The sequence below is a fragment of the Lepidochelys kempii genome, chromosome 2, assembly GCF_965140285.1.
Source record: "Lepidochelys kempii isolate rLepKem1 chromosome 2, rLepKem1.hap1, whole genome shotgun sequence".
Classification (NCBI taxonomy): Eukaryota; Metazoa; Chordata; order Testudines; family Cheloniidae; genus Lepidochelys; species Lepidochelys kempii.
In genome coordinates, this window is record NC_136381.1 from 1,211,419 (window position 1) to 1,280,611 (window position 69,193).

The 69,193-nt window shown below is 57.7% G+C and overlaps 1 protein-coding gene across 3 annotated transcripts; it reads left to right on the forward strand.

The window, feature by feature from the left end:
• The first annotated feature begins 1,257 nt into the window (after window positions 1-1,257).
• Window positions 1,258-31,314, forward strand: GRINA (glutamate ionotropic receptor NMDA type subunit associated protein 1). 3 transcript variants are annotated; one of them, XM_073329798.2, is made up of 7 exons: window positions 1,258-1,355; window positions 23,437-23,802; window positions 25,405-25,517; window positions 25,691-25,891; window positions 27,295-27,423; window positions 28,175-28,318; window positions 29,269-31,314. In XM_073329798.2, exons 2-7 carry the CDS (start codon window positions 23,466-23,468, stop codon window positions 29,416-29,418), a joined length of 1,074 nt encoding a protein of 357 aa, XP_073185899.1. In that variant the 5' UTR covers window positions 1,258-1,355; window positions 23,437-23,465; the 3' UTR covers window positions 29,419-31,314. The 3 variants fall into 3 exon arrangements, with proteins under 3 accessions (XP_073185899.1, XP_073185898.1, XP_073185900.1); XM_073329797.2 differs by lacking the exon at window positions 1,258-1,355 and adding an exon at window positions 14,754-15,152; XM_073329799.2 differs by lacking the exon at window positions 1,258-1,355 and adding an exon at window positions 17,263-18,222.
• Window positions 31,315-69,193: the final 37,879 nt, after the last annotated feature.

Consider the following 69,193-nt stretch of genomic DNA (forward strand, 5'->3'; position numbering starts at 1 on the left):
CCCCTCCCCCCGGGTATGGCCTCCTCCCCCCCCCCGCCCCCTCCCTGGATACAGCCCCCTCCCCCCGGGTATGGCCTCCTCCCCCTGCCCCTCCCTGGATACAGCCCCCTCCCCCCGGGTATGGCCTCCCCCCCCTCCCCCTCCCTGGATACAGCCCCCGCCCCCCGGGTATGGCCTCCCCCCCCCGCCCCCTCCCTGGATACAGCCCCCTCCCCCCGGGTATGGCCTCCTCCCCCCCCGCCCCTCCCTGGATACAGCCCCCTCCCCCCGGGTATGGCCTCCTCCCCCCCCCCCCGCCCCCTCCCTGGACACAGCCCCCTCCCCCCGGGTATGGCCTCCTCCCCCCCCCGCCCCCTCCCTGGACACAGCCCCCTCCCCCGGGTATGGCCTCCTCCCCCCCCGCCCCCTCCCTGGATACAGCCCCCTCCCCCCGGGTATGGCCTCCTCCCCCCCCGCCCCCTCCCTGGATACAGCCCCCTCCCCCCGGGTATGACCTCCTCCCCCTGCCCCCTCCCTGGACACAGCCCCCTCCCCCCGGGTATGGCCTCCTCCCCCCGCCCCCTCCCTGGACACAGCCCCCTCCCCCCGGGTATGGCCTCCTCCCCCCCCGCCCCCTCCCTGGATACAGCCCCCCGCCCCCCGGGTATGGCCTCCTCCCCCCCCCGCCCCCTCCCTGGATACAGCCCCCTCCCCCCGGGTATGGCCTCCTCCCCTGCCCCCTCCCTGGACACAGCCCCCTCCCCCCGGGTATGGCCTCCTCCCCCCGCCCCCTCCCTGGACACAGCCCCCTCCCCCCGGGTATGGCCTCCTCCCCCCCCGCCCCCTCCCTGGATACAGCCCCCTCCCCCCGGGTATGGCCTCCTCCCCCCCCGCCCCCTCCCTGGATACAGCCCCCTCCCCCGGGTATGGCCTCCTCCCCCCCCGCCCCCTCCCTGGATACAGCCCCCGCCCCCCGCCCCCCGGGTATGGCCTCCTCCCCCCCTCGCCCCCTCCCTGGATACAGCCCCCTCCCCCCGGGTATGGCCTCCTCCCCCTGCCCCTCCCTGGATACAGCCCCCTCCCCCCGGGTATGGCCTCCTCCCCCCCCGCCCCCTCCCTGGATACAGCCCCCTCCCCCCGGGTATGGCCTCCTCCCCCCCCCGCCCCCTCCCTGGATACAGCCCCCCCCCCCGGGTATGGCCTCCTCCCTCCGCCCCCGCGGGTCCTTTTCCTGTGGGCGGGGCAGCGCGACGCTCCCGGCAGCGGCGGACGGGGCGGGGCCAGGGGCGGGGCCACGCGACCAGGCCCCTCCCCCGCCCCCTTATCCCCGCCCCCGCCGCAGCCGCAGCGTCCGGAGTCGTTGCGGGGCCTGCTCGGTGAGTGTCTGGCGGGGGGGCTGCCGGGGGCGGGGCGCTGGGGGAGGGCGCTGTGCCGGGGGGGCTCTGGGCTGGGGGGGGCTCTGTGTTGGCGGGGCTGGGGGCTTGGTGCCGTGCCCTGGAGGAGGGGGGGGGCTCTGTGCCGGGGGGGGGCTGGGAGCTCTGGGCCGGGGGGGGGCTCTGGGCCGGGGGGGGGCTGGGGGCTCTGTGTTGGGGGGGGGGGGGGGGCTGGGGGGGGGCTCTGTGCCGGGGGGGGGCTGGGAGCTCTGGGCCGGGGGGGGCTCTGGGCTGGGGGGGGCTGGGGGGCTCTGTGCCGGGGGGGCTGGGGGCTCTGTGTTGGGGGCTGGGGGGCTCTGTGCCGGGGGGGGGCTGGGAGCTCTGGGCCGGGGGGGGCTCTGGGCCGGGGGGGGCCGGGGGGGCTCTGGGCCGGGGGGGCTGGGGGCTCTGTGTTGGGGGCCGGGGGGCTCTGTGCCGGGGGGGCTCTGTTGGGGGGCTGGCTGCAGGTGGGGGGCTGGGGCAGCGGCTGTGAGCGGCGGTGCTGGTCTCAGGGTGGGGGCTTTGGGGGTGAGAGTGTCTGCAGGCTGCCCTGGGTGCGTGGCCCAGCGAGGCTCCCCGGGGGGCGGTGTGTGTTGTTAGCGTGTGGGGGCTGATGTGTTTGGCGTCGCCCAGTCCCTGCCCCGAGGAGCCTACGTGTGCCGTGCTGCCGTCTCACAGGGCCTCTGCGAGGCCCCATGCCGCCCTCCCCGGGCCCCGGCTGCACCCCCGGGCCCCGGCTCCTCCCTTTCACCCAGAGCCTGGCGCACCGGGCCCTGCAGGCTCCGCGGGCAGCCCTTGTGTGTTAGGCTGGCTCCCAGGCCTGTGCTGGGTGTCGCATGTATTTCACGTAGGCCTGTGTGAACCGGGGAAAGGGTAAGTAAATCGGTCGGGGCCGGCAGCAGGGCAGCTGTGTGCGTGAGAGGCCCTGGTCCCGCTCCCATGGGGTGGCACTCATGCCTGATGATTGCTCCCCTCCTGCCCTCTCCTACAATCTGGGTTTCCCCCTTGCTTTGGCCCTGACCCTTGGCCACCAGTTCGTGCCCGCAGGAGGGTGGCAGGATTGCAGGGCATCATCCTCTTTCACCAGAGGGCCTGTGCTGACCCTGTGTCTTCTTGTGGGCTGTGGCGATGCCCATGAGCAGTGCCAGGAGCCCATCTGATGCGGCAGGGTGAGGGCCCTGGCTGCTTGCTATGGCATTTAACGTCACACGTAAGACTTATTGATGGTGTTGGAGCGGGGTAGCATCATGCACCTCTCGCTGGCCGGCTGTCGTGGAGCTTCACATGGACACAGGCCTCATACAATGAGCCTCAGATGTTCTGTGCCCACAGAGTGGCAGCTGCTAAGGGGCATTGGCTCTCAGCGGAGCGATAGAAGCTGGTTCGATTCCTCTTAATTACAGTCTGGCAGCGAGGGCAGGATCCTATCCGCGTGGGCCACGCAGAGAGGCCTCAGGAGAGAAGCGGGTGAAGCTAAAGGGCAGGAGGCTGGGCTGGCTGAGGGCAGGGAGAGCACTGGGTTCCCTGCCGGGGCGGTGCAGCTGGAGAAGGGTTTGTTTTGCTAGGGGCACAGACCAAGTGGGCAGCAGCTCCAGCATTTCCCCTCCAGATATTGGTGTTAAAGCTGGAGCCAGCATTTGCCTGCTGGGCGGAGCTGCTGCCCACTGACCCTGGGCCAGTGAGTGACAGTTGGTCGGGGGAGCTGCCAGACAGCCCTCGGGGGTGTGCGCAGCCCGGGAAAGTGGAAAGGCAAGTGCAGTGAGCCCAGGGCAAGTGAGCAGCTGGAGTCTCCTGAACTCTGTGCACTGGGATGGAGGATATGCAGGACTCCGGCCTGCCTTGCCAGTGCTCCTTTTGGGCATGGGCCGATAGCCGGTGCTTTGCAGGCAGGCCACCCCCTGTGCACCTGGCCAGCCACATGCGCTGGGTGTGGATGGGCAGGGCACACTCCCCCTGAAGCCTGACATCTGATGGCTCGTCCCCTAGTGTTGTTTGTCTGGGCCCCTGGGTGCTACCCCAGTCGGGCCCCTGCAGTCTTGGTCTTGCTTTGCCATGTAACCCTTCTGCGGAGAACGGCCAGGCATCACTGTGGCTGCGGGCGGCTCTCATCCTGCTGCCTGAGGGTCGCAGCACTCTTGACAGCAGGTAGCTGGTCTGGGTAGGGCAAATGCTGGGCCCAGCCAACTCGGCAGTCCTGTCTGATCAAGAGGGCTGGTGGCCCCAGAGTAGCAGTCTGGGCTGGAGGTAGCACGGTGGGCATTTCCCCCGGGAAACCTCTCTGAGGGGGTGCTGAGCTCTTGCGCCCATCGGGAGGGGTGAATCCAGCTCTCTGTGACTTGCGCTGAATTCTGCACCCGTGCAGTGAGCCCTTGTGCTGGGCCAGAGCCTGCCTAGGGAAAGGTGCCCTGCTCTGCGCTGCCAGCCCAGGAGAGAGGCTGCAGCGTGGTCCCGTGCCAGCCACCTGCTCTCCTCCCTTAGCAGCTCCAGCCCCTGCCCAGGCTGCGGTGTCTGGAGGCTACCCATAGATGCCCTGTGGGTGCGGTGCTCCCCATTCCAGGACCGGAAGCGTCTGGCCTGCCTGAAGGACAGCAGCACTTGTGTTGGTCTCTACGGTGCCATGCTTATTCAGCAGGTCCTTGTGAAAGTGCACGGCCAGCGCTGCTTTGAGAGCTCGGAGCAGGCGGGGGCTGTGCAAGCTTCCTCCACAGTCCTTCTGCCAGTGCCCCTGGGTCCTGACCTGCAGCCCCCCCGGCTCCTCCCCGCAGGGCTGCTGCTGCCCCTCAATCCAGCTCTAGGATCCTCTCGCCTAAAGCCCCGGAGCTAGTGCCACCATCCCAGGCTAAGGCTGGTGGCTGCAGGGGCTGCAAGCCAGAGGCCAGCGATAGCTCGGCTGCGGTACCCAGGGCGCTGGCTGGGCGCCCTGCCTCAGGCTGCCGGGGAGGGTCCAGGCGTTTAGAGCCCTTCCCTTTTGGTCTTAAATGTAAACGGTCTGACCTGAGCCTGGGGATTGGTTCCAGTGGTGCCGCTGGCCCAGGTGCTTTCTCCCCCGGTGACCCCACGCCAGGTTAGCCAGCGTTCCTGCAGCGCAGGGCCAGATCCAGGAGGCTCTGGCTCATGCTGCTAGCCAAATGTCCGGCAGGGTCACCCCAGCCCTGCTGCAGCCGCACTGTCGCCAGGCCCTGCGATGTGCCCGCTACTACCCGGCTGACGGGGGTTGTAGGCAGGTGAAAATAGCTTTTGTCGGTGCCTCTCTCAGCTCGTCATGTGTGGGCAGGTCATTTCTTTAGCCTGTCAGCTGGCAGCATGGAGCTCGGCTGCACCCAGGTGCTGCCTTGAACTGGCTCAGTTCTGCAGCCCCAACGCCCAGGCTGTCTCCTGGAACTGGCGCAGAAAGCGCTGGCTTGGTGCTAACCAGGGCTGCTACGCAAACAGAACGTTGGGGATCATTGGGAAATGGATAGAGACTAAGACACAAAATATCTTATTGCCTCTCTATAAATCCATGGTACACCCACAGCTTGAATGCTGAATGCAGATGTGGTCTCCCCGTCTCAAGAAAGGTACATTGGAGTTGGAAAAAGTTCCGAAAAGGGCAACAAAAATGATGAGGGGTATGGAATGGCTTCCGTCTGAGGAGAGATTAATAAGATTGGGACTTTTCAGCTTGGAAAAGAGACGACTAAGGGGGGATAAGATAGAGGTCTATAAAATCATGACTGGTGTGGAGAAAGTCAGTAAGGAAGAGGTGGGTTTTTTGTTGTTGTTTACTCCTTCTCATACCACAAGAACCAGGGGTCACCCAATGAAATGAACAGGCAGCAGGTTTAAATCAAACCAAAGGAAGCATTTCTTCACATAACGCACAGTCAACCTGTGGAACTCTTTGCCAGAGGATGTTATGAAGGCCAAGACTATAACAGGGTTCAAAAAAGAACTAGGTAAGTTCTTGGAGGATAGGGCCATCAATGGCTATTAGCCAGGATGGGTAGGGATGGTGGCCCTAGCCTCTGTTTGCCAGAAGCTGGGAATGGGCGACGGGATGGATCGCTTGGTGATTCACTGTTCTGTTCATTCCCTCTGGGGCCCCTGGCACTGGCCACAGTTGGAAGACGGGATGCTGGGCTAGATGGACTTTTGCTCTGACCCAGTGTGGCCATTCTTATGATTAGACCCAGCAGGTTGTTCTGGGCTCTGGATTCCATCTAGCTGCTAGTCCCCTTCGCTGGTTGCCAGTTCTGTTCCCCAAATGCGCTGGGCGTCAGGGTTGGCGCTCATTGCTGCGGGCTCGGAGGGGGCTGCACAGAGATGCTGACAGGAAGCTGGGCTTGTGTGCACAGATTCTCTTGCTGCAGCTTTTCCGTCTGGTGCCTGTTTTTCTAGCTCCCTTGGGGCATTCTCTCTGCCTGTGGCTTGCTAGTGTTTACGTTCAGGCTGTTTGGTGCAGGTCTCTGGCTCGCAGAGCAGGTCCTGGCAGAGGCCACGCTTGGCGTCTCAGGCCCTGCTCTGCAGAGCCTTTCCTCGGGCTCTGACAAGCTGCTTCTGTCACAGCAGCAACAAGGCACCCGGCATGTTTTGAGTAGCAGCATTTCTCGCTTTGCCGCAGTCCAGTGCAGGCTCTGCTGGTGTTGGAGCTCACCCGCCCCCTCTGCTCACCGCCCCCCGGTTGCACCTGCTCCCTGGCTGTGCCTGGAGTTTCTCTGGTGCGGATCCAGCCCGAGAACTGGAGCCCCGGGCGACGGAGCTGCAGAGAGACCCCGGGGGCTGCGTGCAGTGAAGGGGTGTGAGCCTGAGAGGAAATAGTGCAGAATGTGGGCTGGGCAGATGGAGCCAGGCTGGCTGCACAGAGGTGGCCAGGGCAGGAGCTCTTGCTTCCGAGGGGGCTGCCTGCCTTCTTTAGTGCTCCCTCTCTCTGCCCCCCTCCCTGCGGTATCTGAGCAGCACCCTTGGGCCCCCCTGCGAGGCAGGGAGGCGTTAGCGCCATGTGACTGAGGCCCAGAGGCAGGCAGAGTCCAGCTGAGCCAGGAGCTGCATCAGGTCCCTCCAGTCCCAGCCCAGTGCTCCGTCCACTAGACCCTCCTTGATTTGGAGCTAGCCGCACAACATGGGTCTCTGGCTCAGCATTGGCATGTGCTGCTGATGCTGCTCCTCACCCTGGGCCATGCCCTGCTGGGCCAGGCCAGACGCAGCCCCGAGCAGTTCAACAGCCTGGGGTGGGGACAGGGGAGGGGCCAAGGCATCAGCTGCTACAGGACAATGGTTCCCAGCCGTTGTGGTTGGGAATAACACCTTGTCACGGAGTGTGGGGGAGTCCAGGCCCTGCACCCCTCTTCCTGGGATCCACTGAGACTCTCAGCCAGCCAGTAAAACGGAAGGTTTATTGGACAACAGGAACACAGTCCACAACAGAGCTTGTGGGTACAACCAGGACCCCTCAATCACGTCCTTCTGGGGGAGCAGGGAGCTTAGACCCCAGCCCTGGGGTTCCCTGCGTTCCTCCACCCAGCCCCAAACTGAAACTAAACCCACCCAGCAGGTTCCCTGCTGCAGCCTCTGTTCACATTCCTGGGCAGAGGTGTTACCTCCCCCTCCCCCTCCTGGCTCAGGTGACAGGCTCTCAGGTCTCCCATCCCCAGGGCACATTCCCAGGTCACCACTCCCCCCTCCCTGCTGAGTCACATCCTCACATCTCTCCCCCCTTCGAGACTGAACGGAGCGGGGTCACGCTGACCAGTGACCTGGGGAAGTTCGGGGCCCCCTCTCCGGGACAGCGCATCCGCTATCAGGTTGGCACTTCCCTTCACGTGGACCACGTCCATGTCGTAATCCTGCAGGAGCAAGCTCCATCTCAGGAGTTTGGTGTTGGCTCCTTTCATCTGGCGCAGCCAGGTCAGGGGAGAGTGGTCGGTGTAGACGGTGAAGTGTCGCCCGAAGAGATAGGGCTCTAGATTCTTGAGGGCCCACACCATGGCCAGGCACTCCTTCTCGATGGCCGCGTAGTGTTGCTCCCGGGGTAGCAACTTCTTGCTCAGGTACACGATGGGGTGTCTCTCCCCCTTTTCGTCCTCCTGCATTAACACTGCCCCCAGTCCCGTGTCGGAGGCGTCGGTGAACACCACAAAGGGCTTGTCAAAGTCTGGGTTTGCCAGAACTGGGCCACTGACCAGAGCCTCCTTCAGCGCCCGGAAAGCCACCTGGCACTGCTCGGTCCAGACCACCTTGTCTGGCTTCCCCTTCTTGCATAGCTCCGTGATGGGGGTGGCGATGGCGCTAAAGTGGGGCACAAATCTTCGGTAGTATCCTGCCATCCCAATAAAGGCTTGGACCTGCTTTTTGGTGTGGGGAGCGGGCCAGTCTCTGATCACCTCCACCTTGGCTGGTTCCAGCTTTAGGCGGCCGCTCCCCACCCGATGGCCCAGGTAAGATACTTCCGCCATCCCCACCTTGCACTTCTCCGCTTTTACAGTCAGCCCAGCCCCCTGGAGTCGGTCCAGCACTTGTCTAACCTGGGACACGCGGTCCTCCCAGGTCTGGCTAAAGACACAGATGTCATCAATATATGCCACGGCAAAACTCTCCATCCCCCTCAGTAGCTGGTCCACCAGGCGCTGGAAGGTGGCCGGCGCTCCCTTGAGGCCGAAAGGCAGGGTCAGGAACTCATAGAGCCCCAGAGGGGTGATAAAGGCCGATTTCAGCCGGGCATCTGCATCCAGCGGCACTTGCCAGTAGCCCTTTGTAAGGTCCATGGTGGTAAGGTACCGAGCTCCTCCCAGCTTGTCTAGGAGCTCGTCCGGCCTGGGCATGGGGTAGGCATCAGATACAGTGATGGCATTGAGCTTCCGATAGTCCACCCAGAACCGGACCGACCCGTCCTTTTTGGGGACCAGCACCACTGGCGAGGCCCAAGGGCTGGCCGATGGCTGGATCACCCCCAAAGCCAGCATGTCCCGGACCTCTCTTTCCAGGTCCTGAGCAGTTTTCCCTGTGACTCGGAAGGGGGAGCATCTTATTGGCGGGTGCGACCCTGTCTGCACCCGGTGGACAGTCAGATTAGTGCGTCCAGGCTGGTTGGAAAACAGCTGTCGGGACGGATGCAGCACCTCCCTGACCTCAGCTTGCTGGGCAGGGGTTAGCTGATCCGAGAGGGGAATTGTTTCCAGCGGGGAACCAGCTCTGGTCCCAGGGAATAGATCTACTAAAGGGTCATCTCCCTGCTCTTCCCACTGTCCACACACGGCCAACACCACATTCCCCCTGGCATAATATGGCTTCATCATATTCACATGGTACACCCGGCGGTGGTGCGCCCGGTTCGACAGCTCCACCACATAGTTTACCTCATTGAGCTGCTTGACGACCTTGAAAGGGCCCTCCCAGGCGGCCTGTAGTTTGTTCTTTCTCACTGGGATAAGAACCATCACCTGATCCCCGGTGGCGTAGGCACGGGCCCGCGCCGTGCGGTCATACCAGACCTTCTGCTTCCTCTGGGCTCTGGCCAGATTCTCCCTGGCCAGGCCCATGAGTTCCGCCAGTCTCTCTCGGAAGATCAGGACATACTCCACCACTGTCTCTCCATCGGGAGTGGCCTTCCCCTCCCACTCGTCTCTCATCAGGTCCAGGGGGCCCCTCACCCTCCTTCCATATAGCAGTTCGAAAGGCGAAAATCCGGTAGACTCCTGGGGCACCTCCCTGTACGCGAACAGCAGGTGAGGTAAGTACTTGTCCCAATCCTGCGGGTGCTGGTTCATAAAGGTTTTCAGCATCATCTTTAGCGTCCCGTTAAACCTCTCCACCAGCCCGTTGGACTGGGGGTGATAAGCTGAGGCCCAGTCGTGCCGGACCCCACATTTCTCCCACAAGCACCGGAGCAGGGCCGACATGAAGTTGGAGCCTTGGTCTGTCAAGACTTCCTTGGGGAACCCCACTCGGCTGAAAATGGTCAGGAGCGCATCGGCCACGGTGTCTGCTTCAATGGAAGCTAAGGGCACTGCCTCGGGGTAGCGGGTGGCAAAATCTACCACCACCAGAATGTATTTCTTCCCCGACCGGGTCGTCCTGCTGAGAGGCCCCACGATGTCCATGGCCACCTTCTGGAAAGGCTCCTCTATGATGGGCAAAGGTCTCAAAGCCGCTTTCCCCTTGTCCCGGGCCTTCCCCACCCTCTGACAGGGGTCACAGGATCGGCAATACTGCCGGACCGTGGTAAAGACCCCGGGCCAGTAAAAGTTCTGTAGCAACCTCTGCCGGGTGCGCCGGATTCCCTGGTGCCCCGCGAGGGGGATGTCATGGGCCAGGGACAGGAGCCTGCGGCGATACTTCTGGGGGACCACCAGCTGCCTCCTGACCCCACAGGACTCTGCTTCCCCTGGGGGAGCCCATTCTCGGAACAGGAACCCCTTCTCCCACAGGAACCTCTCCTGGCAGCCTCTCCTCATGGTCCGTCCCACCCTGAGGTCGGCCAGGTCCCTGAGCTTCCGCAAGGAGGGATCTTTCCTCAACTCGGCCTGGAACTCAGCGGCTGGGGCAGGGACGGGGCCCGGTTCCCTCTTGCTGGCCAGGTCTGAGGCCTCAGCCTCTCTGAGCCGGGCCCCTCGGCGCTCCCTCCCCACCAGGGTAGGGTCCTGCGCCTCCGGTGTGATACCCTCCCCGAGGTCAGGGCGCAGTGCCCCTCGCCGGCTCTGGCTACGCGTCACAACCAGGGCGGTCTGGGGCTTGCTTGGCCAGTCCTCTAGGTCTCCCCCCATCAAAACCTCAGTGGGCAAATGGTGGTGTACCCCCACATCCTTGGGGCCCTCCTTGGCCCCCCATTTCAGGTGTACCCTTGCCACAGGCACCTTAAATGGGGTCCCGCCCACCCCTGTCAGGGTCAGGTAGGTGTTGGGCACCACCCGATCTGGGGCCACCACCTCAGGCCGGGCCAGCGTCACCTCCGCGCCCGTATCCCAGTATCCATTGACCTTCCTCCCATCCACCTCCAGGGGAACAAGGCACTCTCTCCGGAGGGACAGCCCCGCGCCCACCCTGTAAACCGAGCACCCTGAGTCCAGAGCCTCCAGCCCTCTGGCGGAGTTGGCCTGGGGTACTCTTCCCTCCTGAGCAGGTGGTAAACTGGCAGCCCCCCTTGCCTGGGTCGTCTGCCCCTCGTCCAGCTGGGTCCCTACCCAGTTAACCCTGGGTAGGTTGGGTCTGCTCAGTCTGTCCCTGAGCCCGGGGCACTGGGACCGTACGTGGCCTCTCTGGCCACAGTGATAGCAGCTCAGGTCACGTTGGTCCCCTCGAGCGGGTCGGAGGGGCCCGACGCCAGGCGTTCCCCGTGGGAGGGGGTTCTCCCTATTTCCCCGCTGGGAGGCCCCCTGGTGACTCTCTCTCTGCATCGGGGGGGGCCTGTTCTTTTGGGACTCCTCCCGGCTACCCCCTGACCGACTGTTCGCAAACTCGTCGGCCAGCTGCCCTGCGTGCTGGGGGTTCTCCAGCTTTTTGTCCACCAACCACAGCCTCCGGTCGGAAGGGCACTGATCATACAGTTGCTCCAGTACGATTAGGTCAAGCAGGTCCTCTTTAGCTCGGGCCCCAGCTGTCCACTTGCGGGCATACCCCTGCATCCGGTTGACCAGTTGTAGGTAGGTGACCTCAGGCGTTTTACACTGACTCCGGAACCTTCTCCGGTACATCTCGGGGGTCAGCCCAAACTCACGGAGCAGGGCCTGTTTGAACAGTTCATAGTCCCCTGCCTCCGCCCCTGTCATCTGGCTGTACACCTCCACGGCTTTGGGGTCCAGTCAGGGGGTGAGGAACTGGAGCCTGTCTGCAGGGTCAACCCTGTGCATCTCGCAGGCATTCTCAAAGGCCGTCAGGAAGCTATCTATGTCCTCCCCCTCCTTCCGCTGGGCCAGGAAGCACTTATCAAAGCTCCTTGCAGCCTTGGGTCCCCCCTCACTCCCCGCAGCTGGGGCCCCACTGCTCCTCAGCCTGGCCAGCTCCAGTTCATGCTGCCTTTGTTTCTCCTTCTCCTGACGCTCATGTTGACGTTGTTTCTCCTCATGTTGACGTTGTTTCTCATGATCCTCCAGCTCCCTCATTTTCATCTCCCTCTCCCATTCCAGCCGCATCCGCTCCAGGGATGGGGAGCTCTGCCGGGAGGATCCCCTGCTGGCTGCCGGGGTCAGGGTGCCCTCGGTATTCACTGGGCTTCCCCCAACCCCTTCCCCAGGCATAGGTAGGAAGGGTCTCGGGATGTCCTCGGCAGCAGTCTGACCCCTCCCAGCCCGGTCAGGCCCCAGGGCCCATGCTGCGTCTGCCGGGCGGCTTCCCTCAGGGACAGGGATCGGGTCATCCAAGCGATCCCTCTCCTCCAACTGGGCAATCAGCTGTTCCTTGGTGGACCTCCCGATGCGCAGCCCCCTCTGCCTGCACAGCTCCACCAGGTCGCTCTTCAGGCGTTTAGCGTACATCTCCCTGCTGGCCACTCGCAGGCCGGGCAGCTTCCCACGGTTTCCAGGAAAAGCCCTTAGTGTGCCAGTCCTTCTTGAGGTCACCGACTCTTTGCCAGGGTCGAGCTGCAGACTCCTCCGCCCCTGGGACCGCTCGCTGCAATCCCCCGGGGGCCCCTGTTACTGCAAAAGTCCTTCTCTCTGGTCACACATTCCCAGGGGTTAACCGCCCCCCGAAACCATCTCTCTCTGAATCTTCAGCACGCCTGGTCCCTGTCAATTCCCCTTCGTTTTACTGTTCCCCAGTCACTTACTGCAGGAAGCGCCGTTCACAGGGTGCAGTACATCCCACCGCTGCCACCAGTTGTCACGGAGTGTGGGGGAGTCCAGGCCCTGCACCCCTCTTCCTGGGATCCACTGAGACTCTCAGCCAGCCAGTAAAACAGAAGGTTTATTGGACAACAGGAACACAGTCCACAACAGAGCTTGTGGGTACAACCAGGACCCCTCAATCACGTCCTTCTGGGGGAGCAGGGAGCTTAGACCCCAGCCCTGGGGTTCCCTGTGTTCCTCCACCCAGCCCCAAACTGAAACTAAACCCCCCCAGCAGGCTCCCTTCTCAGCCTGTCTTCACATTCCTGGCAGAGGTGTTACCTCCCCCTCCCCCTCCTGGCTCAGGTGACAGGCTCTCAGGTCTCCCATCCCCAGGGCACATTCCCAGGTCAACGCTCCCCCCTCCCTGCTGAGTCACATCCTCACACACCTCACCCAGTGCAGTCTGCCTGAGTCTGCAGACCGGCACGCTGCTTTCAAAGCTCCGAGCTGCTCTGGGGCAGTTCTCCGGCCTGTTACCCAGGAACTCAGCCTAGATCCGTGTTCCCTTTTGGCCTCGGGGTCTCCCCAAATGGCAGCAGCATCGAATGGGCAAGGCTCCAGGCTAGTGAGGCACATCTAGCAGACGCTCCAGGGCTGGGAGCTGACCCGAGACCCCAAGGGGCAGAGGTTAGCGATGATGATTAGCCATTGGAGCTGCTCCCCTGGGGCCCCACGTGGAGTCTGTAAACCCAGACTGGATCTTTCCAAGTGCTCTGTTCTAGCTCAGCCAGGGGTTACGGGCTGGCTGCAGGAGTCACTGGGTGAGACTGACCCAGGAGGGCACTAGACCATCATGGTCCCTCCTGGCCTTGAGATGGCTCTGCTGCAGCTTGGGGAGTCTCGGAGCGGGAGGCGCTGGAGTGATCTGGGGGGTGGGGGGAAATGATCTGAACCCCCTGCGGGCTGGGGAAGGGCGCAGGTGCTGGACGCTGTCCCCCCAGGAGGTGGTGGGGAGCCCTCTCCCTTCAGCAGCGAGGGGGCGCTGAGCAGCCTCTGACTCTGGCCCACTCGCCAGCCAGAGCAGGTTCCCTGAGGAAGCCCTGAGCAGTTTCCCAGGGCCTGCAGTGAGAAAGTCAGAGCAGCCCCCTTCGCTGTGGCTGGATCACGACCGCAGCTTGGACCCCACGTGGGGCTGGGTACCGGGAGTCTGATCTAGTGTCAGCCTCTGCTCCAGCGAATCCCTGGGCCAGGGTACAGCCTCTCCTCGCTGGCCGTGGGAGGAGCAGGCCTTGCTGCAGGGGATGGCAGGCGGGGGTGCGTGTGTCTAGCACAGACCCTGGGGATGCCAATAGGGGCTCAGTGCCCCTAGGACTCGCAGTGCCTCGCTGAGGTGACAGGATTAGGATTTCAGATGCCATAAATAGGCTGCACTGCAGAATTACAGGGAGTTCCAGCAGAGCTGCTTAGTGGCACTTCCTGCAAAGTGTGGCTGGGTAATACTCCACCCCTTTGGCCTGGGAAATGGTGCTCTGGGGCTTAAAATCCCCATGGTGGTGACAGCCCCCTCCTCCTGTCCTGTGATGGGATTAAGCCACCTCTCTAACTGCAACCCCCCCACCCCCCGCTTTGTATCTAAGGTGTTCCCAGGCCCTGCTGTCACCCCGCAGCCGCCTCCTTGTGCTAATGGCTTCCTGTGCTCTGGTCCGGCCAAGCAGGGACTGACTGCCAGCCCCTTTCACCTCTGTTTGGGTTCCTGCTTCGGGCGCTAGCCCACGCTAGGAGCCTTGGGGCTGCAAATCGAGCAAGGAGACTTCAGCTGTGAGCAACGTGCTTTTTCTTTGTGCTGAGCAACTAAAGGAGAGGTTCCTCCCCGTCCCCTTGGCTTGCCGAGCCTGGGAGCTGGTATTCCTACCGGTCTCTGATTGCTCAGGCTGTTGGACAGCTGGGATTCCTGGGTTCCAAATTTCTGTCAGTTGGGTAAAGTTGCGTTTTAAGGCAGGGCAGCAGTACAGAGGAGATGCCCTGTGTCCTGCTTGGCTCTCAAAGGCCGACATGACGGAGGGGTGGCTGGGCCAGATTTGGTGTGACCTGGTGCCGGGGGCCACGAGCTGTAGAACGTTATGGTGTTAACAGCTGCAGTTTCCACAACCAAATGGCAGGCCGTGGCTTTCTTCCAGCCTGCCTTGTCAGTAGCTTCCTGGGCGGATTTGTGGCTGTGCAGGTCCCTGCACTCCTGCCTCCGGCCTGTTCCCAGCCCTCTGCTGCAGTGTGTGACGCTCTCCTGTCCGCACACCCGGCGCAGCAGCGATGGGTGTGATTGCCAGCGATGCGCTGGGGCTCCGCAGGGCGCCCGGGCAATGCTGTCTGGGATCGTCCCTTAGCGCGGTCTCCGCAGCTGGGGAGGAGCGCTCGGCTGCTGAGGCTAGGACAGGGGGGCAGGTTTTGGTGTCCGTCTCTGACTCGGAGTTGTGATGGCTGTAGCTTTGTCCAGCTCGCTCCTCCTGCGGGGGGCCTGGCTCTGTGTGTGGCTGATGTCCCAGGCGTGGGATTAAGATAGCGAAGGACCCAGCAGGATTAGAGCGAGGAGGCTGCGCGTGAGGTGGGGAGCTTGAGGGGGCTCGCTCGGCGGAGAGCAGCCGTGTTAAACCTGCTGCCGCTCGCTGCGTGGCTGCCTGACAGCTGAAGCTGGCCGCAGGTTTCTCTCCCGCCCCCTCGATGGAGTGGGCTTGTTTATCGCAGCTGGGAGAAGGGTGTTTCCCAGGCAGGGCTGGAGGCCGCTGAGAAGGAAACTGCTGTGGCCTGAAACTCAGCAGGCTCTGCAGCCGCCCCCCCCCGGGAATCGGGCTCCGCTCTGGGGAGGAGATCCCCTCCGCTCTGTGGCTGAGACGATAACAGCCTGATCAGGGCCTTCCTCGCAGCACCGCTCCGGAGCTGCCAGGCCTGCACAGCGCGGGGCACGGACTCTGCTTATTGTGGCATTGGCAGGCACCGACGTCCTACACCAACGCCACCCAGGGCCGTATGTATCTGAGATTCCCACTCAGGGGGGGCATCTGGTTTGGACTGAGACCCCATATGCCCTGTGGGGGCAAGGCATGGGGCAAGTGACTTAGGCCCGGAGGCCTTGTTTCTCTCCTGGGTTGTTTTGGGGGCTTGTCCCTCCCCCTTCCCTTCCACCGGCTGGGGATTGCATCTCCATGCCTTGGAGATTCTCAGCCCCCCATCCCAGTCCTCCTCCACACCAGTCTCTGCATTCTCGCTGGCTGAATAATGCTTAGATTCCTGGTGCCAGGGAGCCTGTCAATGGGTCAGAGGGAGGAGGTAGCCAGCCACACCAGGAGCCCATCCTATCTGGAATTGCCTGCCTCGGCTGTCTGGTCGCAGATCTTCTTGTTAGTCTGGGATCCCAGGTCTGGCAGGAAAATGCTCGTAACTATGTGTGGTTGGGGGGCGGGGGTGGAAGGTGCTCGAAGTGCCTTTGATGGGCTGTAAATCTCTGCCTGCTGATGTCCTAGCCAGGGGGAGGATCCCCCGGCCCCATGCCTCTCAAGCTTGTACCCTGAAGCATGAGGGTCGAGAGCCCCTGGAACATTGCAGTGCAGCGGCTGCTGTGATTCATGCCATAGAGGGGTCCTTGGCCATCCACCTGCAGAGGGCAGACCCCAGGCTGGAGGCCGGCGTTAGGTGGCTCCGGGCCACAGTGCAGTCCGTTACGGTCGCCCGCAAGGTGCTAATGCGCCTAGAACCCCGTCATTCGTTTCGCTGAAGCAGTGCCCAGCGTGTGCCTTAGAGTGCCATGCTGGGAACCCAGCCTCTTGCTGATCCCTGCGAAACCACGGCTGTCCCCTCGCTGTACCTACAGTCAGCCGCAAACAGGCCTTGCGGTGTCCTAAAGCTGGGGAGGGCAGGGACTCCAGAGCATCTATATCTTGCCTGCTGCCAGTGGCCAGTGCCAGAGCATCAGAGCATGGACAGAACAGGGCAATCATTGAGTGATCCACCCCGTCATCCAGTCCCCAGTTCTGGCAGTTGGGAACCCCAAGGCAGGGGGCTGCGTCCCGGGGCTGCGTCCCTGACCAGCATGGCTAATAGCCATTGGTGGACCTGTCCTCCAGCTCTTCAGCGTGAGGGAGGCTGCACCTCTCTAGGTCACCAGGGACAGAACTCTGAGCTCATTGAATGCCCCATTGTCATGTTACGCGGTGGGGTGACTAGCCCGGGGCCTTCTCTGGCCCCTTAGTCTGTCCCTATGGCCCCTGCACAGTGATGGTGGTAGGAGCAATGGGGCTCCCACTTACTCAATATCCCTGGTCTCATCTCCCTGCTCCCCAGAGCTCTGTTCCTCATCCTCCTCTGGATCCTTGTGACTTGTTCAGAGTCCTGTGACCAGCAGGACTCTCTGTAGGGAAACACCAGCCCTTTATGTAACTGCATTAGAATAGATCTGGGGCAGCTGCCCTTGTCATCTGACTCCTGCTGCACGTTGAACTAGGCTCTGCTTGGAAGGTGCAGCTAGTGTGGGGCCCACAAGGGGTTGTGAGAGCGGGTTATATCGCTCTCTAAATGGGCATAGCCTGATGCTTGTCTAGGCTGCTTCTCTGTGCCATGCTGCCTGGGAGAGGAGGGAACCTCCTCACTCTGGCTCTAGGCTGTAGTGCCCAAGGTCCTTGCCAGGTGTTCAGCCCCCCTCTGAAAGGGTGGGGCAGGCAGGGGTACCATGGTGCTGGCACTGGGCCTGAGCTGTCTTAGCTGTCTGCACTGCATCTTGTTGCTGATGCGAGTGCATGGGAGGTGCCAATGTGCGTGGTGGTCCCCGGCATGCTCCTGGAGCCTGGGGAAGGGGAGGGAAGTTTGGGGGAGCTGTGCAGCCTGCTTCGCTGGTGGGACAGGCGGAAGGGCCCCCCCGCTGACCTGCTCCGTGCTGTGATGGCGTGGGCCTGGCTGGCTCTTAGCAGTGGGCTGTTAGAGCCTGGCACAGGTTCAAGCCCAGGCTGCCATGGAGTGTTTCTGGCTGCCCAGTCTGAGAAGGGGACATCTAGGAGGAAGTGGGGGAAGGAATCGAGGTCTCCAGACACCCGCTCAGCAATGGGATTTGTCAAGGTGAGTCTGAGCGGAGAGACTGACAAATAGGCCCCCTGTCCCGGACCCACAGGAGTGGTGCTGCGGCCCCAGCTTTGAAATGGTCTCCAGGGCGAACCTTCAGTGGGCCTTACCCCTGAGGGGTCTCGCTCTGCCTCGTGGTACATAAGAACAGCCCTACTGGGTCAGACCAAAGGTCCATCCAGCCCAGTATCCTGTCTGCTGACAGTGGCCAATGCCAGGTGCCCCAGAGGGAGTGAACCTAACGGGTGGTGATCGAGTGATCTCTCTCCTGCCATCTATCTCCACCCTCTGATAAACAGAGGCTAAGGACTCCATTCCTTACCCATCCTGGCTAATAGCCATTAATGAACTTAACCTCCATGAATTTATCCAGTTCTTTTTTAAACCCTGTTATAGTCCTAGCCTTCACAACCTCCTCAGGCAAGGAGTTCCACAGGTTGACTGTGCGCTGAGTGAAGAACTTCCTTTTATCTCTTTTAAACCTGCTGCCCATTAATTTCACTTGGTGGCCCCTAGTTCTTATATTATGGGAACAAGTAAAGAACTTTTCCCTATTCACTTTATCCGCCCCACTCATGATTTTATATACCTCTATCCTATCCCCCCTTCGTCTCCTCTTTTCCAAGCTGGAAAGTCCTGGCATCTTTAATCTCTCCTCATATGAGACCCGTTCCAACCCCCTCATCATTTTAGTTGCCCTTCTCTGAACCTTTTCTAATGCCAGTACAGCTACATGGCCTCACTGCCTCCTTGAACTGGGCATCTGGGCCTGCAGCCCCCAGCTCCGCTCTGCTTATCTCACTGAGCCAGACCCTGAGGGAGGCTTGTCCCTCCACAGGGCCAATGACGCATACGCCCCGTTGCCAAAAGAGCTGGTTTGTTCAGTGCCCTGCACACAGCACAGGCTGGCCTGAGGGGAGCCTAGAGCACCGTCCAGTCTGTTGGACCCAGAGCCAGCTGAGCTGCAATGACCCCTGTGACGCCAGGTGAGAGCCCTGGCTCCTTCTGGGAGCCAGCACTTACCCCCATGGATCTCGAGCTAGGGAAAGGCTGTTCAGTCTCCCCAAGGAGAGACAGGAAAGTCCACATCCCTCTGGGTCCTTGGTTGCTGGGTGTCAATGTCCAGGCAACTGGCTTTGACATTGTCTTCTCATCTCTTCCATTGGTATGGGGCTGAGGTCTGGAAAGCTGGGGACAACCCACCCATGTGTCTCCGCCTGCCTGGAGAGCAAACAGTAGGCAACAATGCGGCATCTGGGGGAAACTGAGGCACAAACAGGACTCTCAAAAATATTCCCACTTCGTCACACCCCCTTCCCGCTCGTAAGGGTGGACCCAGCCCAAGGAGGAGTATTGCCGATGGGAAGCTGGCATTGCAGCTGTACTGCGCATGGGGATAACCGGGGCTTGCGTCTCTCACCAGGACCGAAGGAAGCACCCACTTCTGTGTTTCCGAGTGGGCCTGTGGGGGCGTTCCTGGGAGCTGCTGGGCCCTGGGAAGGGGTGTGCGGTATGTGGGGGCTGTGCCGGGTGGCTGGGAGCTCTGGATGCCTAGGCTGTGTGACTGACGCCGGCTTGGTCTCACGGACGGTGTTAAATCCCGTGGGTGGTGCTGTGGTGGAGGCTGCGCTGTGGGGTTTCAGCCCTTCAGGCCCAGGGGGCAGCTGTGCTGCTTGTAAATTACTTGCAGGAGAAAGTTGGACTGAACCCAGGGCAGGGAGCAGCACTGGCCCTGCAGTGCCAGAGCCAGCTGATGCTGGGACTTAGATAGGATTTCCCTGGATCCTCATGGCAACAGGCCCAGCTCCCGCTGATGCTGCCTGAGAAATGAGCCCTGGTGTTTACAAGAAGGGGCGTTGCCCTGCTGGGGGCTGGGCAGCGCCAGGTCTCTCCTGCTCCTGGCACAGCAGCTCCAACCTGGAGAGCTCTGCCTGCCAGCCCCTGGACACAGCCGGTGCTCAGTGGCCAGCCCTGTGCAGCACAGGTAGGGAGGGAGCCCAAGGAAGGGTGCTGGCCACCGGTATTCTGGGTGGGGTGTACTCTGGCTTCTGCTCCTAGGCCTGCTGGCAGGGTGGCACCTCGTCTGTTGCACTCCATGCCAACCTGTCATGGCAGGAGCCTGCCCAAGACCCACATGGGGGGCGTGGGAACTTGGCAGCAGCTGTGTACAATGGAGTAGCGTGCATCTGCCCTGGCAGTTAACCCCATGGGCGCCTCGGCTGCAGCTGCGGCCCTGGAGACTACGGATCCCGGCCTGCACGCTGTGTGGCCAGCGCTGCTAGGCTGTCGTCGCCACTTCTGGAAAGAAGGAAAATGGGCTTGTGTCCTTCTTTGCTTCTGTGTGGTAGGCAGAGGGCCCAGGGTGGGGGGAGCCCTGTGCCGGCAGGGGTCCCTGCGGGGGAGAGCAGTGGGGCCTGGGATGAGGGACCTGGGCAGAGGGGAAGCCCTGCAGTGGGGTGGGGAGAGGGTCCTGCGGGCAGTGGGGGTCCCTGTGGTGGGGGGCAGTGGGGCCCGGGGAGGAGGGATCTGGCCAGAGGGGAAGTTCTGCAGCAGGGGTGGACGGAGGTGACCCTTGGGGGGGGGGGGGGGGGTGAACGGGGCCCTGTCTCCCTGGAAAAGCCAGGGGAGATTCGCTAGGGGACTGGGGAGCGGGCAGGGTCGTTGTCAGCTGTTGCGCGCAGGAGGCCTGAGTAACAGCCCCTTCCTGCCCCTCCTGCGTGGTGGCTGCCCAAGGTGCCTCGGGTACCTCCGCACAGCCTGTGCAGCAGCCCCCCAGCCGGGCGCGGGCTAGCGCTTGGACGATGGCGGTGTAGATGCGCGTGGAGTTCGACTGGGGCTCTGAAACCCCCCAAGCCCCGCTCTCCTGCGGGCTGTGTTAGACGGACCCTTCTGGCAGTGCAGGGACCTGCCACCCATGCAGTCACAGGGCACCCCGAGTAGGGTGACCAGATGTCCTGATTTGATAGCAGACTTCGACTCCCTCAGGGAACGGATGGCCAGGATCCCCTGGGGGACTAACTTGAAGGGGAAAGGAGTCCAGGAGAGCTGGCTGTATTTCAAGGAATCCCTGTTGAGGTTACAGGGACAAACCATCCCAATGAGTCGAAAGAATAGTAAATATGGCAGGCGACCAGCTTGGCTTAATGGTGAAATCCTAGCGGATCTTAAACATAAAAAAGAAGCTTACAAGAAGTGGAAGGTTGGACATATGACCAGGGAAGAGTATAAAAATATTGCTCGGGCATGTAGGAATGTTATCAGGAGGGCCAAATCGCACCTGGAGCTGCAGCTAGCCAGAGATGTCAAGAGTAACAAGAAGGGTTTCTTCAGGTATGTTGGCAACAAGAAGAAAGCCAAGGAATGTGTGGGCCCCTTACTGAATGAGGGAGGCAACCTAGTGACAGAGGATGTGGAAAAAGCTAATGTACTCAATGCTTTTTTTGCCTCTGTTTTCACTAACAAGGTCAGCTCCCAGACTGCTGCGCTGGGCATCACAAAATGGGGAAGAGATGGCCAGCCCTCTGTGGAGATAGAGGCGGTTAGGGACTATTTAGAAAAGCTGGATGTGCACAAGTCCATGGGGCCGGACGAGTTGCATCCGAGAGTGCTGAAGGAATTGGCGGCTGTGATTGCAGAGCCACTGGCCATTATCTTTGAAAACTCGTGGCGAACCGGGGAAGTCCCGGATGACTGGAAAAAGGCTAATGTAGTGTCAATCTTTAAAAAAGGGAAGAAGGAAGATCCTGGGAACTACAGGCCAGTCAGCCTCACCTCAGTCCCTGGAAAAATCATGGAGCAGGTCCTCAAAGAATCAATCCTGAAGCACTTGCATGAGAGGAAAGTGATCAGGAACAGTCAGCATGGATTCACCAAGGGAAGGTCATGCCTGACTAATCTAATCGCCTTTTATGATGAGATTACTGGTTCTGTGGATGAAGGGAAAGCAGTGGATGTATTGTTTCTTGACTTTAGCAAAGCTTTTGACACGGTCTCCCATAGTATTCTTGTCAGCAAGTTAAGGAAGTATGGGCTGGATGAATGCACTATAAGGTGGGTAGAAAGCTGGCTAAATTGTCGGGCTCAACGGGTAGTGATCAATGGCTCCATGTCTAGTTGGCAGCCGGTATCAAGTGGAGTGCCCCAAGGGTCGGTCCTGGGGCCGGTTTTATTCAATATCTTCATAAATGATCTGGAGGATGGTGTGGATTGCACTCTCAGCAAATTTGCGGATGATACTAAACTGGGAGGAGTGGTAGATACGCTGGAGGGGAGGGATAGGATACAGAAGGACCTAGACCAATTGGAAGATTGGGCCAAAAGGAATCTGATGAGGTTCAATAAGGATAAGTGCAGGGTCCTGCACTTAGGACGGAAGAACCCAATGCACAGCTACAGACTAGGGACCGAATGGCTAGGCAGCAGTTCTGCAGAAAAGGACCTAGGGGTGACAGTGGACGAGAAGCTGGATAGGAGTCAGCAGTGTGCCCTTGTTGCCAAGAAGGCCAATGGCATTTTGGGATGTATAAGTAGGGGCATAGCGAGCAGATCGAGGGACGTGATCGTTCCCCTCTATTCGACATTGGTGAGGCCTCATCTGGAGTACTGTGTCCAGTTTTGGGCCCCACACTTCAAGAAGGATGTGGATAAATTGGAGAGAGTCCAGCGAAGGGCAACAAAAATGATTAGGGGACTGGAACACATGAGTTATGAGGAGAGGCTGAGGGAGCTGGGATTGTTTAGCCTGCAGAAGAGAAGAATGAGGGGGGATTTGATAGCTGCTTTCAACTACCTGAAAGGGGGTTCCAAAGAGGATGGCTCTAGACTGTTCTCAATGGTAGCAGATGACAGAACGAGGAGTAATGGTCTCAAGTTGCAGTGGGGGAGGTTTAGATTGGATATTAGGAAAAACTTTTTCACTAAGAGGGTGGTGAAACACTGGAATGCGTTACCTAGGGAGGTGGTAGAATCTCCTTCCTTAGAGGTTTTTAAGGTCAGGCTTGACAAAGCCCTGGCTGGGATGATTTAACTGGGAATTGGTCCTGCTTTGAGCAGGGGGTTGGACTAGATGACCTTCTGGGGTCCCTTCCAACCCTGATATTCTATGATTCTATGATTGATTCTATGATAGGGGCAGTCTTATTTTAGGGGCTTTGTCTTATATAAGACAAAGATATTTTGGGGCTTTGTCTTATATAAGTGCCTGTTTACCCCCCCATCCCGATTTTTCACACGGTCTGGTCACCCTAGCCCTGAGGCAGCCCCCCAACAGCCAGATCCGGACCAGCAGGGCCTTCCATTTGGCCTGCCAGGCGTCAGCAGCTCCGTACTGCTCCTTGCTGGGGGCTCCGTGTCCGGACCGCCCGGCTCCAGCGCCTGGCCTCCCCGCCCGGTCCCGGCTGCTGTTCCCTCTGGGCGCCCGGGAGGGAAAGGGGCTGCCAGGAGCATGGGGCTGGTGGAGCCCTGTGGGGAGCAGGGGCCCTCCCCAGAGCCCCCCGCAAGGCGCCCCCTTCCCTCTGAGCTGGCCGGGGCCGGGTGGGAGCAAGGGGGCCTCAGGCAGGTCTGGGGCCGGGGCAGGCCTGCAGGCAGAGCTGAGCAGTGGGGCCCCCAGGAACAGGAGGTGGGGGAGAGGGTGCTGCCGGCTGCCCGACCCCCGTCTCCGGCCTGTGGGGGGGGGACGATGCTGGCGCTAGGCCCTGGTTACCGTGGCGACAGAGCCACGGGAACTGGGTCAGCCTGCTCCCTAGCAGAGACACCTCACGGCTGGGTGATGTGGGCCCCCCCGAGCGAGCCTGGGGGGGAGCAGGGGTGGGGCACAGGGGCTGGGGAGGAGGCAGGCGGGCAATGGGGGGGCTGGGGAGGTCATGGGGGCATGAGGCAATGGGTGGTGGGGGCTGGGGAGGCAGCCATGGGGTGATGGCAGCTGCGGGCGGGGGGATGGAGGCAGCCACGGGGGGAGGCAGCGGCATAGGGTGATGGGGGGGGGCCAGGGAGGCAGTCGTGGGGGGGTATGGATTGGTGGGGGGCTGGGGAGCCAGCTGGTGGGGAGCATCTAGTCCTGTCTGCTCCAGAAAGGATGGGTCCAGGAGGCTGCCTGGGAGGCTGGGCTTTGGGGGGCCCCTCAGGCTGTGGCTGGCTGGCTGGCAGTGGGGAGGACTCGGGAGCAAGGCCTCTAACACCCCCTCTGTGTGTTTTCTCCTCAGTACTGAAGCGGCAGTGAGCACCTTGGAACATGTCCCACGAGAAGAGCTTCCTGGTGTCGGGCGATGGCTTCCCCACTCCAAGCCCTGCCTTCCCTGGGCAGCAGCCTCCTGCCCCGCCAGCCTACGCACAGCCCCCCTTCCCGACAGCACCCTATCCACAGCCCCAGTTCCAGCCAGGACCCTACAACCAGCCGGGCTTTCCGCAGGGCCCGTACCCTCAAGGGCCTGGGCCGTACCCACCAGCCCCGTATCCTCAGGGGCCATATCCACCAGCAGGCGCGTATCCTCAGGGGCCGTGTCCACCAGGGCCGTATGTGCAGCCGCCGTACGCCCAGCCACAGCCCATAGTCTCAGAGGACCAAGGCTGTAAGTGATATTACTGCTCCCGTGGGAGGCGGGGCAGAGGCAGTGGGGAGGGCATGCCTGGGGGGGCTGCCCCATCCCCCTCTAGAGCTGAGCGAGACCCGAACCCTCCCAGCAGCCAGGCTGCATTCCGCCTGCCTGGAGTCCCAGCAGGTGCTGCCGGTCCAGCTGGAGGCCTCTCCCCAAAGTCTGCGGCAGCTAGTGGTGACCTCTGACCTGCTGCCATGCAGAGCTGCCAGACTCCTCCTGGGGCTCCCAGGTCTGCTCTGCACCTGCTGTGGCCCTGGGGATAGTACCTGCGCCCTCAAGGGTGGGGGCCAGCTGCTGGGAAATGGGGTGAAAGATGCAGAGCCAGCCCCATCCCTGGGGGGCCAAGTGAGGGGGATCTGGGTTATGTGGCGGGCTCTGGACATAGGCTCTGTGAGAATAACCCAGGATCTAGACCTCAGGGAGACAGGGAAACTGGTTAACCTGGTGCAGTGTCTGTGTAAACAGGTCCCTAGACACCACTTTGCAATGGGATCCATGACTCCTGGGCACGGTAGGGCAGCGGTAACACTCCCAGTCTGAGGAGCTCTCTGGGCCCCTCCATCCTGCACAGGGCCCAGAGGTCTGAGTGAGGGGTGGGATTTGGGGGCTGAATTGGTGTGGCTTGGCCAAGGTCACCAGAATCGCTGGGGCTCAGTGCTCTCCACCTGCCCACTCCCTGCTGCTGCAGCTGTGAGGGCTTCTCTGCCTGGGAACTCTGCCGTGGGGACAGCAGCAGTTGCTTCCTCTGGAGAAGAACGGGGAGTCCCTTGCCTGCAGCCCTCTTGCACCCCAGGGAGAGAAGAGGAGACTCCTGCAGCCTCCCCTCCCTGGGGCAGGTGAGGCCTAGCCACAAACCAGGGCCCTGTTTCCTGCCGGCCCTCCACCTTCGGGGAGGGGGCATGGTGGTGTCTGGCATGCTCTCTTAGCCACAGAGGAATTGCTGAGCTGCGCCTGTGACTGTTCGCCCCGGTGTGCGCAGCACAAGCCAGCATGGAGCTCCTGGGGAGAGGATGCTGCAGCCACCTTCCCATGCCACGCTGGCAAGGGGGCCAGTGGGAGACGGGCTGGGCATGGGAGACCCGGGGGAGACAGGCTGGGTGTGGGGGGCAGCTTCAGGCTCCCTCCAGCCCTCTGAGAGGCGCAGGGCGTGGGCTCCTGCCTCCCCACACCAGTGCCCTCAGGTGGGGTGTGGCAGGCACAGCCATGCTCCTGACCAGCTCTGCCCACCGCTCCCAGCCCTGCCTGACCCTCTCACCTGCCTTTCTCGTCTCCGTGTGCGGCACTCCCACCACCAGACGGAGTGAGCCCTCCCCATGTGCCCTGGAGACTGGCACCATGGCCATCAGAGTTGGTGAGCTGCGCTCCTGAGGCATAGCCAGGACGTGATCTCCCAAGGGGTGGGGCTGGAGATGTGGGGCAAGGTGCCGCAGTGCGTGCGGTAGAGCCCAGCACCCATCTGGCCCGGGGCCTGCTCCCCTGGAGCTTAGTTCTTCTTGGGCGCTGGGCTGCTCCTGGCCAGGGCCAGGGGGCTGAAGGGCTCTGCACCAGCTTCTGTCTTACTCCCCCTTTCTCCAGCTCCGCTGCACAGTAACTACCATGAGGAGGGGCCGCCCTCGTACTATGACAACCAGGACTTCCCCATCACCCACTGGGATGACAAGAGCATCCGCCAGGCCTTCATCCGCAAGGTGAGGGGCTCCCAGTGCACTGGGGTGCTTCAGTCAGGCTGGGCAGGGGCCAAGGGCCTGTGATCCCCACTGGAGGAGGTGGGAGGGGGCCCCTCTTTGCGTGGGGGTAGGGGAAGATTCCCTATGGTGGGGGAGAGGGGCCCTGCCCTCACCCATGCCGTGTGCCCTTCCAGGTGTTCCTGGTGCTGACCCTCCAGCTGAGCGTGACCTTCGCCTTCGTGGCCATCTTCACCTTTGTGAAGGGCGTGAAGGGCTTTGTGAGGCGCAACGTCTGGACGTACTATGTCTCCTACGCCGTCTTCTTCATCTCGCTGATCGTGCTGAGCTGCTGTGGGGAGTTCCGCCGCAAGTACCCCTGGAACCTGGTCGCCCTGGTGAGCACCAGCCTCCAGGCCCAGCGTGGCTCTTGCAGCCCCACCCCTGAAATCCCCTCTCGCTTGGGGTGAGTGGGAGGGGCCCTCTGTCTGCTCTGGGGCAGGCTGGAGTCGCTCTCCCCACCCGTCGTGCTGTTCCCTATGCTGCCCCATCCCCGTACGACCCCCGCCCTGTGCTGCATGGCTAGTCTCAGCGCTGCCGTGGCTGAGTGCTCCGGGGAGTCTCCCTACCCAGCTGCTTACGCAGGGTGCTTGTACCCCTTCCCCCATGGTCTTGCACCTCCCTCCAGAAGTGCTGAGCTGAGTCAGCCCTGCTGAGGAGGGGCTGGGCGGTGCAGGGGTGTTGAGCCCAGGGAGGCACTAGGAGGTGCTGTGCTGCTGGCTCTGGGGTGGAGCCCCATAGGGGGCGTGTGACGGAGTGGGGAGGATTGACCTGGAGATGTTGCCGGGGAGTTTTATTGGGACTGTCTGCATTGGGGATGGGGTAGCAGGGGGTGACTTCACTTGAGGGACGATACCTGAGCCAGGAGGAGGGATGGGGCCAGGTGACATCTTCTGCCTGGGGAACTGGACAAAGGCTGGAGGAGGAGCCGGGGGAGGCTGGGTGAGATGGCTGAAGGGGTTTCAGTTTGGAGTGGCCTGGGGAAAAACGGAGGGAGCCCCAAGGCTGGGATCTAAGCTCCCTGTCCCCCAGAGGGACCTGACTGAGGGGTCCTGTTTGTACCTACAAGCTCTGTCTGGACTGTGTTCCTGTTGTCTAATAAACCTTCCATTTTACTGGCTGGCTGAGAGTCACGGGGAATTGCAGGAAGTGGGGGTGCAGGGCCCGGACTCCCCCACACTCTGTGACAGGGTGCTCTCCTGTGTTAGCACTGACCCCAAGCGCAGCCCCCTAGGTCCTGAGCACAGAGCCAATAACAGCCCCATGGCCATGGTCCCTGGTGGATCTGGGGTGAGATTTCATTACACTTGCTTTTGGCTGAACGCAGGGCTAGTCGTACTTTCTTGTCCCTTTGGTTGGGCGTGAGCTGGCTGCATTGGGGCAGGAGGTGGAGACCCCTTCTGATGGCCATGTGCTAGGCTTTTAGCAGGTGGCCGTTCCCTCCAGCAAAGGCTGTAAACTGTTCGTTCACCATTCTCCCCAGCTGGGCACTCTCCAGGCCCAGCCCCTCTTGGGGTTGTAGGTTTCCAGCTTTGGGCTTTCCGGTGCGTGCTGCAGATGGGTCCCCAGGGGAATGAGGCTGTTGTGGCACTAAGGGTTTATGGCTCAGGGCTGGATGGTGGTGCCCAGGCTGCTTCCCTGGCAGCTGGGGGTGCCCCTCACCCGGGTGCCTGCCCCACCCCAGCTCTGCTTGGCCTGCCCCAGTCCCCGCCTCCCTCTAACGCATGTCCCTTCTCTCCAGTCCATCCTGACCATCAGCCTCTCCTACATGGTGGGGATGATCGCCAGCTTCTACGAAACGGACGCCGTCATCATGGCTGTGGGCATCACAGCCGCTGTCTGCTTCACCGTTGTCCTCTTCTCCCTGCAGGTGAGGGGGGCTGGGCTCTCTCCCTGCCAGCGCTCTGTCCCCAGGCTGGGCTGGGAGCTTGCTGTTAGGCCACCCAGGGGGGATCCCTTCACTAGAAGCCCTGTGGCTGTCTGGGGAATGAGGGGTTGGCACCTGCCTTTCCAACTGTGAGAGCGGGGAGCCAGGAGCCCCAGGCTGTCCCCTCCTGGGGATATGGCTGTGCCTGGGGCCCTGGCACCTGTGGGTCACTGCCCAGCCGTGCCCTCCAGTCTGAGCCTTAGCCAGACTCCTGCCATTAGGAGTCAGTCCCTGCTGCAGTAGCTTCCCTGGCACCGTCTGTGCCTTCATGCTACTAAGGGGTTGATGCTCCAGAGCCCTTGGGCTGGGGCAGCACCTGCCCGCTAACGGCTCCACGTGCTCAAGCTGCGGTGGGTGTGGATTGTGCTTAGCGGGAACGGCAGCGTCCCTGGGAGCTGGACGTGGGGTTGGCAGGATCCAGGTGCAGCCTGTGCTGGTTCCCAGGGAATTCGCCTTCGGACCCAGTCATGCCGTAGCCTTGCTTGGGGCTGGGCAGCCAGCACTGCAATAGCCGGCCCATGTCTGGGCTCCTGGGGGAGCTGCCTGGAAAGCAGAGACCTGGGCCCAAAGCAGGGCTCCTTTCAGCTCCTCCAGCAGGCCAAGCAGTGCTGGGGTCAGGCACTGCCCAGCCACAAGGGCAGGGGCTGGAGACCCTGCATGTGACGACCCAATGGCCCGTCGTCCTCTCCTGCAGACCAAGTACGACTTCACCTCGTGCCGGGGCGTGCTGATCGTCTGCCTGGTGGTGCTGATCATCTTCTCCATCCTGTGTATCTTCATCCGGAACCGCATCATGGACATTGTCTATGCCTCGCTGGGAGCCCTGCTCTTCACCTGTGTGAGTGTCTGCCGGGGCGGGGTGGCTGCATGGGTGGGAGCCAGGGAGCTCGGCCTAGAGGCTCGCCAGATGGGCCAGCTCTGCCTGATGAACCCCTCCCCCATGGGGATGTGGCTGCCTCACCCCAACTGAGAAACCAAACCCCCAGGGTCATGGGCGCCGCGCCCCTTGGGCCTTAAAATCCACCCTCTCCAGCTGCGAGTCTAGCTATGGCCACCCCATCCCTGTGCCCGTGGGTGAGCACCTTGCCGGAGAGCCGGCCTGGAGCTGTGCGCTGGGGACAGCTCTAGAACTGGCATAGCTTCAGACCCTCTTCGTGGCACCACCTGGGAGCTTGTTTCTGCTCTTGCCTCGTCCCAGCTGGAACCACGGCTCTGCGGTGGGGGTGGGCATGAACACGGGGTCCCAGTGTCGGCTGTGGGGCCAGCCGTCGTGCCTGGATAAACGCCCCCGTTTTTGAGATGGTGGCGGCTGGTAGGTGGGAGGGGCCAAGTCCCAGCTCTTGCTCACCAAGCCAGAGAGCCCTGTCTGGGCTGGCACTGGGACCCATCCCCACACCTAGAGCGGGAGGGGTGTTGGAGACCCTGCTCAGGGAGGGAGGAGCTTGGCAGGGCAGTGTCAGCCATGGCCAGGGACGGCCCATCCCTTTGGATCACCCAACCCCCAGTGCTCTGCTCCTGGGTGTGACACTGTCCATGCCCCTCCATCCTGGCAGCATTTCCAGAGCACCCCCGTGTGCAGGGGGGCAAGAGGCGCAGCCTGGCACGGACCGTCCCTCCTGCCATGCCATGTGCAGGACGGGGGGGGCTGCATTCTCCTGGGCAGCAGAGCTGCTGGCAAGGCCTGCAGCTGGGCAGCCAGGCATGGTCCCCACAGAAAGCGTGCTGGTGTGTCAGGCTTGTTGCCAGGACTGGCATGCGCTTCCTGGTGACCCCCTTCCCCCCTTGCAGTTCCTAGCGGTGGACACTCAGATGATCCTGGGGAACAAGCAGCTGTCCCTGAGCCCGGAGGAATACGTCTTTGCCGCCCTCAACCTCTACACGGATATTATCAACATCTTCCTCTACATCCTGGCCATCATCGGCCGGGCCAAGGACTAGCGCACCCGCTGCTGCGGAGAGTAGGGTAACCTCCTGTGCCAGCCCCACCTCACTGCCCCCACCCCGGCCCTGCTCCCCCATAGCCATTTGCTGTGTTGTTTTCATGGCATCTCGTTGTTGGTTCTCGTGTTCTAGTTATTTTGACCCATGGTCACCTTACCAGTTCTTCAGGAAGGACAGTGGGGTTGGGAGCATCTGAGCTGCACTGGGCTCATGGTTTTGGAAGGACCCGCCCTGGGCCATCATGGGATGAGGGACGCTCTCCATCCTTGGGCTGCCCGTGCTGCGTGGGGGTGTGGGGCTGGGCGCACGCGGGGCGGGGGGTGTATAAATCGCTTTGCTCTGCACCACGTCAGGAGCTGCTGTCTTGCTTCAGGGAATGTCTCTGCCTGGCTGTGTCCCAAGCATGCTGCTCCCCCCCTCTGCCAGAGGCAGCTCTTTGGCTGCTACTGCTCCTCTCAGCTGTCGGTAGCCAGCTGCGTCCCCAGCCTCCCACTGGTGAATGGATTGAAGCCCACTCTGGCCCCAGGCGCTACCCTCGAGTGGCAGGGCTGCCTCACACAGGCAGATCAGGCCTTGGCATTTCGTGAGACAACCAGAGAGAGCTTCAAAGCACCGGCTCTGTTAGCGCCTGGCCCCAGAGATCTGACAGGCTGGGCAGTGCCTCCCAAGCGGTGCCCCTGCTGGGCCTGGCAGCACCTGCCTGTATTCACTACAGTTAGTCATGAAGATGTTTGAGACCCTGAACCATTGGTGGTGGTGTGGGGGGGCTAACTGGGGGGGCTGAGTGCAGGCCGCTCCCCAGAGTGCCCTGGTGTGCAGCCCCCTTGAGGCTGCTTCCCAAGGTGCTATGCATGGCTGGCCCGGGGGTGAGTGCAGGGCTCTGCCCAGTTCCCCTCCCACGAGCACCTGGTGTGGGCTGCACCACGGCCCTGCCTTCCTTTTCCATGCAGCCCAGCTTCCTCCTGCTCCAGGTGGCCAGAGGGCTGGGTCCCTGTCGTTCTGTATGTCACTGGATGCTGCTGTTAATAAAGTTCTGTCTAGATGTGAGACCTGCACCCGTCCAGACTCTCCTTTCCCCATCCCAGCCCTCTCCTGGGGCGCCCCCTGCACGAGCAGCATCTACACTGCCCCCTGCCCAGAGGCCTGGCTAAACAAGCGGCACCAGGAGAGACCTGGGTGAGGCTCGCCCTGCTGGGCAGCCCAGAGACCACTTTGCCATCCCCTCTGCACACCAGTCCCTGGGGCCAGGGAGCTGCATACCTTGAGTTGTGCAGACCTCTCCCTCCCTGTGTGCCAGCCCACTTGGCAGCTAGACATCAAAGGGAGCAAGGGGCTGGCTGAGGAGGTTCTTGCTCTAGAGCAAGGTTACTAGCCCTTGGGCTCCTGGCTCCCTCTCCTCAGGAGCAGGGCACTGTCAGGGCCAGGGGAGAAGACTTCAGCAGAGCAACAAGCACCTGTGCCTGCCCCCCACACCTGGTGGTATCATGGGGCAAGTGGGGGGGGCCTGCTGCACCATTTGGGCTCCATAGCACTACATGGCGCAGCCAGCGGAGACCAGCACAGAAAGATCGATCCCAGAGCCCCTCCCGCCCCCTGGAGCAAGGGAAGGCCCTGACAGACCCTGGGGCCGTGTAGGGGCAGGGATATAAATGCCATCTCTGTCCCGGCAGCCCCCGTGCCCCAACCACACGTACAGTCTCCTGGTAGCACAGGCAGGCTGTGAGCACTGCTGAGCTGCCTGGACTCCCGTGGCAGGAGGTTCTGGGGTGTGGTGCTCGAGTGGGGTCCCTGCACTGCTGCATGCTGCCTGGCTGTCCTTGTGCCCCGAGCCCAGAGCCACTCTGCACTCATCTGTATAAATAGGATGTCCTAATAAAGTGAGAATGTACAAAGCATTGGGCTCCTCTCGTCCTTCTTGGGCTGGGCTTTCGTGCAGCTGCTGCTCCCCCTGCCAGCAGCAGCTGGGTGCAGGTGAAGTGTCTGTATCACTGTGCTGCCCTCTCTCCTAGGCATGGTGTGACAGTACCCAGGGTCCTGAGGCCTCTCCCTGCCACTGCCTTAGCATGTCCCTGCCTGCTGTGGGTCAGTCCCTGAAACCAATGGCCTCGGGCAGCCCAGGCCCGCTGGCTCTGTACAGGTTAGCCAACATGCCAACCCCTCAGTCATAGAACTGTAGGACTGGCAGGGACTAGAGAGGTCATCTAGTCCAGTTCTCTGCACTCATGGCAGGACAATTATCTAGACCCTTCCTGAGGGGGGGTTGTCTAACCTGCTCTTAAACATCTCCAATGACGGAGATTCCACAACTTCCCTAGGCAATTTATTCCAGTGCCAAACCACCCTGACAGTTGGGAATTTTTTCCTAATGTCCAACCTAAACCTCCCTAGCTGGAATTTAAGACCATTGCTGCTTGTTGTAGCCTCAAAAGTAAACAAGAAAAAAAAATTTCTCCTTTCTCCTTGTAACAACCTTTTATGTACTAGGAAAACTTGTACGTCCCCTCTGTCTTCTCTTCTCCAGACTAAACAAGCCCAGTGTTTTCAATCTTCCCTCACAGGTCAGGTTTTCTAGCCCTTTTATCATTTTTGTTGCTCTTCTCCAGACTCTCTCCAGTTTGTCCACATCTTTCCTGAAATGTGGTGCCCAGAACTGGCCACAATACTCCAGCTGAGGTCTCATCAGGGTGCAGTAGAGCAGAAGAATTACTTCTCCTGTCATGCTTACAACACTCCTGCTAATACAGCCCAGTATGATGATCGCTTTTTTTGCAACAGCGTTACACTGGTGACTCATATTTAGCTTGTGATCCACTATGACCCCCAGATCCCTTTCTGCAGTGCTCCTTCCTAGGCAGTCATTTCCCATTTTGTATGTGTGCAACTGATTGCTCCTTCCTAAGTGGCATACTTTGCATTTGTCCTTATTGAATTTCATCCTATTTACTTCAGACCATTTCTCCAGTTTGTCCAGATCATTTTGAATCCAGAGCACTTGCAATCCCTCCCAGCTTGGTATTGTCCACAGGCTTTATAAGTGTACTCTCTATGCCATTATCTAAATCACTGATGAAGATATTAAACAGAACTGGACCCAGAACCGATCACTGCGGGACACCACTCATTATGCCCTTCCAGCATGACTGTGAACCATTGATAACTCCTCTCTGGGAACAGTTTTCCAGCTAGTTATGCACCCACCTTATAGTAGTTCCATCTAGATTGCATTTCCTTAGTTTGTTTATGAGAAGGTCGTGCAAGACAGTATCAAAAGCCTTTCTAAAGTAAAGGTATACCACATCTACCACGTCCCCCTTATCCACAAGGCTTGTTACCCTGTCACAGAAAGCTATCAGGTTGGTTTGACATAATTTGTTCTTGACAAATCCATGCTGACTTTTACTTATCACCTCGTTATCTTCTAGGTGTTCGCACATTGATTGCTTAATTATTTGCTCCATTATCTTTCTGGGTACAGAAGTTTCTGGGTCTGTAATTCCCTGGGTTGTCCTTCTTCCCCTTTTTATAAATGGGCACTATATTTGCCCTTTTCCAGTCCTCTGGAATCTCTCTCGTCTTCCAGGACTTTTAGAAGATAATCGCTAATGACTCAGCTATCTCCTCTGTCAGCTCCTTGAGTATTCTAGGATGCATTTCATCAGGCCCTGGTGACTTGAAAATCTCTAGCTTGTCTAAATAATTTTTAACTTGTCCTTTCCCTATTTTAGCCTCTGATCCTACCTCATTTTCACTTGCATTCACTGTGCTAGACGTCCAGTCACCACCAACCTTCTTGGTGAAAACTGAAACAAAAAAGTCATTTAGGACTTCTGCTATTTCCACATTTTCTGTTACTCTGTGTGTGGCGGGGGAGGGAACAGTAACTGGCTCTCACAGACTCACAGGATCTGTGCCCTCTCAGCTCTGTAAGGCCCCTGGGAGTAACCCCCTTCAGTCTGACAGCCCTTCTCGAGGGTTGCACTCCCTCTGTGGGGTTAGGCCCTTTGACCCTTCCACCTCCCCGGACTGCACCACCTGGCTTTGTCAATAGCCCCCCTCTAGGTGTCCCCTCGCTCTGGACCCCCATGGCCTCCACTCCCAGAGGGAATGATGCAACCGCGATCTCTAGACTGGAGTGACTCTCAGACAGCATAAAAAAGGAAGGTTTATTGAACGTCTGAACCCAGCACAGGAAACTTGCCTGGCCTCCCTCAGCAAAGCACATCTAGGTCTGTCCCACATCCACATGGGCTCTGGTTGCCCTCTTCCCCCCACAGTCCAGAAGCCCCTCCTTCCAGCTGGGCATCTGATTATCCCCGTCCCCCAAATCCCACTTCTGTCCTTTGTCTTCTGCCCCAGGTAAACAGGCCGGCTGGGTCTCCTCTCCCCCTCAGCCTCTCCTCTCATCTGCCCTTTGTTTCCCCTCTGGCTAGAACCGGCTGGTCCGGTCACCGGAGTCCTCTCTCCGCAGCCAGGCCTCCCGGTCACCAGTCGCTGGGCTATCCATTCTCCAAGCCATTCGCTGGCCCTCTGAAACAACAAACTCCCTCTCCCACCACCTTGTTAAACCCGTAACACCCAGGGAAACTGCGTCCCACCCCCTCCACCTGCAAACTATTGGAAAAACAAGAAACCCCCCTGCTTCGTCACACCTCTCTCCCCTTCGAGTCTGAACTGAGCGGGGTCACTTGACCAGTGACCTAGGGAAATTCAGGGCCCCCACCCCGTGACAAAGCATCGGCCATAACCGTGGCACTCCCGCTCCCATGGACCGCCTCCATGTCATAACCCTGGAGGAGCCGGCTCCATCTCAGCAGCTTGGCATTAGCCCCGTTCAGCTGGTGCAGCCACATCCGGGGCGAATGGTCAGTGCACACCGTGAAGCACTGCGCAAAAAGATATGCAAAGAGAACAGGAGGACTTGTGGCACCTTAGATACTCATTGGATGCATCCGATGCAGTGAGCTGTAGCTCACGAAAGCTCATGCTCAAATAAATTGGTTAGTCTCTAAGGTGCCACAAGTCCTCCTTTTCTTTTTGCGAATACAGACTAACACGGCTGCTACTCTGAAACCTGTCAAAAAGATCTGGCTGCAGCTTTTTAAGGGCCCACACCATGGCCAGGCGTTCCTTCTCTATGGCCGCGTAGTGCTGCTCCCGGGGCAGCAGCTTCTTGATCAAGTACACAGTGGGGTGTCTCTCCCCCTTAGTATCAGTTTGCATCAGCACCGCACCCAGCCCGGTGTCTGAGGCATCGGTGAACACCAGGAAGGGTTTATTAAAATCCAGGTTTACCAGCACCGGGCTTTGGATAAGTGCCCCCTTTAGTACACAGAGAGACCTCTGGCACTGCTCAGTCCAGACCAGCTTGTCCAGCTTTCCCTTCCTACAAAGCTCCCTGAGGGGAGCTGCCAGGGAGCTAAAGTGGGGCACAAACCTCTGGTAGTACCCTGGGGTATGACACCTCAGCCATCCCAACTTTGCATTTTCCCCCAACAGCTGCAGGCTTAACTGAAAACAGCTTAAGAAACATTCCTGTCTTTAACACTCAGGTGCCCAACTCCCAATGGGATCCAAACCCCAAATAAATCCGTTTTACTTTGTATAAAGCGTATACAGGGTAAACTCATAGATTGTTCGCCCTCTATAACACTGATATCCCGATGTGTCGAAAGAATAGTAAATATGGCAGGCGACCAGCTTGGCTTAATGGTGAAATCCTAGCGGATCTTAAGCATAAAAAAGAAGCTTACAAGAAGTGGAAGGTTGGACATATGACCAGGGAGGAGTATAAAAATATTGCTCGGGCATGTAGGAATGAAATTAGGAGGGCCAAATCGCACCTGGAGCTGCAGCTAGCGAGAGATGTTAAGAGTAACAAGAAGGGTTTCTTCAGGTATGTTGGCAACAAGAAGAAAGCCAAGGAAAGTGTGGGCCCCTTAATGAATGAGGGAGGCAACCTAGTGACAGAGGATGTGGAAAAAGCTAATGTACTCAATGCTTTTTTTGCCTCTGTCTTCGCGAACAAGGTCAGCTCCCAGACTGCTGCGCTGGGCATCACAACATGGGGAAGACATGGCCAGCCCTCTGTGGAGAAAGAGGTGGTTAGGGACTATTTAGAAAAGCTGGACGTGCACAAGTCCATGGGGCCGGACGAGTTGCATCCGAGAGTGCTGAAGGAATTGGCGGCTGTGATTGCAGAGCCATTGGCCATTATCTTTGAAAACTCGTGGCGAACGGGGGAAGTCCCGGATGACTGGAAAAAGACTAATGTAGTGCCAATCTTTAAAAAAGGGAAGAAGGAGGATCCTGGGAACTACAGGCCAGTAAGCCTCACTTCAGTCCCCGGAAAAATCATGGAGCAGGTCCTCAAAGAATCAATCCTGAAGCACTTACATGAGAGGAAAGTGATCAGGAACAGCCAGCATGGATTCACCAAGGGAAGGTCATGCCTGACTAATCTAATCGCCTTGTATGATGAGATTACTGGTTCTGTGGATGAAGGGAAAGCAGTGGATGTATTGTATCTTGACTTTAGCAAAGCTTTTGACACGGTCTCCCACAGTATTCTTGTCAGCAAGTTAAAGAAGTACGGGCTGGATGAATGCACTATAAGGTGGGTAGAAAGTTGGCTAGATTGTCGGGCTCAACGGGTAGTGATCAATGGCTCCATGTCTAGTTGGCAGCCGGTGTCAAGTGGAGTGCCTCAGGGGTCGGTCCTGGGACCGGTTTTGTTCAATATCTTCATAAATGATCTGGAGGATGGTGTGGATTGCACTCTCAGCAAATTTGCGGATGATACTAAACTGGGAGGAGTGGTAGATACGCTGGAGGGGAGGGATAGGATACAGAGGGACCTAGACAAATTGGAGGATTGGGCCAAAAGAAATCTGATGGAGGTTCAATAAGGATAAGTGCAGGGTCCTGCACTTAGGACGGAAGAACCCAATGCACAGCTACAGACTAGGGACCGAATGGCTAGGCAGCAGTTCTGCGGAAAAGGACCTAGGGGTGACAGTGGACGAGAAGCTGGATAGGAGTCAGCAGTGTGCCCTTGTTGCCAAGAAGGCCAATGGCATTTTGGGATGTATAAGTAGGGGCATAGCGAGCAGATCGAGGGACGTGATCGTCCCCCTCTATTCGACATTGGTGAGGCCTCATCTGGAGTACTGTGTCCAGTTTTGGACCCCACACTACAAGAAGGATGTGGATAAATTGGAAAGAGTCCAGCGAAGGGCAACAAAAATGATTAGGGGTCTGGAACACATGAGTTATGAGGAGAGGCTGAGGGAACTGGGATTGTTTAGTCTGCGGAAGAGAAGAATGAGGGGGGATTTGATAGCTGCTTTCAACTACCTGAGAGGTGGTTCCAGAGAGGATGGTTCTAGACTATTCTCAGTGGTGGAAGAGGACAGGACAAGGAGTAATGGTCTCAAGTTGCAGTGGGGGAGGTTTAGGTTGGATATTAGGAAAAACTTTTTCACTAGGAGGGTGGTGAAACACTGGAATGCGTTGCCTAGGGAGGTGGTGGAATCTCCTTCCTTAGAAGTTTTTAAGGTCAGGCTTGACAAAGCCCTGGCTGGGATGATTTAATTGGGGATGGGTCCTGCTTTTGAGCAGGGGGTTGGACTAGATGACCTCCTGAGGTCCCTTCCAACCCTGATATTCTATGAATCTATTCTATGATAGAGAGAGATGCACAGCTGTTTGCTCCCCCAGGTATTAATCACTTACTCTGGGTTAATTAATAAGTAAAAAGTGATTTTATTAAATACAAAAAGTAGGATTTAATGGTTCCAAGTGATATCAGACAGAACAAAGTGAATTACCCAGCAAAATAAAACAGAACATGCAAGTCTATGCCTAATACTGTAAACCCTGGTCTACACTAGGAGTTGAGGTCGAATTTAGCAGTGTTAAATCGATTTAACCCTGCACCCGTCCACACGACGAAGCCCTTTTTTTCGACTTAAAGTGCTCTTAAAATCAGTTTCCTTACTCCACCCCCGACAAGGGGATTAGCGCTGAAATCGGCCTTGTCGGGTCAAATTTGGGGTCGTGTGGATGCAATTCAATGGTATTGGCCTCCGGGAGCTATCCCAGAGTGCTCCATTGTGACCGCTCTGGACAGCGCTCTCAACTCAGATGCACTGGCCAGGTAGACAGGACAAGGCCCGCGAATTTTGAATCTCATTTCCTGTTTGGCCAGTGTGGCAAGCTGCAGGTGACCATGCAGAGCTCATCAGCAGAGGTGACCATGATGAAGTCCCAGAATCGCAAAAGAGCGCCAGCATGGACCGAACAGGAGGTACGGGATCTGATCACTGTATGGGGAGAGGAATCCGTGCTACCAGAACTCCGTTCCAGCTTTTGAAATGCCAAAACATTTGTAAAAATCTCCCAGGGCATGAAGGACAGAGGCCATAACAGGGACCCGAAGCAGTGCCGCTTGAAACTTAAGGAGCTGAGGCAAGCCTACCAGAAAACCAGAGAAGCAAACGGCTGCTCCAGGTCAGAGCCCCAAATATGCCATTTCTATGATGAGCTGCGTGCCATTTTAGGGGGTTCAGCCACCACTACCCCAACGCTGTGCTTTGACTCCATCAATGGTGTGGGAGGCAACACGGAAGCAGGTTTTGGGGACGAGGAAGATGAGGAGGAGGTTGAAAATAGCTCACAGCAAGCAAGCAGAGAAACCAGTTTTCCCAACAGCCAGGAACTGTTTCTCACCCTGGACCTGGAGCCAGTCCCCCCCGAACCCACCCAAGGCTGCCTCCAGACACACCAGGCGGAGAAGGGACCTCTGGTGAGTGTACCTTTTAAAATAGTATACATGGTTTAAAAGCAAGCATGTTTAATGATTAATTTGCCCTGGCATTTGCCGCCAGTACAGTTACTGGAAACGTCTGTTAATGTGTCTGGGGATTGAGCGGAAATCCTCCAGGGACTCTCCATAAAGCTCTCCTGGATGTACTCCCAAAGCCTTTGCAAAAGGTTTCTGGGGAGGGCAGCTTTATTCCGTCCACCATGGTAGGACACTTTACCACGCCAGGCCAATAGCACATAGTCAGGAATCATTGCAGAACAAAGCATTGCAGTGTAAGTTTACTGGCGTTCAGACAACATCCGTTCTTTATCTCTCTGTGTTATCCTCAGGAGAGTGATATCATTCATGGTCACCTGGTTGAAAAAGGTGCTTTTGTTCAGGGGACACTCAGAGGTGCCCGTTCCTGCTGGGCTGTTTGCCTGTGGCTGACCAGAAATGTTCCCTGCTGTTAGCCACATGGTGGGGGGAGGCAAAATGCAACCTTATAATGAAAGCACATGTGTTGTGTATGTAATGTTAACAGCAAGGTTTACTGTGAAAGAGTGTACTCATTGTTCTAGAAAATGTGTCTTTTTAAATACCACTGTCCCTTTTTTTTCCTCCACCAGCTGCATGTGTTTCAAGGATCACAGGATCTTCTCCTTCCCAGAGGCTAGCAAAGATTAGAAGGTGAAAAAAACACACTTGTGATGAAATGTTCTCTGAGCTCATGCTGTCCTCCCACACTGACAGAGCACAGACGAATGCATGGAGGCAGACAATGTCAGAGTGCAGGAAAGCACAAAATGACCGGGAGGAGAGGTGACGGGCTGAAGAGAGTAAGTGGTGGGCTGAAGAGAGGGCTGAAGCTGAAAGGTGGCGGCAGCGTGATGAGAGGAGGCAGGATTCAATGCTGAGGCTGCTGGAGGATCAAACCAATATGCTCCAGTGTATGGTTGTGCTGCAGGAAAGGCAGCAGGAGCACAGACCGCTGCTACAGCCCCTGTGTAACCAACTGCCCTCCTCCCCAAGTTCCATAGCCTCTTCACCCAGACGCCCAAGAACGTGGTGGGGGAGCCTCCGGCCAACCAGCCACTCCACCCCAGAGGATTGCCCAAGCAACAGAAGGCTGGCATTCAATAAGTTTTTAAATTTTTTTAAGTTTTTAAGTTTTAAAGTGCAGTGTGGCCTTGTCCTTCCCTCCTCCCCCACCCCTCCCGGGCTACCTTGGCAGTTATCCCCCTCTTTGTGTGATGAATTAATAAAGAATGCATGAATATGAAGCAACAATGACTTTATTGCCTCTGCAAGCGGTGATTGAAGGGAGGAGGGGCGGGTGGTTAGCTTACAGGGAAGTAGAGTGAACCAAGGGGGGGAGGTTCATCAAGGAGAAACAAACAGAACTTTCACACCGTAGCCTGGCCAGTCATGAAACTGGTTTTCAAAGCTTCTCTGATGCGCAGCGCACCCTCCTGTGCTCTTTTAACCACCCTGGTGTCTGGCTGTGCATAACCAGCGGCCAGGCGATTTGCCTCAACCTCCCACCCCGCCATAAACGTCTCCCCCTTACTCTCACAGATATTGTGGAGCACACAGCAAGCAGTAATAACAGTGGGAATATTGGTTTCGCTGAGGTCTAAGCTAGTCAGTAAACTGCGCCAGCGCGCCTTTAAACGTCCAAATGCACATTCTACCACCATTCTGCACTTGCTCAGCCTGTAGTTGAACAGCTCCTGACTACTGTCCAGGCTGCCTGTGTACGGCTTCATGAGCCATGGCATTAAGGGGTAGGCTGGGTCCCCAAGGATACATATAGGCATTTCAACATCCCCAACAGTTATTTTCTGGTCTGGGAAGAAAGTCCCTTCCTGCAGCTTTTGAAACAGACCAGAGTTCCTGAAGATGCGAGCATCATGCACCTTTCCCGGCCATCCCACGTTGATGTTGGTGAAACGTCCCTTGTGATCCACCAGAGCTTGCAGCACTATCGAAAAGTCCCCCTTGCGGTTTATGTACTCGGCGGCTTGGTGCTCCAGTGCCAAGATAGGGATATGGGTTCCGTCTATGGCCCCACCACAGTTAGGGAATCCCATTGCAGCAAAGCCATCCACTATGACCTGCACATTTCCCAGGGTCACTCCCTTGATATCAGCAGATCTTTGATTGCGTGGGCTACTTGCATCACAGCAGCCCCCACAGTAGATTTGCCCACTCCAAATTGATTCCCGACTGACCGGTAGCTGTCTGGCGTTGCAAGCTTCCACAGGGCTATCGCCACTCACTTCTCAACTGTGAAGGCTGCTCTCATCTTGGTATTCTTGCACCTCAGGGCAGGGGAAAGCAAGTCACAAAGTTCCATGAAAGTGCCCTTACGCGTGCGAAAGTTTCGCAGCCACTGGGAATCGTCCCAGACCTGCAACACTATGCGGTCCCACCAGTCTGTGCTTGTTTCCCGGGCCCAGAATCGGCATTCCACGGCATGAACCTGCCCCGTTAGCACCATGATGCCCACATTGCCAGGGCCCATGCTTTGAGAGAAGTCTGTGTCCATGTCCTCATCACTCTCGTCACCGCGCTGACGTCGCCTACTCGCCTGGTTTCGCTTTGGCAGGTTCTGGTGCTGCATATACTGCTGGATAACGCGTGTGGTGTTTAATGTGCTCCTAATTGCCAAAGTGATCTGAGCGGGCTCCATGCTTGCCTTGGTATGGCGTCTGCACAGAAAAAAGGCGCGGAACGATTGTCTGCCGTTGCTCTGACGGAGGGAGGGGTGACTGATGACATGGCTTACAGAGAATTAAAATCAACAAAGGGGGTGGCTTTACATCAAGGAGAAACAAAAACAACTGTCATACAGAATGGCCCCCTCAAGGATTGAACTCAAAACCCTGGGTTTAGCACGCCAATGCTCAACCCACTAAGCTATCCCTCCCCCTGGTATTCCAGGTAGGACTGAATCTCCATTAAACTTTTGGGGGTGCTCCTGACAGACCTCACCGAAACAATTGTTAGCCGTTGATTTCACGAAGGAAGGGAGAGAGGGAGCAAATGAATACAAAACAAATCTGGTCTATTTCTTGTTTTGATCCACGTCATCTATCTCTTACATCTTAGGCTGGCAGCAGATGGTGCTGTAGGACTGCTAGCCATCCTCATCTCCTGGCTGCTCGGCAGAAGACGGTGCAAGCCAACTGCCGGCAGGACTAACGAGAATGACTTGGTCAAGTCACTCCTATTTATGTCCCTGTACCCATGTCTGCCCAGGTGCTCCTGACCGACCTTGCCGAGGCGGCCAGGAGCACCTAGGACATGATGACGCTGGTTATCAGGCCTATTGCACCATCTGCTGCCACGAGGCAATGGGTTGCTGCTGCTGTGTAGCAATGCAGTACCCCGTCTGCCAGAACCCAGGAGACATACGGTGACAGTGAGCTGAGCGGGCTCCATGCTTGCCGTGGTATGGCGTCTGCACGGGTAACCCAGGAAAAAAGGCGCGAAACGATTGTCTGCCGTTGCTTTCACGGAGGGAGGGAGGGAACGGGGTCCTGACGACATGTACCCAGAACCACCTGCGACAATGTTTTAGCCCCATCAGGCATTGGGATCTCAACCCAGAATTCCAATGGGCGGCGGAGACTGCAGGAACTATGGGATAGCTACCCACAGTGCAATGCTCCTGAAGTCACGCTAGCCTCGGTACTGTGGAAGCGCTCCGCCGAGTTAATGCATTTAGAGCATTTTGTGTAGGGACACACACAATTGACTGTATAAAAATGATTTCTAAAAAAATGACTAAATTCGACCTAATTTCATAGTGTAGACATATCCATAAGAAAACTGAATACAGAGAAAATCTCACCCTCAGAGATGTTTCAATAAACTTCTATCACAGACTGGACGCCTTCCGAGTCTGGGTCCATCCTTTCCCTAGTTCAGCCCTTGTTCCAGCTCAGGTGGTAGCTAGGGGATTTCTCATGATTGTAGCTCCCTTTTGTTCTATTCCACTCCCTTTTATAGCTTTGGCACAAGACAGGAACCCTTTGTCCCTCTCTGGGTTCCCAGCCCCTCCTTCTCAATGGAAAAGCACCAGGTTAAAGATGGATTCCAGGTCAGGTGGCATGATCACATATCACTGTGAGACCCCAAGCCTCCATTCCTCCCAGTCTGACCCACAGGAAGACCTGTCTGCAAACCGAGCCACCCACAGACCATTGTTCTGGCTGATGGGAGCCATCAAGATGCCAAACCATCATTCATAGCTCACACTTTGCAGTTACAATAGGCCCTCAGAGGTATATTTCATATTCCTAGTTTCAGATATGAGAATGATACATTCATACAAATAGGATGACCACACTCAGTAGGTTTTAGGCTTTGTAATGATCCCTTACTAGAGACCTTTTGCAAGAAGCATATTCCAGTTACCTCATATTCACACTCATTAGCATATTTCCATAAAATCATATAGAGTGCAATGTCACACCCTGAATGGCGAACACCTGATGGAGGGGCCGGCTCCCCTCTCCACCTGGTGCACAGCCGGGTTAGTGAGCCCAGGCCAGTTGGAAAACTGCGGTTGGTACAAATGCAGCGCCGCTCTGATCTCAGCCTGCTGGGCAGGGGTGAGCTGGCCCGAGAGGGGAATTGTTTCCAGCAAGGGGCTGGCTCCCGTCTCAGCAGGGCTGTCCTTACCCATATGCAAACTACGCAGCTATGTAGGGCACCAAATTGCCCCAAATTTCCTGGTGCCCTGCGCAGCTGCGTGCCGCTCCAGTGGCCAACCGGGTCCCCCCAGCTGGCTGAGCTAGCCAGGAAAGCTGCCCCCGCCCCTGCTCTGCCTCTTCCCCAAAGCCCCCACCCTTGCTCCGCTCTGCCCCACCTCTTCCCACCCCCTCACCACACCTTCCCCAAAGCCCCCGCCCTTGCTCCGCTCTGCCCCACCTCTTCCCACCCCCTCACCACACCTTCCCCAAAGCCCCCGCCCTTGCTCCGCTCTGCCCCACCTCTTCCCACCCCCTCACCACACCTTCCCCAAAGCCCCCGCCCTTGCTCCGCTCTGCCCCACCTCTTCCCACCCCCTCACCACACCTTCCCCAAAGCCCCCGCCCTTCCCCCGCTCTGCCCCACCTCTTCCCACCCCCTCACCACACCTTCCCCAAAGCCCCCGCCCTTGCTCCGCTCTGCCCCACCTCTTCCCACCCCCTCACCACACCTTCCCCAAAGCCCCCGCCCTTCCCCCTGAGCTACGGGCTGGGGGACTGCAGCAGGGGTTGGGCACCCTGTGCTCACCGGGTAGCAGGAAGTGGAGCAACCCAGCCCCAACCCACTCCACTCCACCGGCTCATGCTGGGGGGTGGTTTCCCCCCGCCCCCCAAGCCTGCTCCTGCCCCCCCATGGAGGCCTGGGGCCAGCCCCAATCCCATGGGGGGCTGCGTAGGGCACCAAAAGGGATGGCCCTGCATCTCAGGGAGGAGCCCCACCAGGGGATCCTCTCCCTTCTCCCACTGCCCACGCACGGCCAGTACCAACTTCTCCCTGTCCCAATACGGCTTCCTCATGTTGACATGATACGCCCAGTGGTTGTGAGCTCTGCTGGGCAGTTCCACTACACAGTTCACCTCGTTTACCTGTCTGATGACCTTGAAGGGCCCGTCCCAGGCAACCTGCAGCTTGTTCTTCCTCACAGGGATAAGAAACATCACCTGGTCCCTGGTGCCACAGGAGCGGGTACACGCAGAGCGGTCATACCAGATGTTAGGATAGAGATATTCAGGCCTGTCTGTAAAGGCCTGTACTTTAAGAATTTAGGCGTATTTTTATCACTTGGCTACTTAGAGGTATAAAAGAAAGAATCAAAATCACTGTCTGCCAATGTAAGGTCCTTCTCTTACTGTGACCGTCTGGGGCCCTGTTCTTAGGTTCAGGCCTTTGGCTAAGCGACAGAGGCAGCCATAAGCTGGGAAGCGACCGGTCACCTCCTCACATTCCAAAGTAGTCACATGGAAAGAAGGTGCTATTGGGCTGTTAGGATACAATCCGGTCCTGATAGTGCCTATCAGCTCCAGAGAAAGGGAAGTGCCTAGAAAATGTAAAAGAAAACTTAGTTTGATAGCATCCTGTCTGGCAAGAACTCACTTATCAATACTGGGATGTGAAATCCTCACTTCTGTATTGTCTTGCCATTATAGTTCCCACTTTGCTATTGTTTGTCTGTATAATCTCTGTCTGGTTCTGTGATTGTTCCTGTCTGCTGTATGATTAATTTTGCTGGGTGTAAACTAATTAAGGTGGTGGGATATAATTGGTTACATAATCATGTTACAATATGTTAGGATTGGTTAGTTAAATTTTAGTAGAATGATTGGTTAAAGTATAGCTAAGAATATTACTATATAAATTCGGGGCAAACAGGAAGTAAGTTGGGATTTGGAAATAAGGAAAAGGAACTTGTATTTAAGCTTGCTGGAAGTTCACCCCAATAAACATCGAATTGTTTGCACCTTCGGACTTCGGGTATTGTTGCTCTCTGTTCATGTGAGAAGGACCAGGGAAGTGGGAGAGTGAAGGAATAAGCTCTCTAACATCTTGGTGCCGGGACTTGGATACATCACATTGGATAGGTGAGTGGCAGCCTGTAAGTCCCCCTCCCCAACAGTCCGCGCAGCTGCTTGGAGGGGGTATGGCGAACTCTCATGATGGTAGTTGCGGGTTCTGGCAAGCTGGGGTAACGGATTTTTTGAACAAATGGATAAGGAAGAATCAGGGCCTATACCAGGTGCAGGGGCTTACCTGGGATGAGATTGAGAAGGAGATGGGAGAGGTTTTGGGAGACCCCAAGGGAAAGGAGTGTAGGAAAAAGGGAATGGTATTACAAGGTTTGTGTGCTGGGATGGCATACTGGGTAAAAAGGGAAGCTGATCTCCTCCAACACATTAAGGATTTGGAGGGGATTGTGGATCAGCAACGGATTTTAACAGAAAAATCCGTGTTAGCAGTAGAGGTAGCGGATTTGAAGGCACGGGATGCTGCACGGACAGAGGAGTCTTGTGAGGCAATCCGGAGAGAGAGGGACGAACTGCTGGGGAGAGTAGGAGACTTAGAGGAGGAATTGTATTATTGTAAACATGGGGGCAATGGATTTGGGGACCTCAAACCATCCGCCCCACTAATGGAACTGAAGGAGACACCTCCACCACCCTACCCTGAAAAAACACTGTACCCACCACTGCTGGGGGACGTTGTAAGCCGGCGATCCACAGTTACAGCCCCTGCGAGAGAGGCTACCCGGAGGAACTGCAGGAGGCAGGAATAGTGGCCCCAGTTGCGGGGTGGGGGGACCATGCCCCACAGGTAGTAGAACAGGCAGAAATCCGCCCCTTGTCCCTGAAGGACCGGGAGGCAGTACTGGGCCGCTTGGGAAAGGTACCCCGGGATGATTGGGATCAGTTTGTGCTGTGGCTAGTGGAAGTGGGCAGGGAGATGGAGGGTCTAACTCGGGAGGACCAGGTGATCTTATGGCGTAGTCTTTTGGGACGAGGTACCTTGGGAATCGATGTGGCAGGAGTGGCACACCCATTTCTAATCCCCGGACAGGTGGCAAAACCCTTGTTTGGGGTGTACTCTCGTACTGCGGGGATGAATAAGATGAAGCGAGTCCCTGGGGAAACAGGGCGGGATACACTTAATCGCATACAGGCCTGGGCACGGTGCTGGGTGGATCCCCTGGACGGTCCATGGGTGCTGCCACAGGCAGGGGCACCGGGACCTGGTGGGGGTATGAAGCAGGGTAGGGGTGTGGAATTGCTGGAGAAATGGTTGGAGCTGAGCAATCCGCAGTTCGTGGGGCATTTAAGGTTGCAGCACCCTGAACTTGCTCCCAATCAGCTACCCCAGTTTCTGGAACAGGCAGATGTGTGGAGGCAGATGCATCAGGGGGAAGAGCCAGTCCATGCTATTACTGCGGGGGATCAATACAAGGTGGAAAGGGGTGGGTCAGCCTGGAGAGGAGGAGGTAGAGGGAGAGTTCGTGGCTTTGGGGGGCTAGTCAGGGACGAGCGGGCAGCTATAGAGCAAGAGATCCAGAGACTGCAGGCTAAACTGACTACCCACGATCTTACCAGATCAGGGGGAAAGTGGTCCCGGAGGCCAAGGGACTGGGACTGCCTGAAATGCCAGACACTCAATTTTGCATGGAGACAGGAATGCGTTCGGTGCCAGGACCCCCGGTCCCCTCATGAACCAGTGGGAGGGACAGAGGTGGGTGCTGCAACTTAGGGGTGCCCTGGGAGGCGTCCTGTCCATGTTCTCAGTTTAGGACGGGACGCGTCTGGCCGCCCCACGCTCCGGGGGCAATCGAAGGGAGTCCCATGAGGGATTTTTTGATAGACACTGGAGCAGCCATCAGTTTAACCACACGGGGGCAGGGGAGACCCTCAGAAGGGATGGTGACAATTGTAGGGGCAACGGGAGGGGAGACACAGTTAACCCTGAGGCGGGGACAAATCAAAGGAATCTGGGGGGAAGGGGAGATCATGTGGGGTTGTAATGATATGCTTAATCTGTTGGGGGCAGGAGATTTACACAAACTGGGACTTGTACTGGATTTAGCCAATTGGGTGTGTTTCCTGGGGCAAACGCAGGACGGTCAGGGCTTTACCATTCCCATGGGGATAGCCACTATGACCATTAAGGCGGCACATGCCCTCCCACCCCCCCGGCTGGGTGGGAACACATCCCTGTGTGGGCTAAGGATAACCTGGATTGTGGGAGGGGCAGCATGGAGGTACTGATGGAGGGAGGGGACCCTCCCCCACAGAAACAGTACCCTATTCCTCGGGAGGCGTTGGCAGAGGTGGGGGCAACGACTGGGGAATTGGAACAGAGGGGGCTGATTCGGGCAGTTGCATCCCCTTGTAATGCTGCTGTGTGGCCCATGAGGAAGCCAAACGGTACCTGGCGTCTCACTGTGGATTACAGGGTGCTAAATACTCTGACCAATTCGCCAGCCTCAGTGGTGGCAGCGTATCCTGAAATGTTGGCCCGTATTGGACCCCAATTCCGAATTTTCACTGTTTTGGACATAGCTAATGGATTTTGGTCTCTGCCACTAGCTACCTCGTGTCAGTATAAAACTGCATTCACATGGGAGGGCAGACAATTCTGCTGGACAGTCCTACCCCAGGGATATAGGGACTCCCCTGCAATTTTTCACAGATACATGAGACAGGCTCTGGAGGGGGTGGATTCAGCAAGGTGCATACAATATGTAGACGACCTGTTGCTAATGTCAGGGACAGAGGAAGAAGACAGGGAACTAACCGAGCAGGTCCTGCAAGCTTTGGCAAGAGCAGGATTGAAGGTCAATGGGAAAAAGGCTCAGATGGGACAGACAAGAGTGACCTACTTAGGAGTGGAAGTGTCTCAGATGGGAAGGGAAATCGATAAGGGACGGGTGCAACTGATCCAGTCCCTGCCACTGCCTACGGATGTTAAAAGCTTGCAAAGTTTTCTGGGTCTAACTGGATTTTGCAGGGATTTTGTGGCCAATTATGCAGAAATAGCCCAGCCTCTATTTGACCTAACCCGAGCCTCAACTTGGGAGTGGTCAGAAGAGTGTCCTGAGGCAGTGAGAGTGCTGAAGGAAAACCTGGCCAGTGCTCCAGTGCTGGCCTCCCCAGATGGGGAGAAATTCTTTTATCTGTATCCTTTGGTATCAGACACTACCATTGGCTGTGCATTAACACAGGAGTATGGAGCAAAGGACCGACCTGTGGCCTTTGCCTCTCGACTTTTGAGTGCTGTGGAATTGAAGTATGGGTGGTGTGAAAAGGTGCTGTTGTGCTCCTACTGGGGGGTAGGGAAATTTAAATACCTTACGGGAATGCAGAAAGTCATAGTCCGATCTCATCCTGACCCCCTGCGGCTGTTAAACATGCATACTATCTTACAGGGACAAGTGAGTGGGCAGCGTATTGCTAAATGGCTGCTGGCTCTACAGGCAGAAAACATTAAAGCAGAGGTGTTAAAGGAACCCATAGTCTGGGTAGCTGGATTACATCTGGCTGGCACCCCACACCAATGTGAAGCCAGCCCAGGTAAAACCCAACATCAGGTGTTTCGGGCGGCTAACCCCAATCAGGTAAAGGAGGGGACACTGGTATGGTTTTTGGATGGAAGTTGTATGTATCAAGGGGGACGGAAAACTGCAGGCTTAGCTGTTGTGGGAATCCGAGGCAATGAGACAGTCAACACCATTGGTTTCTCACTAGAAGCAAAGTCAGCTCAGGAGGCAGAACTGGCAGCTTTGCTAACAGCTTTAAATGAAGTGGATCCCAAATTTGAGCCCGAATGTTGGGTGGTGGTAGATTCAGATGATGTATTTCGTGGGGCCACATTAATGCTGAGATGGTGGGCAGATAATCATGTCAGGGCGACAGACGGCTCCACAATCAAGCATGCTACCTGGTGGAAGCGAGTGGAGGAGCTGAGTCACTGTTTTACACGGATCAGTGTGGTAAAGGTGAAGGCACACAAGAAAACAGGACCCCTAAGCAAAGGGAATAATCTGGCCGATGTAGAGGCCAAGCAGGCTGCAACAGAGGCACCCCCATGGCCCTGGGAGCCAGAAGAGAGTGTGCCTGTCGCAGTGTTAACAAGAAGCGGGGTGGATACAGATCGGGGAGGGCGAATTCGAGAGTTGCAGGAATCTGACCCAGGACTGGAAGGCATCATGAAACTTGGGGCCAGGCATGTGCCAAAGGTGGAACTAATGGAAGGGATTTGGTGCGTCTTAACAACTGAGGGACCGGTCATGTTGTGCCCTCAGGGAAGTCGGACGGCTTTCTTAAGCTGGGTGCATGGGAGCTTGGCAGGGGGACACCCCGGGTTTGAGGAGGCCCTGGGAACTTTAAAAAGGTTGTGCTGGGGGCCAGGAATGGCAGCTGATTTAAAATCACATCTGGAACGTTGTTTGGACTGTGCCAGGCACAGCCCACCTCACAAGGTGCTAAGGGGAGAATTAATGAGACAAGCCCCAAGGGGACCATGGGAAAGGATACAGATTGATTACACAGGACCCCTACCACCAGATCACAGGAAAAACCGATTCATGTTGGTGGTAGTGGATGCTTTCAGCCGGTGGGTGGAAGCTTTCCCCACAAAGTATCAAACAGCCCGGGTAACTGCTGCAATACTGGTAAATGAGGGATTCACTCGCTGGGGGGTCCCAAAGGTGATTGACTCAGACCAAGGAGCTGCTTTTCGGTCAGATCTGTTAGGGGAGCTATCAGCCCTCCCTGGAATCACACAGTTGTTCCACATTGCTCATCACCCCCAGGCTGCGGGGCAGGTGGAACGCATGAACCGCACCGTTAAAAGTGAGCTAAGAAAGGGGGTGGAAGTCGGAGGAAAAAACTGGTCACAGTTACTGCCCTTTGTCTTAATGAGAATAAGGGCCCGAGAATCAAAGGGCACAGGATTTTCTCCATATGAAGCTCTCATGGGAAGGCCTATGGAACGGTGGGAAAATCTACTTACCCCAGTACCTGGGGAAGTCACTACACACGGCCTAACACAAGAATGGATTTTAACTTTAATTGACCATGTAAAACAGGTACAGCAGGCGGTGGCCTGGCGAGACGAGCAAGGAGCAGCAAGAGTCAGAGCGTGGTATGACCTGCCTGGGGAGCGTAATCTACCCACGGTGGGAGATCTAGTGATGTACAAGATTCCAGGTCAACACCATCCATTCCCAGCTCCTAAATGGAAGGGCCCCTATCTTGTCCTTGACCAATTAGGGCCCAGTCTGCTATTACTGGGTACAGAGAATGGAGGACGGGAGTGGGTTCACTGCACGCAAATAAAAAGGTACAAACAGGGGATTGGGAAAGGGGACGTGTAAATTTTGTTATGTGTGTATTACAGGTTAATTCAAAAAGGAGAAAAGGATGAAAATTCCCTGGCCCTGGATGGAACAATTACTAGTGCTAATCACAATTGTCAAATTTACAAATTCTATTCAGATCCCACGATGTGAAGTGTCAAAAGGAGGAAACACATGGACGGCTACACATGCAACCTGTGGTAATAAAGCTAATGAAGACTATGAGAATCTCCCCATAGAAAGATGTACCACTAATACTCCAACAGGAATTTGGCAGTGTCGGTATATGGTTTATGGATTAGATGGGGGAATCCCAACCAGGTGGAGAATATCAAATTTATCAGGAAATATCGCATGGTACTCCCTGGGTGCTGCCATGATTAACGATAGTGGAAAACACAGTTACCCAGCTATGTGGTTTGTTACAGAGGGTCCAAAGAATATAACCCTCTGGTCTCCTGGAGCAAATGAACCCTCTTGGGAAAATAGGGCCCCACATTGAGGGTGTGATGTTACCATATGTAACCACAATGGTACTTCCATGGAAGATAATCCCCAAAGGTGTGATTGTTATGTACATATTACATGAGGCGTAAAATCCCCTTTGGGACGCTGGGTGTACGATGAGTTAACCATTTTACAGAATGTAACCCTACAGGTGATATGGATGCCAAGTTGGAAGAATCCAAATTTAAAGTGGCCACAGCCTGGAGCCGAGAATATTCCCCGACGAGCAAATGTCTGGGAGCCATTGTGGGAGCAGGTGCAGCCAGCACTTTTTAACGTGTCCTTTCACTCTATTACATGGGTGGTACGCCCCAAGGAATGGTGGGTGGACCAAATCCATCCTAATTGTAGTATGTACATAAAAGGATTGAAACAACAATTCAATGCATGGGTGAGGGGACACACCTGGAATCGTCGTCGGAAAAGGGGGTTGTGGGCAGCGGGGAACACTATGCTGGGTACATGGAATCTGGGGGACGAGTGGGTAACCAAACAATTAGTAAGCCCAAAATGTGAAATTTCAACAACAAATTAATGAATTAATGGCACAGCAACTATCAGCAGTTGCCACAGGGTGGAGGACAGCAGTAGAGGTAAACTTGCAGTTAACTCATTGGGCAGGGGACCTGTTGACATGGGTAGAGGATGGCTTCAGAAGACTAACATGGGGAGAAGTGTGCGTAGGTATTCAAAATGCTCAGTTAATAATGTTAATGGATATTATGAGAGATGCTTGGTCAGAACAATGGCCTTCAGTATTAAATCGGGAGGCTAGCCCATATCTATCCACAATTGCAAAAATATACCCATCTACCTGGAAAATAACATCCCCGACCTGTGGGGACAGTTCTTGTGTAATTGTTACTATGATACCATGGGAAGGAAATGCAAATAAGGTGGTTCCCTTGAACCCTATGGGAGTTAGTAGGGAAGGGGGAGCACGTTGGGAGCCACTAGGGAATAGGTGGGGGGGCTGGAATGGTGTAAATTGGATTAAGCAGTTGTATATCCAGAGGAGGAATATGGATGTGCCCCTCTCCTATGACTATGGAGGAGCAGGATCAATGGCCTATTGCAAAGGGGGGGCATTTAGGGGTAATGTATATGGGGTATGGTGTATTCTGTTGGGAATGTATGCAATCCTGCAATATAACACTAGGAGGCAAAATCCTTCCAGTGTATGACAAAATTATGAACTTCTATACTCTGCCACCTGGACTATGGTGCACCAATGGATCAGTGGACTCAATCGTTGTAAACAATCGAACCAGCACCTACTACCCGATACCGTACCAAGTAGTTGAATTGGTTTGGACAATACCAAATTTCACTGTGGATATTCAATGGACACACAATATGGACAAAAGTACACAAAGATTACAAGAGCAACTTGCTGCAAGCGCCAACAGTTGGACACACTTACAATACACACTACAGGATGGCGCTGACAAAATTTTAACCTTATCAAAGGAGGAGAAGCAGTGTTTTTGGTGGTGGCCAGGATGTCGGACCATACTGCAGTGGTCAGGACTCTCGGTGTTGCTGTGGAGTATCATAGCAGCTGGTGTATTGTTAACTATATGTGTGTTACATTGCATATGGAAACGATCAAGGGGGGCACAACCCCCTAGAGAACAGCCACTAATTATAACCTAGAAGTAATGTAGTAAGTCCCTCCCCCCCACCTATGTGTACTAGACAACCCGGACCCAACCTTCTCGGGCCCACTACACTGGGAAGTCTGGAACACTAATTGGAATAGGTGTGGTATGCCCGTAGGAGAGAAGGTGCAGGGCATGGTACTACACAAGGGGCAGTGGGACAGATGGAGCATCGACACCTTCCACCTTCATGCCTGGCCCTATCAGGAAATGTGTCGCCATATGTCCTATGCTTTTCCAGGGATACCTGGGCAGGAGGATCCCAAAAGAAAAAGAAAAAAAAGGGGGGGAGTGTTAGGATATAGATATTCAGGCCTGTCTGTAAAGGCCTGTACTTTAAGAATTTAGGCGTATTTTTATCACTTGGCTAGTGATAGAGGTATAAAAGAAAGAATCAAAATCACTGTCTGCTGGTGTAAGGGCCTTCTCTTACTGTGACAGTCTGGGGCCCTGTTCTTAGGCTAAGGCCTTTGGCTAAGCGACAGAGGCAGCCATAAGCTGGGAAGCGACCGGTCACCTCCTCACATTCCAAAGTAGTCACATGGAAAGAAGGTGCTATTGGGCTGTTAGGAATACAATCCTGTCCTGATAGTGCCTATCAGCTCCAGAGAAAGGGAAGTGCCTAGAAAATGTAAAAGAAAACTTAGTTTGAGAGCATCCTGTCTGGCAAGAACTCACTTATCAATACTGGGATGTGAAATCCTCACTTCTGTATTGTCTTGCCATTATAGTTCCCACTTTGCTATTGTTTGTCTGTATAATCTCTATCTGGTTCTGTGATTGTTCCTGTCTGCTGTATAATTAATTTTGCTGGGTGTAAACTAATTAAGGTGATGGGATATAATTGGTTACAAAATCATGTTACAATATGTTAGGATTGGTTAGTTAAATTTTAGTAGAATGATTGGTTAAGGTATAGCTAAGAATATTACTATATAAATTCGGGGCAAACAGGAAGTAAGTTGGGATTTGGAAATAAGGAAAAGGAACTTGTATTTAAGCTTGCTGGAAGTTCACCCCAATAAACATCGAATTGTTTGCACCTTCGGACTTCGGGTATTGTTGCTCTCTGTTCATGTGAGAAGGACCAGGGAAGTGGGAGAGTGAAGGAATAAGCTCTCTAACACCTCCCTCATTCAGTAAGGGGCCCACACTTTCCTTGACTTTCTTCTTATTGCCAACATACCTGAAGAAACCCTTCTTGTTACTCTTAACATCTCTTGCTAGCTGCAACTCCAGGTGTGATTTGGCCTTCCTGATTTCACTCCTGCAAGCCTGAGCAAGATTTTTATACTCTTCCCTGGTCATTTGTCCAATTTTCCACTTCTTGTAAGCTTCCTTTTTGTATTTAAGATCAGCAAGGATTTCACTGTTAATCCAAGCTGGTCACCTGCCATATTTACTATTCTTTCCACACATCGGGATGGTTTGTCCCTGTAACCTCAATAAGGATTCTTTAAAATGCAGCCAGCTCTCCTGGACTCCTTTCCACCTCATGTTATTCTCCCAGGGGATCCTGCCCATCAGTTCCCGGAGGGAGCCATCTCATGGTCACTGCCTCCCAGGTTCCCATCCACTTTTGCTTCCCCCACTAATTCTTCCCGGTTTGTGAGCAGCAGGTCAAGAAGAGCTCTGCCCCTAGTTGGTTCCTCCAGCACTTGCACCAGGAAATTGTCCCCTACATTTTCCAAAAACTTCCTGGATTGTCTATGCACCGCTGTATTGCTCTCCCAGCAGATAGCCAGGTGATTGAAGTCTCTCATGAGAACCAGGACGTGTGATCTAGTAACTTCTGTGAGTTGCCGGAAGAAAGGTCCAGCTGTACCTGCTTCTGGGAACTTTTAGTGCCCAGATAATTAGAGCGATCATGGGAGAAGATGCAGCCCTCCTTATAAGCCAACATTTTAGGAATAGTTCACTCCCCGCCAACCAATCATGGATTGCTGCCTGTGATCCAGTGATCCTCATGGAATGGTTTGATAAAAACATTAGCCAACTCTTAAGATCCCTAGGAAATACCAAAAAGAAAAGGAGGACTTGTGGCACCTTAGACTAACATGTTATTTGAGCATAAGCTTTCGTGAGCTACAGCTCACTTCATTGGATGCATTCAGTGGAAAATACAGTGGGGAGATTTATATACACAGAGAACATGAAACAATGGGTGTTACCGTACACACTGTAATGAGAGTGATCAGGTAAGGTGAGCTATTACTAGCAGGAGAGCCGGGGGCGGGGGGTGGAGGGAACCTTTTGTAGTGAACGGCAGGTTCAAATCAAGTCTCTGGAGAACATCCCCAGCAGGGAGGGGTCCTTCAGTCCTTGGTTCAAAGCTTCAGTGTAGCAAAGTCCCTCCAGAGGTAAGAAGCAGGATTGAAGACAGGATGGAGGAGCTGCTGCAGCCTTTTATAGTCTCTTGCCGTGTGGTCTGTCTTTCTTTGTCCCAAAGACAAGCTGTCCACCACATGGCCTGGAAAAACCTCAGAGTTCTGTCCATAGGCAGGTCCCTGCATGCCTGGCTGAGTCCCAAGGGGTGTGTGCCTTCTCTCAATGGGTCAGTTGTGTAGCGGATGTTCCTTAATGGGCCATCCAGCAGGCTAGGCAGAGCTGACACCAACTTGTCTGTGGAGTCACCCAGAGGCAGAGCAGAAGTTTGAAATACAGACAGTACAGAGCAAATTTTCATAACTTCAACTACAAAAATGATACACACACACAGACAGCATAATCCTAACCAGCAAACCATCACCTTGTCTGGGACACCTCCTTTGACCCCCTTTATACAAGATTTGGTGCCACTACAGGACCTTGGTTGCAACAATGATCCATATGGTCCCAGCTTATGACAAAAATGTCACAGATGTATTAGCAGAGTGTTGTAAGCAAGACACGAGAAGTAATTCTTCTGCTCTACTCTGCGCTGATTAGGCCTCAACTGGAGTATTGTGTCCAGTTCTGGGCGCCACATTTCAGAAAGGAAGTGGACAAATTGGAGAGAGTCCAGAGAAGAGGAACAAAAATGAGTAAAGGTCTAGAAAACATGACGTATGAGATTGAAAAAATTGGGTTTGTTTAGTCTGGAGAAGAGAAGACTGAGCAGGGACATGATCACAGTTTTCAAGTACGTAAAATGTTGTTACAAGGAGAAAACATGTTCTTCTTAAACTCATGGGCTTAAATAGCAGGAAGGGCGGTTTAGGTTGGACATTAGGAAAAACTTCCTAACTGTCAGGGTGGTGAAGCCCTGGAATAAATTGCCCAGGGAGGTTGTGGAATCTCCATCATTGGGGATTTTTAAGAGCAGGTTGCACAAACACCTGTCAGGGATGGTCTAGATAATACTTAGTCCTGCCTTGAGTGCAGGGGACTGGACTAGACGACCTCTCAAGGTCCCTTCCAGTCCTGTGATTCTATGATACTGTGAAGGAGTTCTCCCCTGACAGCTAGCTGGAAGTGGGAGAGTATCAGGGGGTAGCCGTGTTAGTCTGTATCCACAAAAACAACAAGGAGTCTGGTGGCACCTTAAAGACTAAAAGATTTATTTGAGCATAAGCTTTCATGGGTAAAAACCTCACTTCTTCAGATGTATCTTTTTACCCATGAAAGCTTATGCTCAAATAAATCTGTTCGTCTTTAAGGTGCCGTCGGACTCCTTGTTGTTTTGGGGAGGGGGAGAGACTTCAGGAGCAAACGGTATTTACATGAACACACCTACTCTGCTTAGATATCCAACAGACAGAGCGGTGTTGGGTGTTGGGTCACAGATCACTTTAGTACCGAATGCAGGGGTAGTGACATGATGTTATCAATGTTGTTGTCTTTATTGTATGAATAAAGGGGAGCAGAACTGTGCTTAACCTGGCCCAAATGAGGGGGTCACCCTCAGCTGGAAGGCCCTTGTTAAGTCTGGGGCTCAAATGCCGGAGCCCAGAGAAAGTAAAAGGGGAGGGGACAGGTATCTCAGCTAGGTAGTGTGGACTCTCCCTAGGGGTCCCCAATCTGGTTCCTCTGCACTGTTCATAAATAGGCTTCATCAGGAGCCTTTTGTTATGTTACGTGTTTAATAACAGCTGAAAACATTTGTGGTGGGGCAGGATTTCTACCCAGCCTAATAAAAGCTGAAAATCACAAAGAGACTGATCTGCAGAGGCCACAGCAGGTGGCAGCAGAAGGTGACTGACAATCAGACAGTGGGTGCAGAACGAGCGGCGGGCGGGGCAGCCGGGCGGCGAGGAGCAGCGGCTGGCGGGGCGGCTGGGCAGTGAGGAGCAGCGGTGGGAGGGGCGGCTGGGCGGCGAGGAGCAGCGGCTGGCGGGGGAGCCGGGCAGCGAGGAGCAGCGGTGGGAGGGGCGGCTGGGCGGCAAGGAGCAGCGGCTGGCGGGGCGGCTGGGTGGGGAGGAGCAGCGGTGGGAGGGGCGGCTGGGCAGTGAGGAGCAGCGGTGGGAGGGGCGGCTGGGCGGCGAGGAGCAGCGGCTGGCGGGGGAGCCGGGCAGTGAGGAGCAGCGGTGGGAGGGGCGGCTGGGCGGCAAGGAGCAGCGGCTGGCGGGGCGGCTGGGTGGGGAGGAGCAGCGGCTGGCGGGGGAGCCGGGCAGTGAGGAGCAGCGGTGGGAGGGGCGGCTGGGCGGCAAGGAGCAGCGGCTGGCGGGGCGGCTGGGTGGGGAGGAGCAGCGGCTGGCGGGGCAGCCAGGTAGCAAGGAGCAGCGGTGGGAGGGGTGGCCGGGCGGCGAGGAGCAGCAGCTGGCAAGGAGCAGCGGTGGGAGGGGTGGCCGGGTGGCGAGGAGCAGTGGCTGGCGGGGCGGCCGGGTGGCGAGGAGCAGCAGCTGGCAAGGAGCAGCGGCTGGCGGGGCAACCAGGCGGCTGAGCGGTGAGGAGCAGCGGCTGGCAGGGTGGCCGGGCGGTGAGGAGCAGCGGCTGGCGGGGCGGCCAGGTGGCGAGAAGCAGTGGCTGGCGGGGCGGCCGGGCAGCGAGGAGCAGTGGCTGGTGAGGAGCAGCGGCTGGCAGGGCGGCCAGGCGGCGAGGAGCAGCGGCTGGCGGGGCGGCCGGGCGGCGAGGAGCAGCGGCTGGCGGGGCAACCAGGCGGCCAGGCGGTGAGGAGCAGCGGCTGGCGAGGAGCAGTGGCTGGCGGGGCGGCCGGGCAGCGAGGAGCAGCGGCTGGCGAGGAGCAGTGGCTGGCAGGGCACCGAACCAGAGCAAGTGCTCAGATGGTGGAGCAAGCCAGGTGCCTTCTTCCCCGGTGGGAGGTGAACTCACACAGATGCACCTCTGCACCCTGGGTCCTCATTGACCAAGGACAGATACTGCGAGTGGGGTATGGTGAGAGAGCAGAGAGGGGCACGGTAACGGAACTCAAGAACGTGAGGCAGAAGAAGACTCTGCCTTATGCACTCTGCAGTGGGTGTCCTGCTCACAGTTTATGTTTATGAGTCCTGCTTAATGTCAGGTGACTTCTCTCCTTTCATGAATGTTTCTTTTGTACGCTCAGACTCTGCGCTTGCAAGTAGGGACGTACTGCCTCTCAGAGGCACCCAGGGGTGATGTTTCAGAGTAGCAGCCGTGTTAGTCTGTATTTGCAAAAAGAAAAGGAGTACTTGTGGCACCTTAGAGACTAACCAATTTATTTGAGCATAAGCTTTCGTGAGCTACACCTTCAGGGGTGGTGTGTAATTTTCCCAGGTTCCTGGGTGGGGGCTCGAGCCGGTTCTGTGTTTTATCAATGGAAAGGAACCCCTACTTATTGAACCCGGTCCTGGTTGCTGCCGGCTCCACCTGACAGAAGGGTTACACAGCGACTACGAGGTGATGTAATTTCCGTGTGTCAGTATCTTCCTGGGGAGGAAATCCCCAGCAGTAACGAGGTCTTTAATCTAGCAAAGGAAGGCAGCACCAGATGAAGCCAGGCCCAGGGAAACGGGAAGTTAGCAGTGAGGGTGACTCCACTCTCCAGCTCTTGATGTCTCCAGATCCGGCCTGGCCACTGTTCTGGAGGATGCTTTAGTCAAACCCAAGTTCTTGGGCTCAGTGCAGAAGACGCTGGCGGGAGGGTGCCTCTGAGCTGTGCTACGCAGGTCACGCTAAATGGTCTGATCCGTTCTGGCCTCAAACTGTACAAAAAGTGCTCGGCACAAAGTGGAAATGTCTCATATTTTCATGAACAACGTGACTCAGTTTCCCCACTCATTTTGTGTTGTCACCCACTGGGTGTGAAGGAGTTAATTTCTCCTCTGGGACAGGGAGGGAGTGAGGGTGGTTGGGCTGGTATGGCTGACTGACCAAGAGCCATCCTTGGGACAGCCATGGCCCCCAGCAACTGGCTGGTAAGCGTGAAGGCCTGGCAGCCCAGGGGAGGGCACGTGGAAGCAGTGGGGCTGCCAACTTTCTAATTGCATAAAACCAAACACCCCTGCCTGCCCCCTTCCCTGAGGCCCTGCCCCTGCCCCTGCCTGGCCCCTTTGAGGCCCCGCCCCCGCTCACTCCATCCCTCTCCCTCCATTGCTTGCTCCCCCCCCCCCCCCGCACTCACTCCTTTTCACTGGGCTTGGGCAGGGGGTTGGGGTGCGGGCTCTGGGGTGGGGCTGAGGATGAGGAGTTTGGGGTGCAGGAGGGGGCTCTGGGCTGGGAGGTGGAGCCGAGAGGTTAAGAGAGTGGGAGGGGACTCCAGACTGGGGCAAGGAGTTGGGGTGTGGGAGGGGCTGTGGGGTGCAGGTTCTGGGAGGGAATTTGGGTGCAGGAGGGGGTGAGGGCTCTGGGGTGGAGCTTGGGATGAGGGGTTTGGGGGGCAGGAGGGGGCTCCAGGCTGGAGTTGATGGGTTCAGAGGGTGGGAGGGGGCTCAGGGCTGGGACAGGGGGTTGGGGTGTGGGAGGGGTGTGGGATCTGGCAGGGAGATTGGGTTCAGGAGGGGGCTCCATGCTGGGGCCAAGGGGTTTGGGATACAGGAGGGGGCTCAGGGCTGGGGAAAGGGGGTGCAAGGGGGTGCGAGCTCCAGGAGGGAGTTTGGGTGTGGGAGGGGGCCCAGGGCTGGGGCCGAGGAGTTTGGAGTGTGGGAGGGGGCTGCAGGCTGGAGCAGGGTGTTGGGGTGTGTGGGGTGTGGGCTCCAGGCAGCAATTACCTCAAGCAGCTCCTGGAAGCAGCCAGCAAGTCCGGTTCCAAGGCAGAGGGGCCATGGGTCTCCATGCGCTGCCCTCACCCACAGGCGTTGCCCCTGCAGCTCCCATTGGCTGTGGTTCCAAGCCCCCCATGGTTCCCAGCCAATGGGAGCTTCGGAGCCGGTGCTTGGGGTGGGGGCAGTGTGCAGCGCCCCCGTGGCCGCCCCTTCACCTAGGAGCCAGAGGGACAAGGCTGCTTCCAGGAGCCTCGCAGAGCCGGGTAGGGAGACTGCCAGCCCTGCCAATCAGACTTTTAACAGCCCAGTCAGTGGTGCTGACCAGAGGTGCCAGGTCCCTTTTTGACAGGGCATTTTGGTCGAAAACCCAAGCTGGGGGGAGCTGGAAATGAGCTCTGAGCAGAGCCCCTGGAGGCCCTGGGCCGCGCGGGCTGTGAGGCATGGGGCATGGTCCTCTTTGAGCAGCACGGAGGGTTGTGCCAGGCTGGCTGTGTGCCCGGGGCCGGCCCAGGTCTGGGAGAGGCAGCAGGGGCCGGTGGGGACAGTCCTGGCCGGAAGGTGAGAGTCGGGACTCCAGTGCTGCGGGGGGACCCAGGATGCAGGAGCCTTGTGGGCAGGCTCAGCCCCCCGGGCAGTGCAGATGCCCCTGGCCCCCGTGTGCTTTGTAGCCACTCAGCTGAGCCACCCACGGCACAGACCAGTCTGGGGAGCTGAGCCCGAGCTGACCCACACGTGGGGGGCCAGGCACCGGCGGTGCTCATGCCCAGCGCCAAGGCAGTGATGCTGCAAGGAGAATGATCCAGGGGGCCGGGGCAGGTCAGGGCCAGCCCCTGGGGGGTAGAGCAGGGCACTGGCTGGGGGTGGGCAGACTGTCGGGGGGAGGCGCATCTTTCCGTTCAGAGCAAACCCTCAGCCGTTAGCTCAGCCGACAGCAGGGACTTTAATATGCCTGGGGATGACCCAGCATCTGCCTTCCCTGCGCATCTCCACCAACGCTTCCTGCCCCACGGTGCCCTCCTCCCCCGCCGCTCCCCACACTCCCTGCCGGCCTGCAGCGTCCTTACCCACTGAGCCCTCCCCAGCACCCTCCCGCACCCCGCCAGCCTGCAGCGCCCTCCCCAGCACCCTCCGGCACCCTGCCAGCCTGCAGCGCTCCCCCCAGCTCCACTGGGGCCTTCCCCCGGCTCTCACAGCCAGGAGCTGAGGTGCCCGGCCCTCCACTGGGCTCTGGCTTCCCTCCTGGGGTGGGGTGGCCCCAGCGGATGGGCCCTGGCGACAGCCTGGCTAGGGGGGTTTTGCTGCCTGGAGTCTTTGGCCTGGGCGTTGCCTCTCTTGGGCTCTCGGGAACAGCCCCTGGGGCCCCGGGGCTCCCCAGCCGGGCTACCTGGGGACCTCAGAGCCCTGTGTTCCTGAGCCCTCCTCTCCCTCTTGGCTTGTGCAGCCTCGCGCTGTGCTCTCCGCTCAAAGGTCCTGGCAATGAGCCGCACCCTGTTCACACGGCCCTGCCTGGGGCCCCCATCCCACTCCCTGGGCCAGCCCCACTGCTGCTCCCTGGGCCGGGCTCTGCGCTGTTGTGGGGCCCTCCCTTGCTCCCCGGCCCTTTGCCACGCATCCCTGGCCCACTCCCTGACCCATTCGTGGTCCCTGCCCCGCTCCCCAGCCCACTCCCCAGCCCATCCCCAGTCCCTGCCCCCCTCCTTGGCCCATCCCTGGTCCCCACCCCGCTCCCCGGCCCACTCCCCAGCCCATTCCTGGTCCCTGTCCCATTCCCCCACCCATTCCTGGTCCCCGCCCCGCTCCCCCGCCTGCTCCCCAGCCCATTCCTGGCCCCTACCCCGCTTCCCGCCCATGCCCCTGTCCCAGCCCTGCTCCCTCCCGTGCTCCCGCTCCCAGCCCTGCTCTGAGTCCCGCTCGTCCCCGCCCAGCGAGGGGTGGCTCTGGCTCCAGGCCCCCGGGCACCGGCCCTGCCGGCGGGTGCAAGCGCAGTCGTCTTCTGGGCTCTCGCCAGGCTCGGTGTGGCTGCAGCTCAGCTTCCTGGGGACGGGCTGTGGCCAGGGAGGAGAGACAAAGGGAGAGCTCAGCCCAGAGGGAGCCGGGGGACCAACTCCCCCAGGCCTGGTGAGCCAGGCTGGCACCTCAGGGGAGCCCTGTGCCGAGGGCAGCAGCGTCCCCCTGCCCTGAGGGGCTGCTGGGCACGGAGAGCCTGCTCTCTAGGGCGGCAGGGCCTCGTCCTGAAAGGTGAGGGGAGGCGCATGGAGCTGGCAGCTCCCGGCACCCCTGCTCCGGCATGGGGCCAGGCGGGTCGGCCCAGGGCAGGGCAGAGCCCGCTGAGTGCTACCGGCTCCGTGCTGCGCGGCTCCGTGGCTGCCCCAGCCTGAGGCCTGGTGCCCCTCGGGCAGGGCCGGGCGGGTCGCTGCCCCGTGGGCTCCAGCTCTGGCCGAGGGCCGATAGGCTTCGGGCTCCCTCATGCTGCAGGGGCCCCACTCCCTGGTGCTTCTCTTCTCCGGCTGCCTGGCTGGGCAGCCCAGAACCAGGCCCAGAGCGTCGCTGCTGGGCACCGGGAGGGAGCCTGGGCCTGCCGGCTGGGAACTCCCCAGGGTGAGAGCGAAGCCGGCGGAGACCCCGTGGGGCGCAGAACAGGCCCCGGGTCAGGGCCCACAAGGACAAGCTGCAAGCTGGGAGGACAAGCATCGGGCTTGGGGCAGGTTGGGGGGCTGGGGCAGAGCCAAGCGAGCCATTTGGTGGGTGCCAGGGCCAGAGCAGGCCACGTCCAGGCTGGTTTGGGGCCCTGGGAGCGTCTTGAGCCCTGCCTGGAAGCGGGGTCTGCTGGCTCTGAGCAGGGTGTGCCAGAGCGGGGCACGCTGGGGCTGTGGTGGGAACGAAGCCTGCTGTGACAAGCAGGAATTTTCTGTGCTAGTTGAATGGCCCGTAGGGTTGCCAGGCGTCCGGTTTCAACTGGAACGGCCCTGGCAGCTCCGACCGGGCCGCTGAAAGTCCGGCCGGCGGCGCAGTGGCAGCCCGGGCTAAGGGAGGCTCCCTGCCTGCCCAAGCGCCGCGCAGCTCCTGGAAGCAGCTGCTAGGTCCTCGTGGCCCCTAGGCACATGGGCGGCCAGGGAGGCTCCAGACACTGCGCCCGCCCCGAGTGCCGGCTCCGCAGCTCCCTCGGAGAAGGGGCGGAGCAGGAGCAGGGGCGGGGCCTCGGAAAAGGGGCGGAGCAGGAGCAGGGGCGGGGCCTTGGAGAAGGGGCGGAGCAAGAGCAGGGGCGGGGCCTCAGAGAAGGGGTGGAGCAGGAGCAGGGGCGGGGCCTCGGAGAAGGGGCGGAGCAGGGGCGGGGCCTCAGAGAAGGGGCGGAGCAGGAGCAGGGGCGGGGCCTCGGAGAAGGGGTGGAGCAGGAGCAGGGGCGGGGCCTTGGAGAAAGGGCGGAGCAAGAGCAGGGGCGGGGCCTCGGAGAAGGGGTGGAGCAGGAGCAGGGGCGGGGCCTCGGAGAAGGGGCGGAGCAGGAGCAGGGGCGGGGCCTCAGAGAAGGGGTGGAGCAGGAGCAGGGGCGGGGCCTCGGAGAAGGGGCGGAGCAGGGGCGGGGCCTCAGAGAAGGGGCGGAGCAGGAGCAGGGGCAGGGCCTCGGAGAAGAGGCGGAGCAGGAGCAGGGGCGGGGCCTTGGAGAAGGGGCGGAGCAAGAGCAGGGGCGGGGCCTCGGAGAAGGGGCGGAGCAGGAGCAGGGGCGGGGCCTCGGAGAAGGGGTGTTCAGTTTTGTGCAATTAGGAAGTTGGCAACTCTCACTGTTGTGGGGCCCGGGCGGGAGCTGGTCTCATGCCCCCGTGGTGCTGAAGGGTGACGACACCCAGGGCAGGGCAGGAGCTGGGAGGTGCTGGGTCAAGGCCTGGCTGGGGTGGTGTGAAGGGGGCCTTGACGGGTGCTGAACCCACCCGGCCCAGTGGAGGATCCAGGAGGGCGCTGGGAGCCCTGAACAATTGACACCAAGAGCAAAGCTCTGGCTGGCTAACCAGTGACCTCGGCAGGGCCCGAGAGGCGTCAGGGGTCTCAGCTCAGAGCCAAGCTCACAGAGCCGCACCGCTCACCTGGGGCTGACAGACACGGGACAGAGATGGGGCAGCGCCAAGGTGTGCCCAGCAGCGAGGCCGGGTGGAGCCCTGGCGCTGGCCATGCTGACTGGCCTAGCCTTGGCCCCCCTGTGCCGCCCAAGGGCAGCCCAGGGCTGGTGCTGCCTGACGGCTACCTGGAGCCATTAACATGGATGGAGGTGCCTGGGTAGGGCCAAGGGGGCACGGGGGTGGAAGAAGGTAGAGGTCTCTGACCACCGTCTGGCTCAGGGGTACTCGAGGGCAGAGCTCGAGGGTGAAGCAGGAGGGTGGGGACCTGGGGGGGTCTCAGAGGCCGTGTGCCCGACCCTGGAGGAAGCTCTTGGCAATGCGCTGGGGCATAGCACAGAGCTGCTGAGAGTGCCAGGGGGCCAAGGAGGGCAGAGCAGAGAGGGGGGGTCTCTTGGCTGGGTGACTGGGCTGTCCAACCCACACGGCTGCCCTGGAGCAGGGCAGGAAGAGCTGGGGCATGTGGGGGCCGGGTCGGGGAGTGCCATGCTGGGTTGGGGGGCACGGGCAGGGTAGGGTGTTTGGGGGCAGCGGGTGACAGGGCTGGATTGGAGAAGATGTGTCTAATGAGGCTTCCCCAGTGTGAGCGTGGAGGAGTGGGAGGGAGAGCAGAGGGGCACCCCAGGAGAACAAGGATGGGATCCCCATGCCTGGGCCGTGGTCCTCGGTGGGCCCTATTCCTGGGCGTGGGAGGAGGCCTCCCCCAAGTGTGCCCCATTGGTCGGGGATGGGAATGGTGCCCCCTGCAGGTATATTGTGGTATATTGTCTGCACTGTCCCCACTGCAGCCAGGGATGCCTCCCCAATTGCTTCCCAAGTCTGCAGGGAGGGGCTGCCCTCCGCCCCAGGACTGGGCTAGGAGAAAGTGGGCGGCTGCCACTGGCCTGGCCCCAGGTGCTCCAGCAGAGCTGGGTCACCTTTGCCCCAGGCCCTGTCCCTGCTCACCAGCCCCATGGAGCCACCCCCCCCTGCTCCCAGCAGCCTTCGCGCACCCCAGTCTGCCTGGCACTACCCGGCTCTGCATGCATGAATGGCTACGCAGGTGGTGTCAGAGAGAAGGCTTTGGATTCTTTGACCATGGGATGGTCCATGGGATGGTGTTCCAAGAAGGAGGAGTGCTAGGCAGAGACGGGCTCCACCTAACGAAGAGAGGGAAGAGCATCTTCACAAGCAGGCTGGCTAACCTAGTGAGGAGGGCTTTAAACTAGGTTCACCGGGGGAGGGAGACCAGAGCCCTGAGGTAAGTGGGGACGTGGGAGACCGGAAGGAAGCACAAGCAGGAGAGCGCGAAAGGGGAGGGCTCCTGCTTCATACTAAGAAAGCAGGACAAACAGCAAATTATCTCAAGGGCCTATACACAAATGCAAGAAGCCTGGGAAACAAGCAGGGAGAACTGGAAGTCCTGGCACAGTCAAGGAATTATGACGTGATTGGAATAACAGAGACTTGATGGGATAACTCATATGACTGGAGCACTGTCATGGATGGATATAAACTGTTCAGGAAGGACAGGCAGGGCAGAAAAGGTGGGGGAGTAGCACTGTATGTAAGGGAGCAGTATAACTGCTCAGAGCTCCGCTATGAAACTGCAGAAAAACCTGAGAGTCTCTGGATTAAGTTTAGAAGCTTAGAAGCAAGGGTGATGTCGTGGTGGGAGTCTGCTATAGACCACCGCACCAGGGGGATGAGGTGGATGAGGCTTTCTTCTGGCAACTCACGGAAGTTACTAGATCGCAGGCCCTGGTTCTCATGGGAGACTTCAATCACCCTGATATCTGCTGGGAGAGCAATACAGCGGTGCACAGACAATCCAGGATGTTTTTGGAAAGTGTAGGGGACAATTTCCTGGTGCAATTGCTGGTGGAACCAACTAGGGGCAGAGCTCTTCTTGACCTGCTGCTCACAAACCGGGAAGAATTAGTAGGGGAAGCAAAAGTGGATGGGAACCAAGGAGGCAGTGACCATGAGATGGTCGAGTTCAGGATTCTGACACAGGGAAGAAAGGAGAGCAGCAGAATACGGACCCTGGACTTCGGAAAAGCAGACTTTGACTCCCTCTGGGAACTGATGGGCAGGATCCCCTGGGAGAATAACATGAGGGGGAAAGGAGTCCAGGAGAGCTGGCTGTATTTTAAAGAATACTTACTGAGGTTACAGGGACAAACCATCCCGATGTGTGGAAAGAATAGTAAATATGGCAGGCGACCAGCTTGGCTTAACAGTGAAATCCTTGCTGATCTTAAACACAAAAAAGCAGCTTACAAGAAGTGGAAGACTGGACAAATGACCAGGGAAGAGTATAAAAATATTGCTCAGGCATGCAGGAGTGAAATCAGGAAGGCCAAATCACACCTGGAGGTGCAGCTAGCAAGAGATGTTAAGAGTAACAAGAAGGGTTTCTTCAGGTATGTTAGCAACAAGAAGAAAGTCAAGGAAAGTGTGGGCCCCTTACTGAATGAGGGAAGCAACCTAGTGACAGAGGATGTGGAAAAAGCTAATGTACTCAATGCTTTTTTTGCCCCTGTCTTCACGAACAAGGTCAGCTCCCAGACTGCTGCACTGGGCAGCACAGCATGGGGAGGAGGTGGCCAGCCCTCTGTGGAGAAAGAAGTGGTTCGGGACTATTTAGAAAAGCTGGACGTGCACAAGTCCATGGGGCCGGACGAGTTGCATCCGAGAGTGCTAAAGGAGTTGGCAGATGTGATTGCAGAGCCATTGGCCATTATCTTTGAAAACTCATGGCGATCCGGGGAAATCCCGGATAACTGGAAAAAGGCTAATGTAGTGCCCATCTTTAAACAAGGGAAGAAGGAGGATCCTGGGAACTACAGGCCAGTCAGCCTCACCTCAGTCCCTGGAAAAATCATGGAGCAGGTCCTCGAGGAATCAATTCTGAAGCACTTCGAGGAGAGGAAAGTGATCAGGAACAGTCAGCATGGATTCACCAAGGGCAAGTCATGCCTGACTAATCTAATTGCCTTCTATGACGAGATAACTGGCTCTGTGGATGAGGGGAAAGCAGTGGACGTGTTGTTCCTTGACTTTAGCAAAGCTTTTGACACGGTCTCCTACAGTAATCTTGCCAGCAAGTTAAAGAAGTATGGGCTGGATGAATGCACTATAAGGTGGATAGAAAGTTGGCTAGATTGTCGGGCTCAACAGGTAGTGATCAATGGCTCCATGTCTAGTTGGCAGCCAGTATCAAGTGGAGTGCCCCAAGGGTCGTTCCTGGGGCCGGTTTTGTTCAATATCTTCATAAATGATCTGGAGGATGGTGTGGATTGCACCCTCAGCAAGTTTGCAGATGACACTAAACTGGGAGGAGAGGTAGATACGCTGGAGGGGAGGGATAAGATACAGAGGGGCCTAGACAAATTGGAGGATTGGGCCAAAAGAAATCTGATAAGATTCAACAAGGACAAGTGCAGAGTCCTGCACTTAGGACGGAAGAACCCCATGCACCGCTACAGACTAGGGACCGAATGGCTCGGCAGCAGTTCTGCAGAAAAGGACCTAGGGGTGACAGTGGACGAGAAGCTGGATAGGAGTCAACAGTGTGCCCTTGTTGCCAAGAAGGACAATGGCATTTTGGGATGTATAAGTAGGGGCATTGCCAGCAGAACGAGGGACATGATCATTCCCCACTATTCGACATTGGTGAGGCCTCATCTGGAGTACTGTGTCCAGTTTTGGGCCCCACACTACAAGAAGGATATGGAGAAATTGGGGAGAGTCCAGCGAAGGGCAACAAAAATGAGGAGGGGACTGGAACACATGACTTATGAGGAGAGGCTGAGGGAAATGGGATTGTTTAGTCTACGGAAGAGAAGAATGAGGGGGGATTTGATAGCTGCTTTTAACTACCTGAAAGGTGGATCCAAAGAGGATGGATCTAGACTATTCTCAGTGATAGCAGATGACAGGACAAGGAGTAATGGTATCAAGTTGCCGTGGGGGAGGTTTAGGTTGGATATTAGGAAAACCTTTTTCACGAGGAGGGTGGTGAAACACTGGAATGCGTTACCTAGGGAGGCGGTGGAATCTCCTTCCTTAGAAGTTTTTAAGGTCAGGCTTGACAAAGCCCTGGCTGGGATGATTTAGTTGGGGATTGGTCCTGCTTTGAGCAGGGGGTTGGACTAGATACCTCCTGAGGTCCCTTCCAACCCTGATAGTCTATGATTCTATGCCCTGCAGGGCCAGCCACCCACCGGCTAGTGGAGGACATGCCCAGCCCCTGCCCCACTCTGGCCCTGGAGACCCCTCAGCCCAGCCCCATGGGAGGAGTCCTGTGACATCACCATGGAAGTGACTATGATGTCACATGCACTAGGCTGTGATGTCACTGAACAGAGCTGGGGGGAGGGGCTGCATGGCCAGGCCCCAGAGCCTGTGTGTGTCCGTCCCTCCAGCCCAGCTCAGATGCAGGCCTGGAGCCTGGCATCCCCCTGGCCTGGAAAGCCACCCCTGCCTAGGGACTATGGGGGTGTGGGGAGAGGCTGCTCCTAGCCCCAGAGCACTGTCCTCTCAGCACTGGTCCAGATCCCCACCTGCAGCAGGGGGGCTGGGAGCTATGGGGCAGGAGCCAAGGTCGGGGACCCTCCAGGGGAGGCAGGCATCTGTGCGTGAGGGAGCCCCATTGAAGCCAGTGTGAGCTGGGAGTCCCTCCCCCGCATCTACCTGGGGGATCTGTGGGGTCGTCACGGGCTCTGGTTCCCAAGGGCCGTTCCTGCCAGGCCAGAGGGGGGCACAGCAGTCTCCTGGGCGGGGCCCCATGGCAGCTCTCCTGGGCGCCTGGCAGGGGCTCCCTGGCGCGTGGTCTGAGCAGGGGGTGCGAGCCCAGGGGCCCGTGTTGCAGGCATGGATGCACAGGGCGCTCTGGCTCGAGCGTGCCCATCTCAGCGCTGGCTGCGCCAGGTGGCGGCTGGGGGGCGTGGCGGGCAGGTCGCTGGGACACTTCTCGGTCCATTCGGGGGCGCCACCCATTTCCCTGTGGCTCCCCCTGGTTACCCAGGTACCTCTGCCGTCGCACGGGGGTTCCCAGTCTGGGCGTGGGCCGGCGCGGTCGCCGCAGGGCCTGTGGCGGCAGCAGTGAAATGCAGAGCTCCGGCCTCGGCTCTGATCCTGCCGAGGCCTCCTGCCCACGACTTCAACCGTGGCACAGCACCCGTGTCCCGTGGGCAGGCCCGTGGCGCGGAGAGGAGGGCCCCTGGCATCGCACACAGCAGAGTCCCGTGCCACGCTGCAGTGGGGTGGGCGCGGCGCGGCCCGCCTGGTTTCCCCGCTCCGGCTGCCGTGCTGTGGGCCCCCTGCGCCCCACCCCTGCCTGGTATCTCCGGCCCGCAGCCAGCCCGGCTCGCTCTGCCAGCCACAGGCCTCTGCGCTACCCTCGAAGTGAGCCATGGCCAGCTGGAAGCGGGGGTTATGGTGCCGGAGCTGCTGCAGAGAGGTGGAGGCGGTGGGCTGGCTGGGGCGGCCGGCTCTGTGCAGGACGTCCCCCTGCCCTGGGGGGCCACCTCCCTCCGCGCCGGCGGGCAGGGTGGCCGGGTCTCTGGCTCGGACCTTCTGGGTCAGGAACGCCTCCAGCAGCTGTGCCGCGGCGCTGTTGGCGGTGGGCGACCGGTCGATGCCAAGGGGCAGGGCTGCTGCCTGGGGGCTGATGGCGCAGCAGCCCAGCATGGAGCTGATGGTCTCCTCGGCTGGGCCCCCCAGGTCCG

What these genes read in the sequence shown, in the direction of transcription:
- GRINA (XM_073329798.2), top strand. Translation starts at nt 23,466, where the DNA reads ATGTCCCACGAGAAGAGCTTCCTGGTGTCGGGCGATGGCTTCCCCACT. An exon ending in AGTCTCAGAGGACCAAGGCT is followed by an intron (nt 23,803 to 25,404) that starts GTAAGTGATATT and finishes CCCTTTCTCCAG; the next exon opens with CTCCGCTGCACAGTAACTAC. An exon ending in GAGCCCTGCTCTTCACCTGT is followed by an intron (nt 28,319 to 29,268) that starts GTGAGTGTCTGC and finishes CCCCCCTTGCAG; the next exon opens with TTCCTAGCGGTGGACACTCA.